The sequence below is a fragment of the Vigna umbellata genome, chromosome 4 (assembly GCF_029865625.1).
Source record: "Vigna umbellata cultivar VRB3 chromosome 4, Vumbellata_1.0, whole genome shotgun sequence".
In the NCBI taxonomy this organism is placed as follows: domain Eukaryota; kingdom Viridiplantae; phylum Streptophyta; class Magnoliopsida; order Fabales; family Fabaceae; genus Vigna; species Vigna umbellata.
The window spans coordinates 20,595,501-20,667,589 of record NC_142168.1 but is presented as its reverse complement, the minus strand read 5'-3'; the positions used below and the strand labels follow the sequence as shown (position 1 = coordinate 20,667,589).

The window sequence follows — 72,089 nt, the reverse complement described above, 5'->3', positions numbered from 1 at the left end:
ATCCTAGGATAATCGATTAAAAGCGCTGAACTTGCGAGAATTGAGAAAATTTCATAAATTTGGAGTTTAGGACATATCTAACACTCCTAACTCTCTTCTAAGCTCATAGAATCTATCTTTAGGTAGTGCTTTAGTGAAGATATCAGCCAATTGATGTAAAGTGTCAATGTATTCAATTTGGCAATCTCCCTTTTGAATATGATCTCGCAAGAAATGATGTCTAATTTCAGTGTGCTTAGTTCTTGAGTGCATTATGGGGTTCTTAGTTAGGTTGATAGCACTAGTATTATCACATTTCAGAGGAATGTGATCAAGGAAGATATCAAAATCCTCCAGTTGTTGTTTCATCCATAAGATTTGGGCACAACAATTTCCAGCAGCAATGTATTTAGCTTCAGTGGTAGACAAGGATGCATAAGCTTGTTTCTTTGAATGCCAAGATACTAAAGAACAACCCAGAAAGTGACACGTTCCACTAGTACTTTTCCTATCAATTTTACAGAAACCATAATCTACATCAGAATAACCTATCAAACTAGGTAAAGCATCAGAAGGATACCAAAGTCCAAAAGATGTGATTCCTTTAAGATATTTCAAAATCCGTTTGACAGCAACTAGATGAGATTCTTTAGGATTAGCTTGGTACCTAGCACACACACACACTTTGCATAATGTCTGGTCTACTAGCAGTTAGATATAGTAAGGATCCTATCATTCCTCTAAACATGGTTTCATTTACAACTTCACCAAATTCATCCTTATCTAAATAGCAAGATGTTGCCATAGGTGTGTTGGCCTCTTTACAAGTATCCATACCAAACTTTTTAAGCACTTCTCTACAATATTTAGTTTGGGAGATAAAAGTTACCCCATCTATTTGCTTTATTTGCAGTCGTAAGAAGAATTTAAGCTCACCCATCATAGACATCTCAAATTCACCTTGCATTATTTGTGCAAATCCCTCACACAATGAATCATTTGTAGACCCAAAAATGATATCATCTACGTATACTTGAACAATCAAGATATATGTTCCTACTTTCTTAATAAACAAGGTTGAATCAACCTTTCCTCGAGAGAAGTCATTTTCAATCAAGAAAGTACTAAGTCTTTCATACCAAGACCAAGGTGCCTGTTTAAGACCATAGAAGGCCTTTTTCAACTTATAAACATGATCAGGATATTTAAAATCCTCAAAACCAGGAGGTTGACTAACATATACCTCTTCTTTAATAAAACCATTCAAAAAAGCACTTTTCACATCCATTTGGTACAATTTAAACTTCATCAAAGATGCATAAGCAAGTAACAATCTAATTGCTTCTAACCTGGCTATTGGGGCATAAGTTTCATCATAGTCGATACCTTCCTCTTGATAGTAACCCTTTGCAACTAACCTGGCTTTGTTCTTTGTGATGTTTCCATCTTCATCAAGCTTGTTTCTAAACACCCACTTTGTTCCAATGATTTGATAATCATCTTGTCTAGGAATGAGTTCCCAAACATCATTCCTTTCAAATTGATTTAGTTCTTCTTGCATAGTAACACACCATTTATCATCTTGAAGATCTTCCTTTATGTTCTTAGGTTCTACCTGAGATACAAAAGCTATTGTTAAGCAGAAATTATTAAGATTGCATCTAGTAGTTACCCCTTTTAATATATCTCCGATGATGTTGTCCAGAGAAAGTCCTCTTGGTTGTTGATAGCTTTTAGGAGCAACAGCTTGAAGTTCATTTCAAGTTTCTGGAGGATAGTTTTCATTTAGATACATTTCTTCAAGAGCTTCCCTCAAATAATCCTCATCACCTGCAATTAGTTTATTTGACTCAAGAGGGTTCACCTCAAGGTCCACAATTTCATCAAAGACAACATGCATTGATTCCTCAATTTTCAAGGTTCTTCTATTAAACACCCTATATGCTTTGCTAGTTAAAGAATATCCTAAGAAGATTGCCTCATCAGATTTAGCATCAAATTTGCCCAAATTATCTTTACCATTATTCAAAACAAAACATTTGCATCCAAAGATTTTCAAATGAGATACATTTGGTTTTCTACCGTTAAACAGTTCATAGGGAGTTAGCGTAAGAATAGGCCTAATTAGCATTCGGTTCAACACGTAACAAGTAGTACTAACTGCATCAGCCCAAAAGTATTTTGGCACATTAGATTCATTTAAAAGAGTCCTAGCTAGTTCCTCTAATGACCGACCTATTTTTCCTTTCAACAACACCATTTTGTTGGGGAGTTCTTGGACAGAAAAATTATGAGCAATTCCATGTTCTTCACAAGAGCATAGTAGTTGCCACCAAAACTTTTAATTCTAGATGGACCAAACAAGTCCATATGCAAAAGTTCTAAAGGTTTTGATGTTGAAATTATGGTTTTAGACGAAAATGAGGATTTTGTTTGCTTTCCCTTTTGACATGCAGAGCAGATTTTGTCTTTCTCAAATTTTAAATTAGGTAAACCAATCACAAGATCTTTTGAAATCAATTTATTCAAATGTTGCATATGAATATGTGCAGCTCTTTTATGCCATAGCCAAGGATTTTCTTCTTTTACAACTAAACATGTTATGTTATGACTAGATGCACTTTCAATATCAATCAAGAAAATGTTATTATGCCTAACACCTTGCAAAGCAATCTCAGTAGAATTTTTAAAATATACAGTGCATTTATCACTTTCAAATGTTACCTTGAGATCCTTGTCGCATAGTTGGCTTATGCTTAGGAGATTGTGTTTGAGACCTTCAACACATAACACGTCCTTTATTATCAATGTGTTTCCTCCTCCAATGTCTCTAGTTCCGATGATTCTACCTTTGTTGTTATCTCCATAGGTCACAAATCCTTGCTTCTTCTTCTCAAAAGATATAAACTTTTTCCTGTCACCGGTCATGTGTCTTGAACAACCACTGTCAAGATACCACAATGACTTCTTTGACTTAGTAGGTTACTACAAAACAAAATTGAGCAAGAATTTAGGTCCCCAATCTTATTATGGGTCCTTGGGGTTAGTTTATGTAGACACACATCCTTTCACAATTTTAACCCATACATATTTACCATTTGGAACACCAAAATGTTTAATGAGGCACTTGTTTAAGGTGTGACCATATTTCATGCAGTAAAAACAACAAGCCTCACACACTTTATTTTTCACAAACGTCCCTTTTTCTACCCAAACTCTATGAGTTCTTTTTACTTTAGACTTTGTGTGTTGATGCATGTTTCTATTTCCAGCATTGCTTCTTGTAAAGTTTGTTTTGACATGTGAATTACACTTGGTTGCCTTTGCAAGTAAATTCTCAAGAATGTCAATATTAAACATATGACTCTTACACGATATACATTCAACAGGTTGTACAATAACATCAAATTCAGATAATTTAGTTTCTAGATTACTAACTTTTTTTCTCAAAACAACTTCGTCATCTAGTACTTTCTCATACCTCAATTTCAATTCATTATGATCTTTCTTTAGCTTTTTTGAGCAAGATCAAGTTTTTCAGATTCATTTAACAAATCAAGAAATGCCTTTTGTAAATCAAACTCATCACTTGACTCTAAGCTAGAATCACTTACTTGGCTTCTTGCATCTTCTAAGTTTGCCATTAAGCACAAATTTGCTTCTTCATCTGAATCGCTTGAGCTTGAAGAACTATAAGCATTCCTCTTCCCAAGCTATGTAAGCTTTCTTCTTCTTTGGAAACTTTCTTTCTTTCTTTGCTTGACTTTTCCTATTTTTAGGACAGTCAGTCTTCACATGACCTCTTTCTCCACATCCATAACATTTAATGCTTGACGGAGATCCTTGATTTTCTTTCCTTTCTCCTCGGTATTTGTCTTTTCCCTTTGCTTTCATAAATTTAGCAAACTTCTTAATCATAAGACTCATGTTTTCCTCATCGTCATCGGAATCATCGTTCTCAATTCTCTTATAACTTTTTCCTTTTGAAATTTCAGACTTGAAGGCAAGCGTCTTTCTTTTGCCTTGATCCTCTTCTGCAGTTAATCTCCTCAGCTCAAGCTCATGCTCACGAAGCTTTACAAAGAGAATTGTCGTTGACATCTCAAACTCAGCTCAAGCGTCTTTCTTTTGACTTGATGGCAGTCACCTTTGGTTGCCAAGACCTGTCTAATGATTTCAATATTTTCACATTCAATTCATCGGTGTCAAAAGTTTTACCTAAACCTGTTAGGTGGTTCACAATGTGAGTGAAACGCTTCTGGACATCAGAAATTGTTTCTCTAGGTTGCATTCTGAACATCTCATACTCCTGGAGGAGTGTATTCTTCCTTGCACGTTTCACGTCGTCTATACCCTCATGTGTGACTCTGAGGACCTCCCACATTTCCTATGTTGTCTTACACACTGAAATTCTATAAAATTCATCAAGTACTACAGCAGATGAAATAATATTACGAGCCTTAATATCAAATTGGGCTCTTCTATTTTCCTCAGGAGTCCAGTTAAAGTATGGTTTTTCTACTTCTACATCATCAACTGTTCTTTTAGGAATATAGGGACCATTTAGCACAGCTTCCCAAATGCCTCTATAAACAGACCCCATAAAAATTTCCATTATGACTTTCCAGAAGGCATAGTTATCACCACTAAAAAGAGTTGGTCTGTTGATGGATGCACCCTCAGCATATACTTGATTTTGATGATCGGCCATTTTCGCAAAAGTTTGAAAGAATATCAAAGCAAGCTCTGATACCAATTGTCAGAACAATCGGTACCGTTATAGAGTCGCGCAGCGGAATAAAATATAGAAAGCGGAAAGCGTGTTCGGTCAAACTTGTAATAAGATGGTCCGTTTTAGAAAAACAATTTTCTTAGAGAAAATTTATCAAACAGTTAATGTGCATAAAACATAAAAGAGTATAGGAAAATTGACACACTGGATTTTAATACTGGTTTGATTCAAAAGAATCTACGTCTAGTTGTTAATCACTATAAAAAGTGATTAACGATTTCACTAAAATCAGTTTCAACAAATTACAATAAAAGTGAATAAAAAACAGAGAGATACAACCTTCCTTCGACCAACGAACTGGAAGCAAGCAATCTACAATTTCCTTCGACTGACGAACCGGAACAATGCAAAACAGTTCTTCCTTCGACCAACGAACTGGAAGAACAGTAGCGTTGCCAACTCGAAGAGAATCGCTCTGACCTTTGACCCACAAAGCGCGAGCTTCTCCTTTTCATGAGACTAGGCAGTGCAATGAACTAGCTTTTGGAATTTCCTCAGATCACACTGTATTCTCAAAACCTCAAAGTTCTGTTCTAAGAGTTTTGGAACTAACCTATAAACCCAACTGGTCTAAGTTCGCAAAGATGAATTATAACTGCCACAGATAATCGATTATTGTTAGTGATAATCGATTATTCGAGTCTGTTACAAGGTTTTTCAAAAAATGATAATCGATTATCTTGAGGAATAATCCATTATTCCAGAGACTTTGGCAGTTCTCATCAGAACTAGTGATAATTGATTATTTGGAGTAATAATCGATTATTCCAGAGCAACGAGGTTTTTCAGAAGGGCTCAGGATAATCGATTATAGCTTTCAATAATCGATAAAATGCGTAGCAGTTCTAGAAATACGAATTTTTCTAAGTATTACATGTTTAAGGCTTTTCCTAATACATTTATAATCTACAAAGTGCTTTTAAAACAACTATAACAATGTATCGTCTTTCGGCATCATCAAAATCATTTATCTTCAAATTTACCAATGCTCTTGATTGGTAACAAAAAATTCTTCCTGTTGAAACATTAAAAGCAATGTTAGGGAATGATAGAATAACATAAATGAAAAATTAGTAATAATAATAGTGTTATTTGCTTACATGAGTCTTTTGAGATCTTTCATCAACGGATTGATTAGTGCCCTTCCTTACATGAGTTTGTGCAAAGACCTCATCAACATGGACCGCCCATCCCAAAGCTTGTGTACATATGAAATAGAAAATACATAACTTATATATGAATGAAAAAGTTATGTAATGAAATTATACGAATGACATGCTCATGAATGGTTATCGACCCACCAGTATACAGGGTGCCACCCCTTTTAGATGCTCTGTTCCTCTAGGATTTGGCACATTTATTGCGAAACTCTACTGTATTCCAATGAGTCAGTAAAGAGTTCCAAATTTGTTCGCCCAACCAGTAAGGGCGCTCTCATGCATTGCGGGCATCCCTAAACATCTCTGACAGCCGATGAGATGCTTTCATGTGGAAATTTCTTTGTATATGTGTTTCATGTTCAGGTTTCTAGTGCACCTTCATTTGTAACATTAAACAGAACAAACATTGATTAATGAACATACTAAAATAAGAGGGACAATTAGTTTAATCGATTGTTCACCTAAAAGCGCTCCCAGAATGACTTTTTGTCGTCATCAGGTATTGCTCCCCAAGTAGGCCATGGACTTAAAACTGTTGCTTAATTGAACGTGTGATGGCCTGGGAAGCAACTCTAGATGGAATAAACCTGCATAATAAAAGTCATTTGAAGTACAGTAGGGTTTAAACATCAAATTATATCAAGAGATTAAAATCTTACCCTTTACCATACGGCTCAATCCATGGTCGATCATGGAGGGGCGGGTCAAGACCTTCACCATCACCACTTGAATGTGGATTAGAAGATTGTGTGATAGTCTCAGAAGGCGGTATACAAGATGAGGAAGGTATAAAAGTAGGACCAGGGAGAGGAGTGGGGTACTAACCATAGGGGGATGAGTGGGGGTTATAATCACAGGAGGAGGAAGAAGGTCTACTGCAGGGGTAGTAGAAGGGTGTGCTACAAGGGTAGGAGAAGGGTGTACATCAAGGGTAGGACAAGGGTGTATTGCAGAGGTAGGAGTAGGGTCTACTATAGGGGTAGGAGGCTGTAGTGTAGGGGTAGGAGGAGGCCCCATAGATGATGTACTGCGGGCAGCAATGGTAGGTAGTTTAGCAGGCACCCTAAGTACATACTTTGGTGCCTGTCGTTGCCTCTTTTTAGGCCTTGCTACCCCCTTTCCTTTATCAGGACGTTCTAAACCTTGTCCTGTCATTAGTGCATTGAAATGGTTACAAATAAAGCGAAAAAATAGAAATGAATAAGGAAGGATCAATGGTTTTTAAAGTCAATGTATAAATAATTGCATACAACTTTTAAGATAATATTTTAGATAACTCTATTCAAATGATAGTTCAATTTGCTACAATAGATGTCCAACATTCAATCATCGTCATCTTGATCTTCATCTTCATCTTCTTCTTCTTCATCATCGTCATTATCATCATCATCTTCTTCTTCTTCTTCGTCGTCATCGTCATCATCATCATCATCTTCTTCTTCTTCTTCTTTTTCTTCTTCTTCCTCTTCTTCTTGTTCTTCATCACCTTGTATTGTTGCTTCGAATTCATCTCCATCACCATCAGGGTCGACCAATGCGGTTATATGTTCAACTTCAATAATTTCTTGTGGTTGTGACATTTGGTCGAGTTGGTAGGCAACATCTTCCTCAACCTCATTTGAGTCAATGCGACCTCTAGGCTTGGTTTGTATTGCTACGACCCAACCACACTTGTCAATATTGCGGAATGGTGGATATGGCACATAATAAACCTATTTGACATTAGTTGGTAGAATGAAAGGATCAAACGGTCCATATCTTAATCTCTGGTTGAGTTCGACAATATTAAGGGTGGATCCACTCTAGTACCAGCTCCTCAAGGATCAAACCATTCACAATAAAAAAGTACTACTCTGTTTGGAGAAGTAGTGTTGTTGTACTCTAGCTCATATATTTTATGAATGATGCCGTAGAAATCATCATAACAACCCTCTGTTAGGCCCTTGACGTACACACCACAATTTGACGTTTTCTTTCCTTTAGACCATTCATGTGTTTGGAATTTGTAACCATTGGTGAAGTAAGTGTGGCATTCTTTGACACATCTCATTAGCCAATTTGAGAGATGTCTTAAGTCTTGAACCGTGGGAGTTAATGCCTGATTAAAAACCTACAAAGATACTAACAAAATTATAAATGCAAGAGTCAAATTAACCTTGCTCTAAACGTAGGAAAAAGTACGGACCTGATTTCTAAACCAATGGGGAAACTCTGAGTGTATTTAAGCAGAAGTATTTCCTTCTACGACTTGCTCAGCCACAACAAATGAGCTGGTACAAATGAAATTCATTAGTGTATAACAATTGTGCCGTTGGAAAGATAAGAGATGGATGATGACATACTCAAGGTATGGCATTACTTCACTGCAATTGATTAAGACATGGACATGAGCAGAGTTGAATTCAGCATCAGTTAACCAATGAGTGAATTCTTTCCTTGCGTGACGGCTTGATTGTCGGAACACTGATAATGAACCTTCACGTGGTTCAACTTGCCATTGCATTTCATTTCTGACATGAGTGGGGGACAACATGAGGTTTTTGAAATAATGTGAACAAAAATACGTTGTCTCTCTGCGCAAGTAAGCTGCACAAATTGAGCCTTCTACTTAGCTTTATTTTTAACTGAACGTTTGGATTCTCCCATAAACCTTTCAAATGGATACATCCACCTGTATTGCACAGGACCCCCAAGCCAAGCTTCATATGCAAGATGAATTGGAATATGCTCCATTGAATCAAAGAATGCAGGAGGGAATATTCTTTCTAATTTGCAAAGAATAATTGGGATATTTTCATCCATCTTTTTAAGGGAATTCTCCTTTAGTGTCGTGCAACACAAATCTTTAAAGAAGTTACTGATTTCTATTAGTGGATTTAACACATGCATTGGCAAACAACTGAACGCAAGAGGAATGAAAGTCTCCATGGATACATTACAATCATGACTCTTCAACCCTTGAATAGTACCGTTCTGAATATTGGCACATCTGGACAAGTTAGAAGCATATCCATCTGGCATTCTAAGCTTCTTGATCCATCCATACACTATTCTTGCTTGGTCTTTTGACATGGGTTAATTTGCTTTTGGTTTAAATAATCGGTCGTTACCTTGCGCCTTCAACTCTAAGTTTTTTCATCCATAATACAAAGGTAAATCTTTTCTTGCTTTCTCATTATCTTTTGTCTTGCCTATAACATTCATAACTGTGTTGAAGACATTGTCAAAGAAATTTTTTTGTGTGTGCATGACATCGAGGTTGTGTCTTAGCAAGTTGTCTTTCCAATAGGGAAGTTCCCAAAATATGCTTCTTTTAGTCCAATTATGCCATTCTCCAAATCCTTCTATCCTATTCTGACCAGATTCAGTGACTTTTGGATAGTCTTTCACTCTTCTCCAAACGTGTGATCCAGTCAACTTCGGCGGGTGCATATCCGTTTCAACTTGCCCTTTGCGAAATGGCTTTTTGTTTCTTCTAAAGGGATGATCAATGGGCAAGAACCGTCGATGGCAGTCAAACCAACTACTTTTCCGACCATAACTCAATTGGAATGACTTTGTATGTTCCATGCAATATGGACAAGCTAATCGACCATGCGTGCTCCAACCAGATAACATGCCATACGTTGGGAAGTCATTAATAGTCCACATCAAGGCTGCCCTCATAAGGAAATTTTGCTTCCTTGAAACGTCATACGTCAGAACACCATTCCATAACTTCTTCAAATCATCAATCAAAGGCTCCAAATAAACATCAATCGATGATTTGGGATTAGATGGACCTGGTATTATACACGATAAAAACATGTAAGGTTTTTTCATACACATCTCAGGTGGTACATTGTATGGGGTAACTATCACAGGCTAGCATGAATATGTGATGCAAATGCCTGAATGTACGGGGTAAACCCATCAGAGCATAGACCAAGTCTGACGTTACGCGGTTCACTAGCAAAGGATGGATGTTTATGATTGAAGTGCTTCCAAGCTTCACCATCAGAAGGATGACGCAAAAATCCTTCAGTTTTGTTACCATCATGCCATGTCATGTGTTCTGATGTGTGCATTAAAGTAAACATCCTTTGTAATCTTGGAATTATAGGCAAGTAGAACATGGACTTTAAGGGAATTGGTTTTTTTTTGCCTCCGTCCAGTATGATATCGAGGTGAGCCACAAAACTTGCATTCAACCAACAATGCATCATTTTTGCCACTGTCATTGTCATAGAATAACATACATCCATTAACACAACAATCAATCTTCTTGACTTCCAATCCCAACTTTGAAACACATTTTTTGGATTGGTAATAATTCTTCGGCATAAAATTGTTTGGTGGTGTCAAGTCTAACATCAATTTTGTATAGAAGTCCACTGCTTGAATGGGAACGTTCCAATTAGATTTGTCAGCCATGAGTCTAATGCACACTGAAAATTTTGACTCAGATGAACCTTCTAATACAGGTAGATTTGCCTTTGTCAGTAAATTGTAAAACCTCTGAGTGGTTTCATTTGGAGGCTTTTCATCATGACTATCATTTACTTCTTGTTCAGCTAGGTGACGAAGAGCATTGTCGACCATCTCTTGCATATAGGCAAATTGATCTATCTCAGATGTATGTACAATAGTATTTGAACCTGATGCAAGCCGTTTTTCAGCTACAATGGAGGTCGAAGGAATTTCTTCACTATGAAATGTCCAGATCGTGTAATTAGGCATGAACGCTTTTTGGTAAAGGTGAAGTTTCACGACTTCATCTTTCAAAATCCTTGTACATTCGCACTTGATGCATGGACATCGAATCCCTCCATCAAGGGCGTAATATTGATATCGTCGGGCCGTCTCCACAAACTCTTCAACTTTGATGACAAAAGATTCCTTCGAACCTCTCCTTCCACTATAACAACGATCGTACATCCATCCATGATGGTTGGGAAAATGGGTCATGTTCTGTGACAAACCAAACAAATAAAACCTTAGCCAGAACAACAACACTCCATGTGACATAAGTAATAAACCTATTACTACTCAAGTCAAACATGGAAGGCAATTTCAACACTATTGTCATAGGCATTCAATAAGGGCATCGAAAGAGAAGTCCTCAGTATTGAAATGCCTTTGACATCCTAAGTGGTTGTGTATAAAATTTGGGGGAGTCAACTTTCTGACATTACTAAAGTTCTCTTTTATAGAGTACTTTCACATATTTTGTACGTTCTAAGTGTTTAAGGAACTTTTACCCTTCTCATTCCATTGAGAATGTGTGTAGTACCATAGGACTTTAAATGACTACATAACTTAATGAAGTTGTAGCCTAATAAATGAACTTACAATATACAGGAACATACAATATATACATCAACATTCGTTCATGGTCTAAATGCAGGTTTGATAACACAATTCTGCAAGGAAATAAAATGACACAGATATAGCTATAGATCAATACTAACCACTTCAACAACTTTTTTTCATGAATTGAAACATGTTAAAACTGATATTTAACTCAAAACCAAACTACTACTCAGAATCATCTTTCTAGTTCCTAAAATTGACTCAAAATTTGTGGTTTTGGAAGTGATTTTGTACCTAAGTCATTATGACACTTTGTTAATCATTTCAATAGTTTTCATTCATCAAAAAACACTTGTTTGAACTCTAATTACGCACAAAATATAACTGGAACTCAGATTCACTTTGCAAGTTCCAAAATTGGCTCAAATATCATGGTTTGACATACTAAATTGCATACACGTCTTTGTAACTTCACATCAATGGTTCTAACAACTTTAATACATAAATTTGGACTTGTTTAAACTTCCAAACATCACAGAATCACAGCAAAACAAAAAATGACCTGCAAGGACTCAATTTTACTTCACTTTTTAGGTTTAATCATTCACTAAGTCCCTATTTTCGCATGGAATCTCAATTTCGTCCCTTTCTTTCTGAAAATATCAATTGGGTCCCAATTTTATGAAAATTGCAACAAATAGATCCTTTCCGTTAAATAGTGTCAAACGGCGTTACAGTGCGTGTGACGTGGCACGCTGTACTCTGACGTGTTATCTGACGTGTTCATTCAAGCACCAGCAGCAATATTTTCCCGTTCTTCTCCGCGCCAGACCAAAGAGAGACCCAGGGTCTCTTTCTTCTCCCAGCAGCTCGCCGGCGTCCCAACCGGAAATGGCCACCGCACTCCAGCCAGCGTCGTCGCCACTTCCGATGCCCATGGACGAAGCCACCGCCGGCCGCCGCTCCAAGCTCCCTTTCTCTTCTTCTCGCGCGGGAGGTTTGCACCGGATTGATACTGGCTGCCGGTGCCTCCGAGACTGTCACGGGCCGCACCGTCAGATCTGGCCACTACTGCCACTGCCGAGCCCCGATCCAGCCGCCACGACGAAACGACCTCCACAGGGGATCCTCTATCCGGTCCACGACTCCGCCGACAACGCCACCCGGGCCGCCACGGTCTCGGATCCCCCTGGTACAAACGGCAACCCTGGTCTTTGGGATTCTTAGTGGTTAATGGATGGATATAGGTTGTGGGCGTTGACAGAATGGAGGAATCAGCTGAAGCATATTTGGTTTTCTGTTTGTTGGGGTGAATTGGTTTTGAAGGGTATGGTTTTGTTGAGTGAATGGGTTTTTCTTGTGAGAGTTGAAGATGATTGAATTTGAATTTGAAGTTGGATGATGAAAATGGAGGAAGAAGGTGAGGTGGTTGGGTCACGGTGGGTATTGGAGATGAATGAGGTATGTGGTTATATGTAATGGTTGGTGGATGTTGGCTGTGTTACACTATGCCTTCCTCTCAAATTTCCTAGATCACTCAAAGCACGCAATGCAGTCTTCAGAACCGCTTCACCGTGTGAGACTTCTCCTTCCACTGCATCCAAATCACTGTCCCTTGTAGTAACAGCAACATGTTCATCTGCATGTTGGTTTTCTGAAGTTCCACTGCCCAATTCTATGACTAGGGTAGCCACATGAATTGTTGCAGCATTGAAGGTGAATATGCTAGCACGACATAGAGGGCAACTGGAGTGAGATTTGAGCCACATGTCAATGCAAGGGAGATGAAAAGCATGGCTGCATTTAGGCAAGAGTCTAACACTTTCATCGTCTTCAAACTCGCTGAGACAAACAGGGCAATCTGTCACCTCAACCAACCCATCACCTTTCTTGTACTTGCAAACTGTTATGGACTTTATCAGAGAAGGGTTGTGATCATCTTCCAATTCAACGTTTTCTTCGTGATCTTCGCTTTCGTGTTTCCAAGAGAAGTCATTGTTCAGAGAAGAGAACCTTGGAAGTCGGAAGTTAGGATGATGATACAGATAATGACGAGTTGGATGAAGGAGGAAGAAAATGATAATACAGATAATGACGAGTTGGATGAAGGAGGAAGAAAATGATAAAGAAAAGAAAGAAAAAGAGGAAGAGGAAAACGAAAGATTCTTCAGTCATCCACGTCAGAGTACAGCGTGCCATCACACTAACGCCATTTGACACTATTTAACGGAAAGGATCTATTTGTTGCAATTTTCATAAAATTGGGACCCAATTGATATTTTCAGAAAGAAAGGGACGAAATTGAGATTCCATGCGAAAATAGGGACTTAGTGAATGATTAAACCCACTTTTTAAGGTTTAAAGTAGTGTGATTTTGACTTTTAGGGAATTATTTGTTTTTCACCACTTTCCTAGCATCATTCCACTACTTTAGACTTGTTAGGATGTTAACATTACTTAAAATTAATCTTCATTAGAAATACTTAGGTTACTTTAGGTCAATTTCAAAACTATCACCTATTTAGTACACTTTTGAGGTTCTAGGGTGTCATATTTTGAGTTCTAGGTTGCCTTGTAGTGTGAGTTTCTAGTTAGCATTGTTTTACCATTATAAACTTCTTATGACAGTTTATTTGTAGTTTCTTAGGCTAGTTTAGTGTAGTTAGCAAAATTTGACCATTCTAGTGCATTCTAATTTAGTGCAGTTTGGACCGTGTTGTTTTAGTTATGTGTGAGTCTAATTCGAGTTAAACTCCACCTAGCTGCTGTTTTCCAGCTTGGTATTGTGTAGTTATACATTCTAGAGTCACTTTTAACATTGCCTAGTCCATTGAATCTTATGAACTCAGTTTTGCTTTTGATGGAGTGATTTTTCTGCATTTTTGGCCATAACAAAGTCAGATTTCGAATGCTACCATTTCTATGTTGTGTGACAGTTTGAGCAAGTCTAAAATGATGTTTAAAAGTTGCTAGTAGAGTTCAATTAGTGCTATAATGGTCTAAGTGCATAATTGTATACTAAACCCTCAATTTTCAGTCAAAATTGGGAAGTGGCAAGGTGTTTTTGAGTAACAGTTTGGATTTGAGCCAATTCAAAGTGTGAACAAGTTTCAAAACATTAATCCAAGTTGCAATAGTGATTAGTTTTGAGCTACAGTCACTGCTGTGACATTTCGTGTCTTAAATCACCAAATTGTGTGTCATTTTTGTGGCAAAAATTAACTAGACAACACTTTGAGACTAATTGTTTGTGGTTAAAGACTTTGATTGCAGGCCAAAAGCCTAGGAATCAACTTTAAAATTATAAAAGTAGCTTGCATAAGAAAATAGCTATTTAGGAAACTAAGGCTAATATGGGTGTTCTCATTCTGCACTAAGAGATAACCATTTTTTGTGCAATACTTTTACATTGATTATAAGAAACTATTCAGAAACTTGATATGTACAGATTCTCATTCAATTCCCCCAACAAATTAAATTCTCAAATCTGAATCATGCTTCTTTAGGTCTTATTATTAGTTTTTCATTGTGCTAAATTTCTTTGTAAATTCATTTATGCTCTCTTCATACTTAGTTGGACCTTTTCTAGCTTAGTTCAGTTAGTTCAAAGTTCTTTGAGTCTTTTTTATTGTTAGCCAGTCATTTGAATTCCTAAAACTCAGAATTGGTGATGAGGTTGTGTTAATTTTCTGCATAATTGAATGTTGCAAAAGTGACATTTTGAATTAGTGTCCATTAGCAGCTTAAACAAGTTTGTTTTGATATTTAAATCTTGTTGAAATGGTTAAGTTCAAAGTATAGCAACATTTGTAGAATAATCAAAATCTAGAGGTGCATCAGAGGAAATTATTTGGAAATTGAACCAGTTGTTCACTAAAACTGAAAATGCAAGGGAAGAAACACAAGACTGGAAGAATGAGGCTGCACAATTGAAGATGGAAGTTGTAGTCACTAAACTTGTTTTAGAAGATGCCGAAATAAAGCTCAAAGCAGCATTGAAAGAAGTAGAGGTAGCAAAAATAGTTGAGGCAAGTGCTCTTCAATTTATCAGGGGAGGATTTTAAGTCCTTAGTTCATAAGGTCGAGGATTTTGACAAATTAGAAGATATGAAATTGGATGCTGCCAAAGCAGAGGTCGAAGCTACAAAGGTGAGTGAAAATTAAGTTCTAAAAAGGTTAGAGGAAACCTAAGAGGAAATTGAGGATATGAAAAATGAAACACAATAAGTCTTCAAAAGGGCTTAGATGGCTGAAGCAGCAAACATACCAGTGGAGAATGAGTTGATAAAGCAGCATCAAAGAGGGCAGAAGAAATTAGCAAAAAAAAGTAACAGAAGTTGCTTCTAAATTATCGGCTGAAACACAGACGACTGTAGAATTATCTCCTCAGCATTATAGGATTCAAAAGCAGAATTCACTACCAAAGGTGGAGATGAAAAAGTTAGAGAAAGGGAAGGTTTCAAATGAAGAGAAACATTTTTAATGTTGAGTTGATAGTGCAGCCAATTATAAGACTTCATTCAGTTTTATCGTACTTCCCAAAACAACCCCATTTCATTTAATGAAACCCTTGTTAATCCTGATTTATCATGAACCGAACCCCTCCCTTACCTAATACACCTGTTCATTAGTTAACACAGTGAAGGACATAGTAAGAATAATTTAGTTACCATGTTATCATTGATGAATCAATATTTTCTTCACTTGACTTAGTTTATTGTGCTAGAATTAATCGGGGAATTGTGCTTAAATGTCCGATATTTTTCTATTTTTGCTAATTGTGCTTAATTTGACCAGAAATTCTAATTTTAATTAATTTGAATTATCTGAGCTAATTATTTGCATTATTAATTGCAGGGAAAATTTTGGAAATATAATTTGGGACATTTGGAGGTTAAATGAGAGGTGAGGTTTGGAGGAAGCAGCACTAGGAGTCAATCTCAATTTTTTTTAGAAAGCAATTACAAGTCCAGCGTGGATGGGGGCAAGGAGAAGATGTGCTCCAACTGCCTCACTTACTCAGTTTTTTTTTTCTTTGGGGGAACGTTTGGATTTTGAGAGGAAAAAATGTGAACATTGTTACGGTTGAATGAAAAGCATCTACTTCAATTTTATGTTGCTGATTTTACACATTGCCATTTTCATTTAGTTCATGCATTTTCTTTATTGAGGTTTTTAATCTATTAATGAAAGAGCAACATTGGTGTGCACGGTATCCAGCAGATGGCACATGGGTGATTAACTGTTGGAGGTGAAGCCGCCAGCAAGAGAGGGACGCGTGACTCACTTTGCTGGAAAGCACACGAATCTAATCTTCATTCAAGTGGAAGAGAGCACTGCCACGTCTAGTAAAAGGAGAGCACACTGCTGTCACGTAGCTGCTTGAGCACGGGTGAAAAGTAGCACTTAAACAAGGGTCTCGTTTTTATCTTCATGCTAACCAGATTTTCATTTCTATGTTCTATAAATTAGAATGTTGTTTTGCTGTGAAGAAGTGTGCACGATGTTACATTCTTTATCACTTTCATTGTTCATTTTCAATTAGAGAAAAGCATTTCAGTTTTTCTTGGAGAAATGGTGCAAACGGGGATTTATTGATTTTTCTTTTCTTTGTTGGAGAGGACGGTGCACACAGTTGGTGTTCATCTTTGTGTTTTTCTTTCACTCCAATGCATTCAGATCTGCACTTTCATTTTATTTGGTTTTATTGGAATTTTGTTTGATAGGTTGTTGTTCTTTACCGCTGCATTGTGTATTTAATGTTTTAGATTAAGTGATGCATTTGAATAGTCTATCATGTCTTCCTTTATTATTTCCTACATTTTAATTAGTTCACATATCTTGTTTTAGGATCGTTTGGTTTACTGTTTTCATTCATTATGTTGTCTATTATGTTCGACTTCTTTATCTTCCTGCATTTCCAATTTCCTCACTTGCTTTAGAGACCGTTCAGTCCCAATGTAGAACCGTTCAGTCTTCATGTTTTGTTAGTTTATTTCAATGCTTTCAATTATGTTCGGTCGTGTTTAATTCCCATTTTTAATTTAGTTTGTTTCTAATCACAAAAACACTTTCAAACCCCCCTACTACGTGTTTGACCTAAGTCTCGAACCACATTTGTTCCTTGAGAGACGACCTAGGAGTCACTTCCTAGTACTATACTGCATTCTTTAATGCACATCAAATTTGATGGGCTGCGACAGCCGCATCAATCATGTTCATTTACAACGTAACCAGATTCAAATTTAACTTACTTCACTCCATAAAATCATTCTTATTTAACTCTAAACACATGCCCATTCATCAATAAATGAACATCAGACCTGCTTAACCACGTGAAACACAAACAATTTATAAAATATCCCTAAACACAAAACACATTCCACACATATAGGCATGAACTAGGCAAACCATTTATTGAGGACGCGTTCTAAAACAAAGACCTTACCTCGCACTCCAGAATGATCGAAGGAAGAGTGCGAGCTCTCAACACAACAACCAACCTTGGCTTCACCGCAACGACTTACACACGCCAACAACCACGAATCAGCACCCCTACTGCCGCAACAGCCTGAAGCGCACACCACGAACCACAACCCCAGCCGCAACACCGACAACGTTTTGAAGAACCCTAGCCAAACAAACAACCCCAACCACCCACTGAGGTTATGCTGTCAACGATATCGGCACACAATGCCAACAACCACCAGTAGGGATAAACGCCAAGGGAGAGGGAGATAAACGCAAAGGGAAAGGGCGAGAATGGAAGCACAGGACGAGAGGGAAATTTCTAATTGGGGCACCAATAGGGATTCGAGTGCAACGAAATTGGAGACAAACTCCACCAATACGCCCAAATGCTTAAGTCGGGTCACTTATCGAAGGCCAAACACCCTCACTAAATTAAATCACCACACACCTTCAGTTTTACCGATGGCCGAAAGTCCTTCGATAATGTTCCGCCGATAATAAGCGCGATTCTTGTAATGACTTCTAACAATGTTAGAGAAATATCAGAAAGAATTGTAAGATATCATTTATCTTATGTTGACAAGATTTTCGTTATATATATTACACAGAAATTTGAAATAAGTTTGAATTTTTGTTATGTTATAAGAATCCTTGGGTGAGTAGAGATCCCAAGGTCAATTCACTCAATACGGTCATCAGGATATTCTTGCTACTGCAATCGGACAACCTAAGCACTTAGGACGAGTGTGTGCTGCTGAATCTAGCATAGGAATTACTCATTTTTTTAGGAGTTCCTCGCGTCATACTTCATACACACCCAATCAAGAGTATAAAGAAGGTTGATGCAGGAGATCACACAGAAGGTTAGAGCGCAGTTGTATGATGAAGTCGCTTCGAAAGTGATTGAAAGGGTTATGCGGCAGTTTCAACAGCAATTTGAGAGTTATGGGATGTTCCCCCAAGTAAAATTAATAATCATTTTTTTTAATAATTTACTTATTGTATAAGCTAAAATTTAATTTGATAGGTAGATGCAGCAAAGGAAGTTGTTTAGCTCAATAGGCTCGTGCCACATTCTTTGAGGTAGCCACAATAGTTCATGGTATGAGTAAGCATAAGATGAGGTGAAGGTCATGATAGATGAAATTATTGTACCAGATGCGATAATTCTTATGCCAACAAATAAGATTGTCACTATGGGACATGTATTTCAATCTTTCCTCGCTTGGCCTAGATATTTGGTTGGTTATATTTCTTACCCCTCAGTATAGACTCCTACTATACACTTCTTAATTTTCAAATTTACTTGTTATTGACGTCCAAACATAACTATTTTTTTCATGTAACAGTAAATGGGTCGAGAAGAAAGTCCTACACCCAAGAAGATTCATTTATCCAAGAACGACCCTCTTGGTGCATTACATGAGATTTCTAACATTATTGCATTTGCGTCGATGATTGTTCTATGGGATTCTACTATATTTAGAAGAGACTCTGAGATCCCATTGTACTTGGATAAACAAGATGTTTTGAAGAGCTTAATATTACCCCCGTTCAGTTGTGGATGATGTAATCTATGACCAGTTATTTATATAAAATTGTATTTATCAAGTTACTTATATCAAATGTGTATGTGGGTAATCTATGAGCACTTTTTTTTTCATTTTAGGTATATGTTTGGGGTTACTAACAAGATGAGGTTCAATGATGTATATGGGTTCATTGACCCCCAAATGACTCACGAAGGAAATAAATTTGATGACATCCAAACATATGTCACTAGTTGTTTTGCAATGGGGAAGGATTTATATTTTGTTCCTTAACTTTAAAGTTTCATTTTTTATTTTGATATATAACAATTAAGATATTACCAATTTCAGGCATCATTGGCAGCTACTTGTAGTTTCCATTTTGTAAAACACTACTGTTTGGTTTTACTCATTGCACAAGTTTCCCCCCAAACATCTCAAACAAGTAGTAGATTGGTAAGAACCTCAATTTTTGTACTTTCTTTGTTATATAAATGTATGTTGAAGCCTTATTTTTAACAGTTCCCTTTCAACACATATGATTCTGTTCGAGAGATTAACTGCTAACACTAAAAAGATTACATGGTTGACCCTTAAAGTTTGTTATTTTAGTCCATACTTTGTTACATTTTGTAGCATTCCAGTGATGTTCCTTAACATTTTATAATTATGATGATATATTGTAGTGTAATAGACAAAACGGGTCATATGAGTGTGATTACTATATAATGTATTGGATGATGACCACTATTCGTGTCCATATGATAAGTGGATGGGAAATGGTAATATTTGGTTTTATTGAATTTTTTTCTCTATAGTTTAGAATTAATATATACACTAGTAAAAAAACACTTTTTTAACTCGTAAAAACCGAAGCATTTAAAGACGTGGTGGCAGTTTTGAAATTAAGATGAAGTTATATGCTTCGGGTGTACAAAGAACCGAGACATAAAAAGTAAGGATCTTAAGGGAGCAGGTGGTCTACCTCCTCGATGTCGTGCTTCGCACGACGACGCCTGAAGTGGTTGTGGTGGTGGAGCTAGCAGCTTAAGGGAGCAGGTGGAGAGTACAAATCGGTTGTGGGCAGTCCTAGATCCAAGGCGGTGGGGGCAGTAATCGGGGTCGGAGTCAGGTTCGGAGGTGTGATCGGAGGGGTGGGAGGAGAGGCGGCGGCAGCCGTGGTGATGTGTTGCGTTGGTGTGGTGGTTCTTGTCGCTGGCTCCCCATTTCAAGAAGGGAAGGGCGAAGTTGTGTAGAGGTTGGACTTCACCGGAGGCTACGCTGGTGCGGTGGACATTTGGAAACGAAATGGGGATTTTTTTTTCGCATTGTTCTTGAGACCAGTGAAGAACAAGTACAGGTAATTGCCATTCAAATTGGGTTTCTGAAATTGGGAAATCTTGGATCTCTATTTTGATCTCGGGTTGCGATTTTCTAGTTGTGCATTGTTCCATGTTTCCAACATCAACTAAAAAACACTTTGACTTGCACCACTTTGTTTTATGATCATTTGGACCTGAAGAGCATGCTTCCATTGTGTATGTTGCCTTAGCAGTTGATAAAGAGTTGCAATCTGATAAAGTAAAACGAGGCAAAAGATGATGATGTTGAAAAAATACTAAGAACCGAGGATGATGATGTTGATAAAATACTAAGAACAAAGGACGATGATGTTGAAAAAACAAAAAAAAAACATGTTATTGCCTCGGTTATCTAAGAACCGAGGCATAATCCTATCTCGTTTTACCCCAGTTCTGAACCGAGGTATAAAGCCTACCTCGTCCATATATGTCTAGGTTGTAGAACCGATGCCTATAAGCAAAAATAACCGATTCCATTTTCCCTTACTACACTAGTGATACTAATTGAAATCATTATGTCTTGGGTAGAGATTCAGTTCTATCTTTCAATTTCTGAGAAGTCCCTTAAATACATAAGCAAAACACTTGCAAAATATGTAATTCAACTCTATAATAGTATGTGGATATTAAGATATAGTAAGTTGTACATTAGCATATTTATGATTAGGTTAATTAATGTACATTGGATTGAATTATGATTCTAAGTTAATTTATGGTTAGAATTTTATGTACATTGCATTGATTTGTGATTTATTATAATTTTCATTGAAAATAAGTTTTTGGATTGTATTTGTGTTTTGTGGACAATTTCTGTATATGCAGTTATGTTTCTGTAGTAAGGATTGTTACAAAAATAGTCTTGTCTTCTAAAAAAGATTTGTAGAATAGACATCGGTTATGACCATAACCGAGACAGTGTGGAGTCTATGGTGAAAGACTCTATTTTCTAAAAAAATAAATAAAAAAATGACCTTTACCGCCAAATTTAAATGAAATACCCTCTTTCACCTCAGTTGCATTTGAACCAAGGCAAAATAGCCCCACATCTGAAACCAAACAAAAAGCCTACCCATTTTTGCTTCACTTGTATATAACTCGGTTCATGAATTGCTGCATATAAGTGAACATAATTGTTGTCATTTCCCTTTACGACACTAATGATTATAGATCTTTACTGTACAAACTTGTCACATACATTAATATATTAATGTAACATAAACAATTATAAATTATATATTAATTATTTGTGTAATATATGCATTAATTGAAGGTCTTCTATAATTAATAGTATAAAGCATTACTCAAAACATTCAAAAATACATTTTCATGGTTGAAGTCGTAAGTTTAATAATTAAAAGCATTGTTTTTAGTTTTTATCAAAAAAATATATTAAATAACCCATTTAAAGTATATAAAAGAAAAAAAAAATTAACTCCTTCATTTTGTAGGACTCTTTATAAAATATCCTTATTATTCTTATTACACCCAATAATCAAGATCATTTAGGAGTCAAGACTCAAGAGAATCTAAACACTCATTTTTCCCTTCATCCTCTGAGGCATCTTTTAAGGATAAAATCGTGACGAAGTTTCACTCTCCAAAATGAACAATATCTTGGATATATGGTGATTAATTCTAACTATGTCACTCAACGAATTTGGGATTGGAACACTTATCATTAATTAAAAAGCGTTATAAATCAAATTTTTGACAATTAAAATTATCATGTTGAAAAAAAAAGTTGATACAAAAGTATTTTATGTGGACAGAGGAGTCTCTCAAGCTCTTCCACCTTGAAAAGGGTGTGATAAAGTGTGTGGTTTTAGTGTTTTTCATGATGAAATTATTAATGTCCTTTCTTGTTAGAAAAGATGTGCTTTGTTTCTAACACCAAGGGGGCTGAGTTGGTGCTATATAAAAATGATCGCTTTTGAAATATTTTTTCGCAAAACAATAAGTCTTTAAACTTTTCTTGAATCGCAAATAAAAATGTATGCAATGTAACAATATGCATATTCGAATACAGACAGAGTATAATCGATTTAATGTAAAGAGATAGGGAGAATAAAATTCAAACTCTGAGTTTTATATTGGTTCGGCCAATCTGCCTAAATCCAGTGTCCTTCCTCTCTGCCCGAGATTGGAAGCCAATGCACTATAATCATCTGAGTTTTTACAACAAGGGCTTGTTAGCGGTTGAAAATATCGTTGTTTGTGATATAACTTCGATATTAAATACACCTTTTTTCACTTAGAAACTTACTTGGACTCATGCTTTTTCATTTAATTGTGTGAATAAGAGAGTTGAGGTTGAATTTGATGATTTTATGACTAATTACCCTTGTTTTGATAGGTAATGAGAGAATGCAGAAAACAGAGATGAAGTGCTAAGGAGTTAGAGCTTAGAAAGGACTGGAAAAACACCTAAAGGAGGAATCGCACAAAGCTTGGGCACCCTGTCCGAGGCTTGAGAGTCGAGAAATCGACATCCACCGCCCGAGTGCTCTCCTAGGCCGCCCAGGCGGCGGCCCCCGAAGCCTGGGCATCCAATTGAAGACTTAGACCCTACATGAGGATTGTCCACCGCCAGGGCACCCTAAATGGGGCGCTTGAACGTCGCACGTTGCAAATCCGGCCTAGTTTTTGCTCTGTTTCGACTCTTTTGGACCGGACCTCATTTCTACTCTTTCTCCAACTTTATTTAAAGGAATCGGGCGCTCTAGGTTTTGTATCTTTGGCTGGAGCAACACAACAACACACTCTTATACTCTCTAAAGGCGGATCTGGAGGCGGGAGCTTCATCTTCTACTCTTAGGGTTTCACTATCTCATGTTTTTCCATTATTCATATAGTTTCTCCATGTCTATGGGGAACTAAACTCTATTTGTTGTTGGGGAATGATGTAACCTTTTGAACTCTCATGTATTTGAATTGATTCTTAATTTATATGTTTTTTCATTAATTATTAGGGAATTCATCTGTTTCAATGCTTGCTCTATTTAACTCATTTAGTAGCATGATTTATGAATTGCATGAGTGTCGGGAGGTTCCTTACAATTCAGGTTCTTGTTGAGTTCTCCCAAGGGTAATATTTCTCAGGGATGAGGGTATGAGTACTTAGTCTTCTTAAGATCTTGATCTTCATACTTAATTTTTTAGGAACACTAGGAATTGCACGAACTAGGAATTAAGGCAGGCTTATTGCGCCGAGGGATCGGGTTATAAGTAATTTGGTGAGTGACGTTAATATTAATGTAAAAAGAAGAATTCCTATATACATGAGAGTAAACTTGGTGAAATTAAACCTTGACAACATACTCATCTCATTTTATAAACAACCTTCGTTCATCTTTGTGTTACTATACTATTGATCAATTTGCATTCATATTTAATTTTATGTCTTTGCATTTGAAACCAACAATCTCATTTTATTTAAATCTTAATTAATTGAGTTATCTCACAATTGTTTAGTGTCGAGATTCTTCAGGGATACGATACTTGGTCTTACCATTTTATATTACTTGTGCGATTCTATATATTTGCCGATCCATCAACAAGTTTTTGGTTTCGTTTCTAGAGATCAAAAATATTGTTAACAAGTTTTTGGCGCCCTTTCCGGGAACTCAATGTTTAAACTATTCTATTTGTGTGATTCTTAATTAATTTTGACTTTATTTTTTATTTTTCAGTTTTTTTTAATTTTTTGTTTTATGTCATTTAATTTTTAATTTTTATTTTTGTGCAAACATTGTTTTCTAGAGTTTTGTGTCTAGTGCTTGCAGGATGCAATTCATACATGAAGTTAATTATATGGGCACTCAATTCCACCAAAGTAATTTCAACCACTCGTGGGAACCTCACTCAAACATGGGACCAGGGCAATTTGGACAAGCTGTCGGACAACACCAATGGTAGCAACAACCCTCTCTATAAGAAAGATTGACAAAGATGTATGATTCCCTTCAATAGTTCATGCAGATGTCTGATTCTCATCATAAAAACAAATAGGCGACATTCAGAAGGATAGGGAGCCAACATGATCACATACTTCAGAAGTTGGACGATCTTGGGAGTAAGAGTGCACAGCTGTTGTTACTGAAAGTGGCAAGGTTTTAAATGAGAGAAATATAGAGAGAAGGAAGAAGAAAGTTTGAGTGAGAAAGAGAAAGATGTAGGGAAAAAGAAAGAAAAAGGAGAAAGTGAGAGAAAAAAAAAGGAAAAAGATAGGGAAGAAAAGAGAAAAAGAGAGGAAAAGGATAAGGAAAAAAAGAAAGAATTATATGAAAAACCTCTTCCTTACCCAAAAAATTGCAACAGGTACCTGGTTATGTTAACTTCCTGAAGAAATTCAACAAAAAGAGAAAAAGTCCAGAGGAAGAAACAATTGAGGTACAGAGCAATTGCAGTGTGATCTTGCAAAAACACTTCCTCCAAAAGCTAAAGATCTGAAAAGTTTCAATATCCCCTGCATTATATGGAGTCATGAAAGAGGGAAAACCTTAATTGATTTAGGGTCCAGTATCAACTTGATGCCCTTATCTGTATTTGAAAAGATTGGTGGTCTTGAAGTCAAGCCTACAAAGAGGAAGCTGCAGAAGATAAGTTGGTGTGGAGACAGAAAGGAGAACACCAAGATTAAAGTTGGAATTGGGTGATCTAGATTAAGTTTAATGGTGTCAAGCTAGTGACATTAAAGAAGTGCTTGTTGGGAGGCAACCCAGTGTTTTACAAACTGTTATTTGTTTATTTATTTTATTTTATTTTCAATTATTTTCTATTTATTTTGTGATTGCTCTAGGTCAAGCTAGTGACATTAAAGAAGCGCTTACTGGGAGACAACCCAGTGTTCCTACAAACGTTTATATTTTATATTTTATATTTTATATTTTTTCTGTTTTTGTTTGTGTGTGATTCTAGTGGGCCTAATCTGTAATAGCTGAATGTTTGAGGGGTGAGGGGATATTAATTGATTGATCTAAGAATTATTGTGAGGACTAGGGAAAAGAAACTGAAAAATTTTAGGTTGAATCTGAGAACCCAGGGCCAGGCAAAACCCAAACCAGTTTAAATTAAGAAGGGGTACAGTATTGCCCGACGCTCGGACGCCCCACTTAGGTCGCCCGGGGGTGGCTCTACAGGTGGGCTTTTTAGCCCGAAGCTTGTGCGGGCTTGGTCCGTTTTCACTCTTTTTAACTTCAAGGGTTTCTCTCAAGCCTCCATTCTCTGATTTCCCTCAACCTAGCCTCTTTAAACACCTCTCCCAAGTGCTCTCTCTACTTTCCCCTTTCTATTTCACCAAAACCCTAAGATTTCATCATTTTGCACCATCCAAGAAACCAACTTTGGGGTTTTGAAGTGGTGGAAGTTAGGAACACACTTTTCCTTCCATTGTTTGAGCATTTTCTGTGATTCTTTGCTTACATTCAAGTAAGTCATAAGCCATAAACTTTCAATTGATGATTTTTTGATGAAGATGCATGTTCTTGAAAAGGGTTTGATGAATAGTGATGAAATTGAGAGATTTTGTTGATTGAGGTTGTGTAAAATTGTTTTGCCACTGTCTAGACTAATTAAAGTGTGCCAATTTTGGCTGGGATTAAGTAGAAACTGTTTTGGAAAGTGAAAATTGAAGTAAACCCACGCCTGGCAGCAACGCTCGCGACTCGGGGGGCCTAGGGGGCCCTGGCGGCGGACGTCTGTGACACCACACTGATTTTTTTGTTTTTTGGCTGTGTGGTCCTGTGTAGATGGAAATGATGGTTACCTATTGGTCTTGGGAACAATGGTACTAAGTTATTAGATTTTTGGAACTAATGTTTGATGTTTTCTGGCTTTGACTTTAAATCTCTGTGTGTAGGAATGACATCCTCATCTGGCAGGAGAGTGAAAACTGCAGGAAACAAGAGAAAGGAAAAGGAGCAGTACTAATCCCACTAGTTTAGAACGGCTGCCCACGAGAGATACTTCCCCTAAGTGAATTCCAGGAAGCTGCTCATGGAACGTAGGATGGGACTGATCCCTACTTTGGCTCCCTAGTTTGGAAGGGAGGTCAACACCAGAGGCTGGGGGAACCTGGATACTTACCTTGCTCCTGCCAGCATCGCTATTTTGAAGGAGTTCTATACTAACGCTAAGGCGTTAGCTGGAGAGCAGGAGACGTACTTCAGCTATGTGAGGGGAAAAAAGATTTCTTTCGATGTTGACACCATCAACACCTTTTTGGGCACTGATTGGGAAGGAGAGCAGTGCCAGTATGAGCCTGCTATGGCTGAAGGGGTTGACGATGAGGATGTGGAGAGGACCCTATGCTTGCCTGGAGGGCACTTTGAGAGGAGCAGATCTGATGTACCCATCCACATCAAGAGGGCATCCTTGATACCACTGACAAAATATTGGATGACCTTCTCCTAGGCTAACATCCAGCCTTGCTCCCATATGTTTAATATCATCACTCAGAGGGTTGTTCTCTTATATTGTTCTTTAAGTGGAAAGAAGGTCAACTTAGGGGCAGTAATTGTTGAGGAGATTAAGAGTTGTGCACGTGTTGTGAGCGGTAGGACACCCATCTCTGATCACACATTTGTGTGAGATTATGGATGTTGATGTGTCAGTGTCGCCATTAGAGCGTCCAAGGAAGGACTTAGAAGAGGCTTATTTCACTTACTACTGCACTATAGAGGACCAGGGTCCAGTTATGCCACCACAGCAGGCTCCCAAGGTGCACAAGAGGGCACCGCCACCAATACAGGAGCTTGCCCATGAGGCCGCCCCGTTTCAGATGAGGGACATGTACATGTCCCTGATGGATGCAAGGATGGAGGCTCTTTACAGAGGCCAGATGGCGGTAGTTGAGATGATCAACAAATTATATGATCCACCTGAGATTCAGCACCACATGTCTATGGACGAGTTCAGAGCGCGTATGGCATGGCCAAAGGACCCGACACACGCCGAGGGTGGAACAGTAGGTGGAGCAGCTGATGAGGATGAGGACGTTAATGATTAGAGATTGCTTGTATTCAGTGTCTACTGATGGACGCTTCTTTGTTTTAGACAGGATTTCTCTTACTTTCCCTTGCTTTTATTTTATTGTTCCTAGTTTGTTTATTGTTGAAATCTTTTTATATTCCTATTTTATTATGTTTCTGTAGTATAGGAACGATGTAATTTGACTACTTTGATTCGATTGTGATGTTTTTTTTCTGATGAGTATTTTTTTCTGATATTATAGTGTATTGATTGATGTTAGATGATGCATGATGTGAAATAGGTTCTTGAAAAAAACATATGATTGAGATACTAAGCAGGATGTTTTCCTAAATTCTGGGACTTGAGAGTTTACTTGTGTGAGTTTTGAGCTTTAGAGTTGTTATGAATAATTGCTATTACTTTAGAAGCATGAATGATTTTGCCCAAATTTTCTGTGATTGAACTACTTACTTGCAGGTTTCATATGATCAAGGCCATCTTTTGTTATTATTTTTTTAGCCTAGTCATGAATTTTTCCAAATAAAAAGAGAACAGTTTATTCCATCCTTTGAACCTTTAGCATTAAGCATGTGTTGAAAATCTTGTTTTAAATTCTTTACCTTGAGTTGAGTTGAGAATATTTGTGAGGTATTGATACAGGTTCAAGTTTGGGGTTGCTAGAAAAATAAGCAGTGAGCACAAAGAAAAAGAAAAAGAGAAATCAAAAGAAAAGAAAAATTAAAAGAAAAGAAAGAAAAGATCACTGCACGGGAAAGAGGTGGGAAAGATCTTCTTGAAAAGAGAAATTGTGTGTAATTGTTAATTTCATAAAAATCTCTCTTAACTCAAGGATTTTTGCATTCCTGAAAAACCATGTTTCTTCTTATCCCAGCCAAGTTACAAGCCAAGAAAAGCCCTTGTAATGAAAACCTGCTTGTGAGTATGTTTGATTTTGGTTAAATGAAAGGCAAAATTAATTTGTGTAACATTGTGATAGTAGAGTGATTGAGAGATCTCACTATACACCTGTGAGTTGAGTGATACACTTTTGAGTGCTTGAGTAATACATTTTTGAGTGCTTAAGCGAAACACTTTCTTTGATGAGGAGTAGTTCTCTGAATTTTTGATTGCATCTCTGCTTGGTTGATTGATCATTCTTAAGGATAGAATTTGTTGAAAGTATATGAGCATCTTGATTTTGATAGAATTACGTCATCTGCACATCTTGATTGAGATCTTTATGCTGAATTGATAAAAGTAATTTCTTGTCTTGGAAGAAAAAGTTTTTTTTAAAAAAAGGGTTGAGTCATTGTAGTGATTGTTATGGAGAGCAGAGTCACATTTTGTTTTCCTTGAGGACGAGCAAAGTTCTAAGTTTGGGGTTATGTTAAGGGTTGAAAATACCATTATTTGTGATATAATTTTGATATTAAATACACACTTTTTCACTTAGAAACTTGCTTGGACTCATGCTTTTTCATTTAATTGTGTGAATAAGAGAGTTGAGGTTGAATTTGATGATTTTATGACTAATTACCCTTGTTTTGATAGGAAATGAGAGAATGTGGAAAGCAGAGATGAAGTGCTAAGGACTTAGCGCTCAAAAAGGACTGGAAAAGAACCTAAAGCAGAGATGTTGTGCAGAACGATCAGACTTTACAAATCAATCAATCTTGCTTCTAATAAAATCTTCAAGACTTGTACACCACGACAATTCTTGTTTCTTGGAGCGTTTCTCTCTTCTGTAAAACTTCAAAGCTCAATCTGAAACTGATATTAAAATTGTTAAACTCAATTGTCTAACAAAATTTCAAGTCATGCGTTTATATATTGTGTAAGTCAAATCAGACGCATTTTAATCCATTATGCTATTAATCTAATCGGTTTCATTTCACAGTTATAACAGATTAACAACAGTCAAAGCCATTAATTGAATGCTCAATTAATGTAATCGATTTGCAATAAATGTTTGGTCAACATATTTAAAAATATGACCGTTAAGACAATTATGTCAAGCAATGAAACAGTTTTCAAAACTTTAACAGACTTAATTGAATACATGATTCATGTAATCGGTTAAGCTTTAACACTTAGCATATTTTTGAAAACTTTTCTTCTCAAAACACATCACAACACACTTGAAAAATATTTGTGCAAACTTACGAGTTTTAATTGATTTAATCACTAACGTAATCGATTCAAAACTTGTTGTTTTGCCACAGTTTGAAAGTTAAGTTGTCTGATGACTTTAATTGATTAAGACACCATTGTAATCGATTAAGACATACAAATATGCTTGGTGCATGTGGTTTTTCCATTTCCAAAACTCACATTATGCATACAAAGATATAATAACATTTCAAACACAGTAGTATGCAATAATCAACACAATATGTCCACAACTATGCTTGTACAAATCTCACATTAAGCATAACCATAACACAAATAACATAGTACATACACATGTGTTTTTATTAACAATGTGTTGTGATCATCAAAAACAAATATCACAGAGATTGTGGGTTCAGCTAACACTATGCTCCCTATCAACAATCTCAACATTTCTTAAATAGTTATGCTGTTAGATTAGGTTAAATTCTATGTAAATTTCATGTAAAATAGGTTTTTGATTGATTAGAGTGGCTAATACGATCTTAGGGTCAAAACGGCACAAGTTTGGTGATATGCCAATATTAAAATCGATTAAGCATATTCCTTAATCGATTAAAGCTGTAAAAAAGTTTTAATCGATTAAGATAATAACATAATCGATTCAAATAGATCTAAAGCACACCATGCATTTCCTCTCTATTTTAAGTGGTTAAGAGAATGACCTAATCGATTAAAATAGTGTGTAAAGCTTAATTGATTATGAAAATTACATAATCAATCAAATATACCATTTTTGTGCCTAGGCTACTTATATGTGTTCTAAATCCTTTTTAGTAACAAAGAACATTATGATATCGATTAAGTTAAAGCAAGAACATGTTATGAGTTGTGTTGCAGAAATCTTGGAGGCATCAACCACTCTTTTGAAGAAATTCAATGTCTCCTAGGGTCCAAAGAAAAAGTGATCAATCAAAAGATTTGCATTGTATTTCATTGTGAAATCTGCACCTGTGGTGCACTAGGTTCTATATTCCTTGTGTATTCTTTGTGTTAGTCTTAGCTAGGTAGGTAAGACTCCTAAAGAGTGTGTGTGTGGGTGTAGCCTCTTTTGGTTGGATTTTTTGTGTATTTTGAGTGTGATGAGAAAAAGATTGAGTGAATCTTGTATTCTTAACTTTCCAAGATTAGTGAATTCTCTTCAACTCAAGTAGTTGGAGGATGATTGGATATAGACTCGTTTAGAGTCGAACCAATATAAATATTGTTGTGTTCTTTTGCTTTGTTTTTGTCTATTTCTTTGATGATAAAAAATCTTTCGAAAACAACACCAAACACTTAATGTTTTTTAAAGAATATTCAAATCTTGGGTTGAGTAGTGGTTTCCAATTTAACTTTTTAAACTTTAATATTTTGTCTAAAAAAAATTTAATGATTGAAAAAAAAAACGTTACATTTATATTCTTATTTTCCTATCATTCATAACAATAACAAACTTTTCAAATAAGGTCATCTTAGGCATTATTATGAATTTTGACATTTAAGCTATATTGACACCCCAAAACACATCAATCATTTACCATTACATGAAATTTTAAAAAAAAAAGAATATAAGGCATAAGGGGACAACACGAAATCCATGATACCTATTATGAAGATATCTAAATAAATACATAAAAGTAAAGTTAAAACTTATATTGTTCTTTATGAATCAAAGCTAAATTAGCTACTTTATTGACATAAAGATTTCTTTCACAAAAAACATGAGAAACTTTGAATTTCATATCCTTACACAATTACAAGCATTGATGTTATCTCCCTTTAAGACTCCAAAGAACCATTTATTAATCCAAAAAATCATGACACACTAAAGAAGAATCAATCTCTAATTAAAGCCTTTCCTCCAAGCATATTCCAATGTATAAATGATCCCCATAAATTTGGCATAAATAAAAGTTGTACTACTAAAAAAATCTCAAAAATTACTCACATATTAACTCTCACTTCCCCTCAAAATACTAGCACATAAAGCCAAATTAGGATAACGCCTAGTTGCATCACTAATATTCACCTTAAGCCAAGTGGCAGATGAAACTTGTCGTATTAATTCCATACATGAAAGCACCCTACCTTCTCTAGTTTGAATATTGAAAAATTTCACCACCAAAAAATAAGATATAGTATTACTCATGGTTTTTAGATTTATTTCTAATCATACGCACCTAATTTGAATCCTGAAATCTATTATGATTTCTCATCGTCCACTTTAATCCAATGACGAAAATTGCACATTAATTACTTTAAGAAAATGACTACAAGTAGACTTCATAAAATGAACAACCAAATCCAATGAGGAAAATTGCACATCTTGAAAAGCTGACTTCAACCATAGCTCAATTCGTATAATAATAGAACAATGATATAACAAATGAGAGAAAGATTCAACATCATTACAACATAATGAAAACATAGCGCATAAAATTACTCCTTTTTTTTAATCTCCAAATTCCAAAGAACAAAAGTTTTAGACGATGACAATTCATCCTACCAAATCAAATTTCCCCAATGTACACATTCCATATCAAAAGAGTAAAACTTTTTTGCAACATTTGAAGACAGCACACTGTTAAGATATTAACAAGTGTACCAAATCACATAAGTAATAAAGAGGAAAGTCCTTATATGGTTTTTCAAGAGACTTACGCTTGTTCAGAAAAACTATGATTATTTATTGATTAAGGCTGAGAAATTTGAAAAAATGAAAATGTTTAATTTTTAATAATGAAATTCTAATTTGTAGAAAGCAATTAAACTTAGGAAATAAAATATGTGATAGAGACTTCACCGGGGTTGGATTTCATGTTCCAATTCAATGTAACAAAAATAAACTATATACTCCTAAAAAGCCTTGATTCCTTATAGAAAAGTATAAACCTTACTAATAAAAATTATAACTCCTTAGATATTTTTACCAAAAAGTTCACATTAAGTTTAGATGTTTAAATTGACTAATTAATAAAACTTTCTATCTAGAGGCAAAATCTAATAGTTATTATATTCTAATTAAGATTCTAAATTATTTTCTAATAATCATATAAGATAAAATAAGCAATCAAATATCATGTAGTTAAGAACAAGAACATAATACAAGAGTAATGGGAAAGAACTACATTAATTGAATAATACATATCACAAAGAATAAAAATACATTACGTCCAACCCCATTGAGTAATGGAGTTAGTTACTCCTAGACATTCTAAGCACTGGTGAATGGATAAAAGCTTAAAATAATGGTGATGATGAGTGTCTCCAGTCTCACGAATGTGCCTTTGTCGTCTCGGCATTAAGTTAGTTCCCTATTCTCTAAAAGATTGAAAGTGTGATGCATTACATTATTTTTGAAACGCGTAGGTTAGTGGGCTAGCTACCGTTGCTAGGCAATTTAACCCTTCTCATTGGTTAAATTGGTCTTGCTCACCGGGCAAATTATGCTGCATTGATTAGGCTTGGAATCGATACTTGAATGAATTGTAACTGATAATCCTTTATATATATATATATATATATATATATATATATATATATATATATATATATATATATATATATATATTCAACTTCCAATATTCCCATATCTTTGATATATTCTTCAAATCTTTTGAGATTGACTTACTCTACAAAATATTTCACAAATAAAATCCATGTCATACCAAAATATTTCAACAACATATGCATCCTTAATACCATGTCATATTGACGAGGATTTAAATACGCATGAGTTCAGTCTAGTCATTTTTCCATAAGCAAACTCCTAAGTAAAACGTAATAGATAGGCTTTGTTCTCTAACTGAATATTAGTAACTTACAAACCACCATTAACCTTAGAACCACATTAGATAGACTATTCAACAATGAGCAATCTCTATTTTTGTGTATCCAGTGCAAACAAAATTTTGAATCCATTATTTACCTAAAAAAATTAGCTTCATAATCCATTTGTAAATATAAGATATAAGAAAATAAGAAAATAAGCCAACAATTAACAAATTTACTAGATGAACTTTTCCTATCATACTAAGCTACTTCAATTTTCAAGAAACAAGTTTATTATGAATTTTATTAACCAAAGGTTAAAAACTTGATCCTTAGGAACCCCTCTAAAAATTGGTACACCCAATTACGTAAAAGGAAGATATCTTTGATAGAAAGTCTCTTGAGATGTCTAACCAAAAACATCAACGTTGTAAAAAAGACTTTTAATTGGACTTACCCATTGGTTTGAGAAAGTGTCGAATTCATGCGAGAAATATTTTAAATGTTACAGGATATTATTTTCCTCTTTATAGAAAACATATATATTGTCAACATTGAGAGTATAAGAAGGAAATTATATCTTTCGATTACCCACAATGAGAAACATAAGTTTTTAGATATAAACTGAGATATCTTTACTTAAAATTTTCTCAATAAAACAAAAAAGCAAAAGAGAGGATTATCGTATCTAACCGCTCTGCCACCAGCACTAGTAAAAAAAGAGGATTTAAAATCGCACAATATGCTTCGGTTTAGGAGCAACCGAAGCTTATCAGAACGCGATGGCAATTTTGTAATTTAGTCGAACTTTTCTGCCTCGGTTCAAGGAGAACCGAGGCATACACATCATATGATCTCGGTTAAATATTCAATCGATGCATAATATCATGCAAAATTTCTGCTGATTTAACTTTTGCCCTGACAACTTTTTTAATCTTGATCTACTGCCTCGGTTTATTGGGACCCGAGACATATACACATCATATGACCTCAGTTAATATTCTAACCGAGGCCTAACACCCTAAAAAAGCGTGTTGAATTCCATGCCTAACACTGGACTTCTCATTTCTTCACAGACCAGCCCATGGGTCGCGTCCACCATGGAGAATTTCTCTCCTTCTCCTTCTCGCATATCCAACCCTAAAAAAGCTCACGAAAATACTTTTCTCTCTTTATCCTCATCCCGCACAAGCCAGGGAGAATTCCTCTCCTTCTTCCATTTCTCTTCACCGCAGACGATCACTTTGGAGCGAGGATGATCTGCAGCAACGGTGTGGAGATGGCGCGACAGGTGGCGTTCGTTGTGTCTCGCAGCGGCGCTCGTGGTGGCTCGTGGCGGTGCGATTGGTCATTCTTCTTCTTCCCTCTTCTCTTTCTGGTTCTATTCTGGTTGCAGGGAAGAGGATGCGAAAGTTAGGGTTTTGAGAAAGTGTGTCGGAGGCGACGAGAGCACGGCGAGAGTGTGTTGGAGGAGCGGCAGGACACGATGATTGAGAAAGTTAGGGTTTTTAGTGTGGGGAATTTCTTTTTGGGGATCCCGAGAGGGTTGTTGATGGTTGCGCCTAGAGTAGGCTGTGTGGGCTGTATGGGCTGGATTGGCAGAGGCGCACGGTGGTTGTGAAGCGTTGAAGAAGAAGACTTCACATGGTGGCCTGTGGTGGTTCGGTAAAGGTGGCACAGTTGTTGGGTGGTGGTCTGATGTGAGAATGGAGTGTTGAAGATTTATGGTCCGAGAGTGCCGATGCCATTGATATGTGCCCAAAATACAATCTGGTGTGTTCATTTAAAAAGATTTGACATTTCTGTTTAATCTGAAAATAAAATCTGTCTGGCTGGGATTCTAAAGAGACACTTCAACAGCGTAGAGGATTCTTACAAAAGCTCTATTATTTAACTCCACAAATGGATATTTACTGTGAAAGTTAAGACAAGTAATTTACTATTTTTTAACGTTTTTTTCCTTAACTCGATGGTCAAAGGAGATCCTCGTCTGCTGTTGTCAACAGAGGAGAGTCCAAAAATTCAGCTTGGGAATTGTTTGAATCCCATGCAAAGGGGGAATCCACTGTTATCGATGTTGACAAATTGCCATGGACAACATTGGACACTTCAGCATTCAAACTGTGGCCACTGGTACCATCAACATTTTGCACCTGCTGCTGGTTTTTGCTTTCTAGAGAACACACATACATGTTGGTGCCAAAGACATCCTTGTCCAAACAAAATCCTTCCATCAAAGAAACTATCATTGTACACCTGAGTCTGAACAGTTTGCAAATGCTGGTTTTGGCCTGCAAGACATGGAACATTCATGTTATGCATCCCCATGTCCCCAACAGTAAAAGTCTGATTTTGATTAGTGCTGATGTTGTTGATAGATGACAAGGCTGGACTGTGAAAGGGATTGAATCACACTGGACCATCCAAATGCATATTGAAAAAAAGAAACGCTATTGCCTTGGTTATCCAAGAACCGAGGCATAATCCTATCTCGTTTTAACCCGATTCAGAACCGAGGCATAAAGCCTACCCCTTTTTACCTTGTCCGTATATGCCTCGATTTCAGAACCGATGCCTATAAGCAAAATTAACCGATGTCATTTTCTCTTACTGTACTAGTGAGTGAAGTAACCCGCAAAATCACCGTTAACTCAAATAAAATATGAGCAAATTACAAAATAAGAGTAAATTAACAAATATGAAGAATCCACGTCAAACACCTTCCTGAAACCAAAACAACACAACATTTCGAATTAAGAAAAGCCTAACAAGCTTTATTCTCATTATCATTTGATACAATTAAAACAAAAAAAAAATTGTTTAATTTTTTTCATTATTTTATTAAAATTTTCAAAATTTAAAATGATATTAATTAGTTTTTAATAACTTTTATGATCAATGACTAAATTATGTATTCTAGTTAAATTTATTTTAAATAATAATAATAGTAATAATTTTTCAAATAAAAAATGGATAGTTTGATTCTGGAATATAACAAAATAACTAATCCTATCAACCTCTCCTTGTTATGTTGGTAAAGATCTTTTCCACTCTCTTCATTTTGTGAAAGAAAAATATATCATGTTAATCTATCTAAACAATATACTCTAAATATTACATTTTATTCATGTAATAAACAATATAATGTTATTTGATATGAAAACTATAATATATAGTTAGAATAATACTTGCACTACCAAACGTCGTATTCAATTCAGGAGAATATGTACTTTGTGTTTTATGCATCGAAATATTTTGCGACATTAATCCATAATTTTTAGCATATTCTGAGCAATTTATACTAGAAGTCAGTTATCCATATAGGTCTAAATTATCAATCCTATCAACCTCTCCTCTTTGGGAATCATCTCAAGTTGAGTAAGAGTTGTGAAAACAATATATATCTGCACTGAACATATGAATGATCTTGAAATACTTCTCATAAATGAAACCACAATCTTGAATGTGTATTATATTTAGTGTAGCTTCTTGAATTTTGAGGTGCACATCCTCAAAGGTATTTCTTTCTATTCTAAATTTGAAAAGTTTGCTTAGTCACATTAGCTTTTGCTTAAAACAAAAACACACGGCAAACAACTAGTGCTTTATTCAAGACATTTTGTACGAAGGTTTACGGATGCCATAAAGAACCGAAACTCATGGTTAATGGAAAGGCTTATGTTCAAACACAAAGTCTAGATCAATAAAAAGAGAGAAGAAAATTTTATAATCTGATTGGTTAAAAACAAGCATTCAGTGTCAACTACGAATTCATGAAATTTATTGGAATAGTTTGAAGATCAAATTAATATTACACTCAACTGATAATTACTATGAAATGTAGTATTACATTGAAAAGTTATAATATTTACAAAAGATCAATATATGTTTCTCTTATTCTCTCTTTTCAGAGAAGCCTCCAACCATTCAACAGTGCTCAAAATATTCTCTCTTTTCAGCAACTCTCAGACACTTAACATCCTTATCTTATTCTCCTGATAAATTTCCATCTGATGTTGGAGCTGAAGATATTTGACAGATGGGAAATTACTAATGAAATGGGGGAATCCTACGTTGACATCTTTGACAGCAAAACTATCCCCATTTCTAAATAATCCCAAATCGTCATCCTGTCATTCATAAAAAAATGGCTTCTGTTAGAAATTAGAATCATTTTGAAATCAAAGATTATGCTGCACTCATTCATATATGTTAAGGTTGACATGTTTATAATCTCCATTTTCATGTATGTTTCTTGACAGAAAAATTCTGAAACCGTTCTCAATATGTGTGTCTCATTAAAAAATGCAATGTTCAGTAAACGAAATGTTTTATAATTTGAAAAACTAAATAAAAGAAAACAATAAAAAAAGTGGGTCTAATTAACGAAATGCTTATATATACTATACCTTTGGTATACTTCCTTGATTTGATTTTGAGATAATATCATTACTCTTTCAAAACTATATGTCTGCATCTTCCTCGTCTTCATTCCATGATGATGCCCATTGTCAACACCCATTTCTCTGAAAATATTCAGAGACAGCTAAAAGAATTACGGTTGACAATGGTTTAAACTTCGACAATAGTTTAAGGGAAGAGGATTAATATTAATTTTTATAGTATTTCCCGTTTCAAAAAGATTTAAAATAAGAAAAGTAATAAATGAATGCATTTGATTAATAAATAATGTCATTAATGTAATAAATTAATGCATGTGTTATAATATTTATGCAATATCATTAAATATGTTACACCAAATTAATGTATATATTAATGTAACATAAATAACCTTAATTCATTTATTTATTTCAAAATATAAATATATGTATACATTCTATTGGTAAGAAGGAGGAAAATAAGGATTTTAAGAATAAAGTAGTTTTGAGATTTTAGGTTTTTGTTTGCAAATTAGTGTTTTTGAGTGTATATTTTTATTAGAACATAATTGTTATGTTATTTCGTTATTTTTATATTTTTCTCTAGAGGCAAAAGGGTCTTTTATCTTTATTTAATTGGTGTAGAAATTAATTAACAGGCGGTGTGGTGTTTAAAAACTCTAGAAACTCTAAATCAAAGAGAGAAAACAGAGAAAGGGTGGAGATTGGCATTTTGGGAGAAGAAGAGAGAGAGCGACGAGAAACTCTTAATGTAAAGAAAGATTGATGGTGGTTTAGGGTTGTAGAGATAAAGCCTTATGATTGGTCAAAGTATGGGGAAACATACTTTTGTTTGTTTATGGTTTTATGTTATACGTGTTCTTGATATCTTGATTAATAATCTTTGTTTGTATATGATTATGATTATATGTGGTTATTGTTGGGTAAGATTTTGTGTATGAATGGGCATAGGGATTATCTCGCATTTGTGATGAGTTTTCCATATGAATGTATTATGTATGTTTTGTTGGGTTATCCCAACAAAGGGTTTGATGTTAAGTGTTGGGTTGCTAGGTTCCCTTCCTATGTGGAGAATAAGCCAAATAATGTGGACCATACACTAGTGCAGAATTGGCTTTTAACGTTCCCCCATAGACGTCCGTCCACAAAAGTCCCAACGTAAATAATTGACCGGTGCCATATTCGTAAATAAGTGAAACTCTAGACGTTCGTTGTGGAGGGGCACGGACATCTATAATATTATAGACGTCCGGGGAGGGGCTCGGACGTCTAAGAGGCTGAACAAATGAACGCTTCAACTCCCCTGTCAACCCATTGAACATCCGTTCGGGAGGGAGACGGAAGTCTATAATATTATAGGCGTCTGGCCCCCCATATCGGACGTTTAGGGTGCTGACAAGGTGGTTGAAGAATTAATTGTCTTCAGCCCCTTAAACGTCCGTTGGGAGGGGACCCAGACGTCTATAATATTATAGACGTCCGCCCCCCAGGACGGACGTTTAGGGAGCTGAAGACAATTAATTCTTCAACCACCCTGTCAGCACCCTACACGTCCGATATTGGGGGGTCGGACGTCTATAATATTATAGACGTCCGTCTCCCTCCCGAACAGACGTTCAATGGGCTGACACGGGAGTTGAAGCGTTCATTTGTTCAGCCTCTTAGACGTCCGTCCTGGGGGGGTATATGTCTATAATATTATAGACATCTGGGCCCCCTCCCAACGGACATTGAAGGGGCTGAAGACAATTAATTCATCAACCACCCTGTCAGCACCCTAGACGTCCGATATGGGGGGCCGGACGTCAATTATATTATAGACGTCCGGCCCCCTCCCCAAGGACGTTTAATGGGCTGACAGGGGAGTTGAAACGTTCATTTGTTTCAGCCTCTTAGACGTCCGTCCCCCCCAAGACGGACGTCTATAATACTATAGACGTCCGGGCCCCTTCCACGGACGTCTAAAACCCTCCGCGAATATCAATTTTAAATCCCCAAAGACGTCATATTAGTAATGGCCCGGACGTCTATAATATTATAGACGTCGGGGCCCCAGAGTACCGGACGTCTAATAGTATTTATACTAAAACGTGAGCCCGCGAGCAGTTGCGCTCACTGTTCATCATCTTCCCCGCGAACGCTGTCTGCGCCATTGCTTTTCCATTTGTGTTTTCTCTGTTTTGGACCGTTTAAATTTACTTTCAATCCAATTACATTGCCTTGTGATGAAATATCTTCTATTTGAACCGATTAAAAATCGTTTTCGATGCGTTTTAGTGCAGTATCTTGCGTGTTCTTGGGCGGCTTCTTTGACTGTTTTTGGGCTACGTTTTAGGCCGTTCTGTCCTCGATTTCCCTCCCTTTCATTTCGAATCTACTTTTCAAGTTAGCTTGTTGGTTGATAAATTTTTGTATGCATGTAATTGGGTTTTGTGTATGCATGGTTTTTACTCTAAGGTATGCATGTGTTATTGGCTTTTGAATATGCATGTATTAGTTGTGTTATTGTAAGTATCAAATCATTGAGTGACACTTAGTTCCCATTTGAAATTTAACACAAACGATTAATCTTTTAATAGTTTGTGTTAAATTTTGAATTGTCCGATTGAACAGTTTGAGAAAATTAATTTTCATAATTTGCAATAACATGTCAATTGGAGTTTATGGATAAGATTGATAAAATTTCGGTTCAGTATTTGTGTTGTTCTCCGAATGCATATTTGATTGTGTTCATCATTAACTACTTTCATTTCGTGTATTTCGGAGACCAATGCGAAATGCTGCCGAAATCTTATCAATTTTATGATGTAGACTTCAATGCACGTGTCTGAGCAAATTATGAAAATTAATTTTTTTGAATGGATAGGGCCTAACCTTGTGAGAGTTAAAAAACTTCAACTGATGATTTTACGAACATAGTATGGATCGAAGTTGGATGAACGAACGTCGCATCAGTGAAGAATATGATAAGGGTGTTTCGAAGTTCTTGCAATACGTTGAACAAAATGTTAAGTCTGCCAACGGGACATATTTTTGTCCTTGTGTCCGTTGTCTTAATCAAATACGGCAAGACTTAGGCAATGTGTGTGACCATCTATTCATGTACGGCATAATGAGGACTTATACCGTTTGGACTTGGCATGGAGAAGTACTGGACCAGCCTACCACGTCACGAGGAACGTATTATGTGGAAGAATGGATGAGTGACCATTTAGAGGACATGATACGTGATGTCGGTGAAGATAATTTTGGAAAGGCTAATTTGTATGATTCTCTCATTAATGATTCAGAGCAACTGTTGTTCCCAGGATGCTCGAACTTTACACGTTTGTCTTCAACTTTAAAGTTGTTTAGTTTAAAAGCAAGGAATGGATGGACCGATAAAAGTTTCACCGAGTTGTTGGAGTTGTTGAAGGAGATGCTTCTAGAAAATAATACTCTTCCTATTCGTAATTACGAGGCCAAAAATTTTTTATGTCCAATGGGTCTTGAATATCAAAAGATACATGCTTGTCCTAATGATTGTGTTATGTACACAAAGGAGTTTGCTTCGTTAAAGTATTGTCCAACATGTGGTTTATCCCGTTTTAAAAAGAAATTTGACAGAGTCACTAGTAATGAAGGTAATGATGGTGCACCTGCTAAGGTGATGTGTTATTGAATGATCTAAATTCTTAACTATTTAGTTTGTCATTTTAGTGTAACCAGCAGCTAGATTCATGGGAATGCGGCTTCTAAGTGATGTGTTGGATTAAGACCATCATTCGAGCTGTCATTATAGATGACTGGAATGAGGTAATGATGTATACCTTGAATACATTACAAATCAAATTCATCTTCAAACATATATGAAACCATAATGAATCTTTCTTGAATTTTGCAGCGCTTCAAGAGTACATCGCCTATTCTAGACGACACAATTAAACAGATAAGGCAGGAGTGGACCGCTTATCTTCTGCAAAGATGGAGTTAGGAATAGTTTTATTTGTTGTTGAACATTGCTTAGTTTTAGTTTAAGTTTGATGTTGATAGTTTTGGTAGTGGATTATAGTTTACATTAAGTAGAACTTTGTTTATATGAAACAATTATTTATAGTATTGCAAAATTGTTCTAGGACAATTTTCTGCTTTTCAGGTGTGGTTTTATTGCAAAAATAAATTAATTTAAAAAAAAACGCCCAGTAGACGTCAGTTAGTGCACAATCGAACGGTCTATAGACGTCTGGCAGTGCACAAACGGACGTCCAACCCCAGCCCCTACCACAAAACAATTCAGGCAGGTAGACGTCGGGGGAGCGAGGAGACGGACGTCTATGGGGACGTCTATATGGACGTCCGAGGGTGTACACTGGACCTCTATATACACGTCCGGCCTGACACACCGGACGTCTATATACACGTCCGGCCTGACACATCAGACATCTATATAGACGTCTGATGTGAACCCCCGACGTTTGAGTAACGTCACCCACAAAGACATCAGGGGAACATCGGACGTCAAAAGGCCAAAAGAACGGACGTTTAAAGCCCTTTCTGCATTAGTGCAAAAGTCAGATATGGAGGGATGCAATGGAGAATGAGATTGCAGCGATCAACAAAAATGGAACATGGGAACTAACAACATTACCGACAGGAGAAAAGAAAATTTGTGTGAAGTGGGTATTTAAGACCAAGATAAACAAAAAAGGAGAAGTAGACAAATATAAGGCTCGTCTTGTAGCAAAAGGGTATGCTCAAGAAGCTGGAATTGATTACACTGAAGTATTTGCACCTGTGGCAAGATGGGATACCATTCAATTGACTTTATCTATTGCAGCCAGTCGAGGTTGGACAATTTATCAACTCACTACAAAAAAAAGGTTATTTAGAGGAGGTTTTTTTTTCGATTTGCGGAGGTTTTCACCCTCCGCAAAATAAATTCCGGGGGTTTTTCAAACCGCCGAAGTTTGAGTCGCCACAAACTATCTGCGGGGGTTTTTTGCGACCCCTGGTATCACGTTCAATTTGCGGAGGTTTTTCTGCAGAGGTTAAAAACCTCCTCTATTACTAACTATTATTTTGTGGGGGGTGTTAACCTCTTTTATTTTCAACTATTTGATCACAAAAGTTTTCTATATTTTTGTCAGTTTTTTTATTTAATGATTATTAAAATATATAATATTGTTTTTTGTTTAATGATTATTAACATATATAATAACTACCTATTTTCACCAATTTCTTTCTTTTCTTCTTTTTTTTTTAATTTGAAAATTAAATAAATTTATTTTTTTAAAATTATTAAATACCAAACAAATATGATTTCTCTGAATAAAAAATTGATATCATAGAACAAAAACCCCTGAGTAGGAAGGAATTTAGAAAAATAAATTGAGAGACAATTGTATGTTACAGAAGGATAGACTAGAAGTCAATGTAATCCTATTGCAGAAATAGTTACAAAGAAAGAAATGTGATCCCAATTCATAATAAACTAAGTATACTTTGATCCTAAATCAATATCATAAATTTCCTAAAGATTACTTCCATCAGATGATTGTCTTGTTCCCAAAGGAGACTCTGACTCATTTGCATCACGAGCTTGCTGAAATAATATAAAAAATATTAATAAAATAAACTTAATTACATGTGCTCACATTTTGAAAATAATATATAAACAATAGAATTCAAGACGTGTAGCTCATGCACTAGGTACAATAATGTGTCAGTTAGTTTGGATCATTCTGTGAAGTACAATAATGCACCAATTAAATAAGTGAGGGTTAGTGAGATCGATGTAGGGGAGTGGCATGAACCAAGTCCTTATGTAATCTAAGTTGAAAGTGAAAGAACGATGTTATATATAATAAACAATAGAATTCAAGTTAAAGTAGTGACAATGTTTGGGCCAATGTTTGTTGATATTAGAACTACAATCAGACGAAACCCATAAAAAAAGGGGTTTCTAAAAACCAATAGCACATATGAATGAGTTAGGATCTTATTACCTTTCCAGATGAGAGAACAAGCTAATAAAGAGTCATAATGAATTAAAAAAAATTAAACACTTGTTTCTACTAACCTTGATAACTGTGAGATTGCAATACTTAAAAGAGAAACCTGCAACATCAATTAAGTAGTTTTTTGTTATGACAATTTCATTCCGAAATATAACAAAAAAATACATAATCATATAACAAAAGATACAAAAATGCGTATTGTAAACATTACCAAATGAAAGTATCATTATATCCCACACCCATTCTTTTATCAGTTTGAATAATGCATGCATACTTTAATTAATCTTCAATATCTCTGTTCTCCTAGAATAAATTTCCCTCAAATTTATTCTAGCTCAGATTCTAGGATAATAAATTGTGCAAATTTCCAAGTTTTTTCTGGATTAAGCCTGTAAAATTATTTGAGCTGAGCTCCAAAAATTTAAGTCCCTCCAGTGATTCTATTTTGGAGGGAACATTTCCAGAAACATTATTGTCGTTGATTGACAGATCAAACAAGAGGGTCAAGTTGCATAAATCTTCTGGAATGTTTCCTGTAAGATGGTTTGAGGATAGATCAAGCAGCTGTAATTTGGTTGCCCCACCTAGTTCTGGTGGAATAACACCTGACAAATTGTTTTTGAAAATCATGAAGCTTGTGAGGCTGCGAAATTTTCCCCAAGTAGGTGAAATATTACCGTGAAGATTATTTTGACTGAGATCAATGTAGTTCAAGTCTGGAAGGACATAAAAAAAGTTTGTTATATCCCCAGTAATTTTTACTATATCTTAAAATATGTTATCTTATATAATTTACACGGTATTCCTAAACCCTATGTATTTTTTTAATTGCACTAAATAATTTTTAAATTTAATAAATTATAAGTTTATATACACAATTAGTAATAATATATGACATCAATTTTTACATAAAATAGTTTTTATTTCAAAGATAGATATTATCAGACAAAGTCTTGTCAACCTACAAATTTCAATCCAATTCAAGTTACATTGAAGTCATGCTTACCACATACAACTTCAGTTGCAATCAATTTACACAGTTTATTTCAGCTTTAGACGACTTTCGTAAAAATTAAAATCCAATAAAATTGTGCTAACTTTTCACAATTTCTGTAAAACTTAAAATTTAATAGTTGAGCCTATTTCCACGACATGAATTAAAATGGATAAGAAATTTGTAAAAGGAATATAAAATTTGAAGGAAAAATTGTGTTATAATAACTGTTTTTGAATAAAAAATTGGGACATGAAGGAAATTAAGAATGTAGATTTGGGTGATGTGTGGAAATGTAAAATGGGGTTGTCTCTGAAAGACTGAGTAGCTAGTCGTGTATGATGCATGCTAAACTACAGTCCAAGAAAAGAGAAATGGCAATGGGCATTGATAAGACATGTTAAGATTAAGGCGTGCCTAATTTACTTAATTTTCTCATCAGTAAGCTTCTCCATTTCTATTGGAATCTCGCCAGTAAGTTCATTCTCAATAACACATATGACCTTGGCGTTTGTTAAATTTCCTATATGGGGAGGGATGGATCCGGTGAGTTGATTTGAAGATAAAGATAACAGGGTGAGCCTGGACAAATTCCCAATACTGGCAGGAATGGATCCAGAGAGTTTATTTTCGAAAAGGTGAATGGATTCTAAAAGGAGCAAGGTTCCTAAGGTAGGAGGGATTGACCCAGAGAGGTTGTTGGTAAATATATTGAATGTGAGAAGAGACTGGAGATGATCCACTTCATTAGGAATAGAACCAGAGAGACTATTGACACTAAGATTCAGATACTTTAGTTTGGAAAGATTACAAATGGTTTTACAACAGTTTAATGTGTGGAGGAATACTTCCAGACAAGGAAAAGTTTGAAGTGTACCTTTTAATCCAACACGTGTAAGATTTATGTGAGAAACAGAACGGGAATCATCACATTCTATTCCCAGCCAGATGCAAGGATTAGTGCCATTCCATGAGAGAGAGAAGCTTAACTGTGGCTGTCAAGGCTGCCTTTCCACTTCAACAAAGCATTTGCTTCCGAATCAGAAGAACTGGCAGCATCATAATGTGGAAATGCACAAAACAATACAACAAGCATCGATAAAGGTTTTAGCTTCATGTACAGAAGCGTTGGAAAGACGAACACCATGATGAAATATTCAATTCAAGATAAATAACTTGCATGCAGTTAATGGGATTTTGCAAATACTTATGAGCATAAAAGTCAAGAAATATTCTGCTGTTTTCTTTTCTTGAATTGGTCGTTGTTACTGCAGCGTATTTTATCAGAGACAATTTACAATTACCCCACCAAAAATTTACCATTAGGTTGGAACTAAAGACAACGTTCTTATCATTCTCACTAAGTTTAATCTCTCTCCACCCACTGACACTAGCACTGCCACCACTGGAGAATATCATTTTGCTAACAATGCACTTACACAAATACAGAATTTCATTACTATACGGATAACCAAGAGAAATTTAGTCTACACTCCTCAACTAGAATCGGTGAGCTTTATGTAAGGCAATTCAAGGTATGTACACCCATAATCATTGGGATAAGGTTTATAGCAATTAACTAGGAGTAAACGACCAAAGCAATTGGTGTTAGAGTTAAACCTTAGGAATTGGGGATTCTGCAGAACCTAGGTGTTGCCGGTGCTGGTGCTGGCGCTGTTGGTGCTTCGGCTGGTGTGGGGGATGCTGTTGGAGTAGGTAATAGTGGTGAGTCAGCTGGTGGAGATGATGTTGGAGATGAGACCTTGGGAACCGCTGATTTCACAGGTGCAGATGATGTTGGAGATGAGACCTTGGGAACCACTGATTTCACAGGTGCGGATGATGTTGGAGATGAAACCTTAGGAATTGGGGATTTTGCAGAACCTAGGGTTCAGGTGAGCGGAGTGAGCGGAGTGAGCGGAGTGAGCGGAGTGAGCGGAGTGAGCAGAGAGCAGAGTGAGCAGAGAGCAGAGTGAGCTAGGGTTCAGGTGAATTGTAAGAAGATTTTTAGAGAAAAATTAACTTTTAGAAAAATAATGGTTTTAGGCACAGATGGGTTTTAAATCTGGAGGGAATAAAATTTTAGAATTGTTAAAATGAAACTTAGTCTAAAATTTTTAGAGGGAAAAATGTAAAAGAATTAGAAGATGATGAATAAAAATATATTTTTATTTGAAGAGGTTATAAACTTCTCTTGAAAGGAATTAAAACCCCCACAAATATTGTTAGTTAGATAATTTAAATTAAACATCTTAAAGTATGTTAATTTGAGGGGGTTTTTTATAACCTCCCCAAAATAACCTCCTCTAAATAAGGTTTTTTTTGTAGTGACTAGATGTCAAAAGTGCATTCCTACACGGAGATTTAGCAGAAGATGTGTATGTGGAACAACCAGAGGGATATGAGGTAATCGGTGAAGAAGACAAGGTGTATAAAATGAAGAAAGCTCTCTATGGGTTGAGACATGCACCTAGAACATGGTTCAAGAAGATAGAATCATACTTCCTCAAGAAAGGTTTTGAAACAAGCACGAGTGATCACACATTATTTACAAAGAAAAAAGGAGCAATAAATGTTCTTATTGTGAACCTATATGTAGATGATCTTATCTTTACAGGAAATAGTGAAAAAATGTTCCAAGAATTCAGAAACTCAATGAAAAAGGAATTTGAGATGACCGATTTGGGTAGGATGAGATATTTTCTTGGTGTGGAAGTCACGCATACTTCAAATGGCATTTTTATTTGTCAGAGAAAATATGCTAACCAAATACTTCAAAGATTTGGTTTCCAAAACTGTTCAGCTGTAAAAAATCCAATTGTTCCAGGGTGTAAGCTCATAAAGGATGTTGGAGGATTAAAGGTTGATGCTACTACATATAAGCAAATGGTGGAAAGCCTTATGTATTTAACTGTCACTAGGTCAAACTTAATGTATAGTGTAAGTCTAGTGGCTCGTTTCATCAAAGCACCAACTGTCATGCATCAACAAGCAATAAAAAGGGTCCTACGCTATTTGAGAGGAACTACTGACCTAGGTTTGTTTTACAAAAGAGAAGGAAGAGAGAAGTTGGTAGCATTCTGTGATAGTGACTATGCTGGAGACTGTGATGACCGAAGGAGTACCTCAGGGTATGTTTTTAAGATGTCAAATGGATTGATTACTTGGAGTTCTAAGAAGCAACCTATGGTATCATTATCTACCACCGAAGCTAAATATATCTCTGCAACAGCTAGTGCTACTCAGAGTATTTGGATGAAGTGTGTACTTGAGAATTTGGGGATTAAGCAAAATAAATGTATCATTTATTGTGATAACAGCTCAACAATTAAACTCTCAAAAAATCCAGTCATGCATGGTCGAAGTAAGCATATTCATGTTCGATTTCAATTTCTTCGGGAGTTGACAAACTAAGGAGAAGTTGAATTAGTATATTGCAGAACTAAGGATCAACTAGCTGACATCATGACCAAAGCGTTGAAGTTGGAAGCATTTATGCAGTTAAGAGAAAGACTTGGTATATGCCATATTGAGGAGATAAACTGACTGTATTTACTAAAATAACAGTTCAGTTTAAGGGAGGAATGTCAGCCACATTTTGACTCAATCCTTCAGTTATTTGTTAATAAATATTATCTCCTAGAAATAGGATGCTTAGTTTTTCTGTTCCATAAAATTAGTTATGTTCAATTATGTTCAACCATGTTTAGTTATGCTCTGTTTACGTGGTATCTCTTTCTTTTATATTATTGTATTGTATTGGCTATATAACTAATTATTTGTTAATAATTAGTTATTGTATTGGCTATATAAACCCATTTACTACAATGAATAAAGTAAAGCTAGAAATGTGCTTTTATAATATTCAATTTTAAACATACGTCCTTGATTTGATTTTGAGATAATGTCATCACTCTTTCAAAATTTTATGTCTGCGTCTTCCTCGTCTTCTTCATTGTCCATGGTGCTGCCCATTTCTCTAAACTCTAAATATTCAGACACCGCTAAAAATATTACTTTTGTAAATGGTTTATATAGACGAAAGAAGAGGAGATGAGTAGTTTAAGGGAAGAGGATTAATATTAATTTTTATAGTAATGCCCGTTTCAAAAAGATTTAAAATAAGAAAAGTAGTAAATGAATGCATTTGATTAATAAATAATGTCATTGATGTAAAAAATTAGTGGATGCGTTATAACATTTATGCAATATCATTAAATATGTTACACCAAATTAATGTACATATTAATGTAACATAAATAACCTAAATTTATTTATTTATTTTTTTAAAATATTAATATATGTATAAATTCTATTTATTATATAATTAGTTTAAACACAAGCGCTTTATGCATTTTTAAATATTTACAATTTTTTTAATTTTAAATATAGTAATTAGAATGAAAAAATTAAATAAGCATAAAATATATATAGTTACAAAAATATATATTTATAAATAGAACTATAGATAAAATAAATTTAGTTATAAGTAATATTGTGTAAAGAGAGAATTACACTATTTTATCACTATATTTTTTTTTTATTTCATGAACATTTTGTAAAGTGATTTTTGTATGAATGTAAAATGAGAAGTTAACTCGTGTTTTTTCATAACCCGTTTTAATTTTGAATTTATGTTCTAAAAGAATTTATTTTTTAAATAGTTATATTGAATTTATGTTTGAATTTGTTTGAATTTATGTTCTAAAAGAATTTAAAGAATTTATGTTCTATATGTGAAAACAAAACCACACAAATTCAATATTTTTATGTATTTTAAAGCATGATACTAATGATTTAACTATTCAATTAGAAGTGTCTCTTCTTAAGATTCAAAGAATAACAAGTGAGGTATTTTTCATATTAATTTTTTTAAAATGTGATGTAGAAAACATCCTCAAATATGAGTATATCCAATTAGTGAAAGAGATTATGAAATTAGAACACTTATTTAAAACGAGGTTCATATCAAATATAACTTCAAAATTATTAATTTTTTTAAAGAGAAACATCTAAAGAGGTTTCAATGCTACTTTTGTTATATTAACGACAGTGATTAAATATATAAATTTTAAGTATATTCTTTTGACCATTCCAAAATTTTATTTAAGATCTGTCATTGCTAATTATGATAAGAAAAATAAAAATATAACAAAATCATACAAAACGTTAGTTAATATTACGTAATACATCATTAATAAGATATAATTCAATATATATAAATACACCCACAATAGATCACTCACAAATTTTCAATTACATCTCAATGGTTTACAGTAATTTATCACATTTGAAACCTTCTAAAAATGTTTCACCTGAGACAAACTTAATTCATTCTAAATCCTTTTGGTCCGCAAAACTCAATTGAATGATGGTGTGCTAGTATAGTTCCCCACAAAAGAACCATCACAATAATAGTGAAAGAATATCCTTTTTCGTATCATCACTTCAAATCTTAATCTACGGGATTTAAACTATTAGTGAATGAGAGAATCTCCTTTCGCTAACAAGTTCTTTTTAGATAAATGTTTTTTTTAATAAAAAAGATTGTTAGTAGATATTGGTTGTTATTTTTCCTGATGCTTAAGTCACTTTTTTTAATTACTAAGAGAGTTTTTATCATGATTGTTAATGTACCTCTATTTAAAGACTTATTTCCTAATTAATTTATAAGCAAGCGAGTTTCTCTCAATTATTTTCTATTTTTCCTAAAGTTTCTTTCACTTTTACAGTGATACTAGCTCAATTCACAAAGGGGAAAGTGAGATAGAGAATAAAATTGTAGTTTTATTCTCTTAGTTGCAATAGTAAACTTGGAAGGGAAAGTAGCACATGTCAATGGCTTTTGATTTAATTTTGTGCAGCCAGTTGTATTCTCTTATTCGTTTTGATATTCAATATGTCCATTAAGTATGCTAATGGAGAATTTTTTGAGGTTCAAAATATTTTGGCAAGTAATTGAATATGGTATGCCTAGAGCTAGTGTGGTGCTCACTAATATGCAACAAAAGGAGTTGGAAGCCATGAAGTTGAAAGATTTGAAAGCTAAGAACTATCTATTTTAAGTCATTAATAGATCGATCTTAGATATCATTCTCAACAAAGAGTGTTTCGAGGATATTTGAGAGTCAATGAAGGAGAAATATCAAGGGTATGCAAAAGCAAAGTGACAACAACTCCAAGTTAAACAACTCGAATGAAATCAGGTGAATCAATTTCACATTACTTCTCTTGTGTCATGGCAATCATGAACAAGATCCACATCAATGGAGAAAAAATTAAAGAAGTCACACTATTGTTGAAGCAAATAATTCGGTCTTTGTCACCCAATTTCACTTTTATGGTATGTGTTATCAAAGAGTCTAAAGATATTAATAAACTCTCACTTGAAAAACTGCAATGCTCATTGCAAGTGCATAAGCACAAGCTCAAACAACTTGATATTGAGGAGCAAGCTTTGAAGGCTTCTACCAATACTCATTCAAATAGCTTTATTGGTAGAGGTAGAGGTAGAGGACGAGGAGGAAACATAAATTCTTGCATGAATTATAGAAACAATAATGACTAATTTCAATACAAAGGAAAAGGAAAGGAAACGACAAGTCCAAGGTAGAATGCTTTATATGTCATACCTTTGGACATTACACTTCTGAATATTATACCAAGTTGCCTTGTCATAACATGGAAACACGGGAAAGTTCAACTTTTGTGGAGATTAGCAAAGAATGTTGGTTAAATATTTGGTATGTAGATATAGGTTGTAGCAATCACATGATGAGTAACAAGTCTTCTTTTTCTTATTTATATGAAAATTTTCACTTTAGTGTAAGCTTTGGTAATTGCTCTAGTGTGCAAGTAATGGGAATCAGGAAAGCTTTTCAAGATTAGACACTTCGCACATATCTGGTGGAGAATATTAGTCTGATGAGTTTTGAATTTTTTTTAAGATCATGAAATTCGAAGGGAGTTTACAACAACATATGCACCACAACAGAATGCTGTATCAGAAAAGGAAAAAACAATATCATTCTCAACATGGTGAGGACTATTTTGAGAATGAGCAGGATCTCTAAAACTTTTTTGCCTGAAGTAGTCAATTGAATTCTGAATAGAAGTCCAATATTGGCATTTAAAAATAAGGCACCGAAGGAAGCATGGAGTGATGGGAGACTAAATGTTAGCCACTTTAAAATTTTTGGGTGTGTTGCATATGCTCACATTCCAAATCAGCAAAACGAGAAAACACTAGTGCAGAAAGGGCCATAGACGTCCGTTCTTTAGGCTTTTTGACGTCCGACGTTCGACCGACGTCTTTATGGGTGACGTCTATGTAGACGTCCGTTGTGTCAGGCCGGACGTCTATATAGACGTCCGTTCTGTCAGGCCGGACGTCTATATAGACGTCCACTGTGTCAGGCTGGACGTCTATATAGACGTCCGCTGTGTCAGGCGGACGTCTATATAGACGTCCGCTACGAACCTCTCGGACGTCTATACACTACTGCAGAAAGGGCTTTATTAGACGGGTTATTTAGGGTTATTTACGGGTTATTTAGGATTACAGGTTTTGGACGTTTTTTTGTGCACTGCAACACGTCTGAAGAGCAGATTCGAAATGAAAATGGAGGGAGATGGAGGAGTAAACGACCTAAAACGTAGGCCAAAAACGCCGCCCAAGAACACTCTACAAACTGCACAAAAATGCACAGAAAACGATTTTTAATCGGTCCAAATGAAAGATATTTCATCACTGAACAATTTAATCGGAATAAAAGTAAGATTAAACGGTCCAAAACAGATAAAAACCAACCTGGAAATGCAAGGCGCAGAGGGAACTCTCACGGGTTCGCATAACTCCTCGCGGGTTCGCGTTTTGGTTAGTAAGTCCTTATTTTAAACGTCTTTTCAACGTCCGTTGTGGCGGGGGCGGACGTCTATAATATAGTAGACGTCCGTCCCCCTCCAGGACGGACGTTCAAGAGACTGACAGTAGTTCAACCCATCAGTCTCTTGAACGTCCATCCTGGAGGGGGACGGACGTCTATATATATTAAACGTCTGTCCCCCTCCAGGACGGACGTTCAAGGGGCTGACAGGTTCAACTACTCTCTCAGTCTCCTTAACGTCCGTCCTGGAGGGGGACGGACGTCTATATATATATATTAAACGTCCATTCCCCTCCACGACGGACGTTCAAGAGACTAAGAGAGTAGTTGAACCTGTCAGCCCCTTGAATGTCCATCCTGGAGGGGCACGGACGTTTAATATATATAGACGTCCGTCGCCCTCCAGGACGGACGTTCAAGGGGCTGACAGGTTCAACTACTCTCTCAGTCTCTTGAACGTCCGTCCTGGAGGGGGAAAGACGTTTAATATATATAGACGTCCGTCCCCATCCAGGACGGACGTTCAAGAGGCTGACAGAGTAGTTGAACCAGTCAGCCCCTTGAACGTCCGTCTTGGAGGGGGACGAATGTCTATATATATTAAACGTCCGTCCCCCTCTAGGACGGACGTTCAAGAGACTGATGGGTTGAACTATTGTCAGTCTCCTGAACGTCCGTCCTGGAGGGGACGGGGACGGACGTTTACTATATATAGACGTCCGTCCCCCTCCAAGACGGACGTTCAAGGGACTGACTGGTTCAACTACCCTGTCAGCCTCTTGAACGTCCGTCCTGGAAGGGGACGGACGTTTACATATAGTAGACGTCCGTCCCCCTCTAGGACGGACGTTCAAGATGCTGACAAGGTAGTTTAACCCGTCAGTCTTTTGAACGTCCGTCCCTTAGGGGTCGGACGTTTAATATATATAGATGTCCAGCCCCCTGCAGGACGGACGTTCAAAAGGCTGAATCTTCAACTCTCCCGTCAGGCTTTTGAACATCCGTTAGAGGGTCGGACGTCTACTATATTATAGACGTCCGGCCCCTTCTAAGACGGACGTCTTTACACTCAATTATTTACATTTATGCCACCGGTCAATTATTTATGTTGGAGTTTTGGTGGACGGACATCTATGGGGTGACGTTAAAGATCAATTTTGCACTAGTGAAAATGGACAATAGAGGAGATAAGTGTATTTTTTTTGTGTTAGTGATATTTCAAAGGCTTATAAATTGTATAATCCTAACACTAAGAAAATTGTCACAAGCCAAAATGTTGTATTTTATGAAGAAATGTTTTGGAGATTTAAAGAAAATGCAAGTCAACAAGGCTAAACACTTATTTTTCCATATTTTAATGACGAAAATGGAATAGAAAAGCAATCAACAAGCACTTCACAAGATGAGAAAGTGAAACCCAAAAAATTCTAGCAACTACAAGAGACTTCAGACCACCACACAATAGAAGGAGACCTGCATAGATGAATGATTTAAAAATAGTAGGAATAACCCAATCCGATGATCCATTTGTTCATTTTTCCCTCTCTCCTGATTATGATCTATAGTATGCTTTAAGGAAGCAGCCAAAGACTAAAAATGAAGACAAGCAATAGAAGATGAAATCGCAGCCATAGAGAAAATAATACTTAGTAATTAACAAAATTTCCAATAGGGAAAAATACAATTGGTGTTAAATGGGTGTACAAGAAAAAATTGAAGACAATGGAGAGATTGATTAACATAAGGCACATTTAGTGGCAAAAGGCTACAAGCAAGAATTTGGTATGGATTATAGATAAGTTTATGCTCTAGTCGCTCAACATGATACAATCAAACTTGTGATTACTTTGGTGGCACAAAACTCTTAGGCCTACCTTTCGGATGAATGTGAAATCAACTTTCTTGCATGGAGAACTTGCGGAACAAGTATTCATTGATCAACGTCGTAGCTTTATTAAGTTTGAAAATGAGCATAAGATTTATATGTTAAACAAAGCCTTGTATGGACTAAAAAAGCCCCATGAGCTTGGTATAGTTAAATTGACGCTTATTTTTTGAAGGAAGGATTTAAAAAATTCCTATATGAATACACATAGTGTTAGGTTTCCAATCAATGAAACCTAAGGATTGAAACGCACTAACACTCGACTGAACCTGAATAACATCCACTCTTCTTATTCACAGTAAGAAAGTCATGTACAAGGTAGCTATGGGAGCCTAACCTCCCCCCACAGGAATAATGTTTCCTGTACAAAGAATGTAAGTAATCAAAAGTCCTCTTCAACAGATAACTACTTCCTTTATATACAAGTTTATCCCGCGCCTTTTCTAACTGTTAAGACAGTTAGAGTAACTAACTCTATTAACTCTTCCTTCTCCTCTCATAGACTCTCAGCCTCCTATCACATAGGAAGGATTTGTTTGGTCAAGATTGGTGATGGAAGGATTATGTTATTTGTGTGTTTATATGTTGATGATTTAATTTTCACTGAAAATGATGGTGTTATGTTTGAGAATTTTAAGAAGTCTATGATTTAATATGACAAATCTTGAAAAATTGCATTATCTCAATATGTGAATGAAATTTTGGACAGATTCACAATGAAGGATTGCAACCTAGTTAGTGCACATATGAAAACTAGTTTGAAGTTGGTTAAAGAATTTGGAGGTAAGAAGGTTGAAAACACCATTTACAAGTAAGTTGTGGGAAGTCTAATGTACTTGACAGTGATAAGGCTAGACATAATGAATGTTGCAAGTATTACTAGCAGATACTTGGAATGTTTGAAAGAGAGATTTTATCATAACAATATGGACTCCTACTTTGCACTTTTCAATTTTAAAGTTTACGTGTTATTGATGTCCAAACTTTTCCCATTTTTTCATGTGACAACATACATGTGAAAAGAAGAATATTCGTTTATCTGAGGACGATCCTCTTGGTGCATTATACCAAATTTGTGACATCATTGCAAATAAGCCAATGATGGTTGAATGAGATCCTAATGTATTTGGGAGAGGCTCTAATATCCCATTTTACTTGCATAGGCAAGAGGTCACAGAGTTTGCGTCTCCTCTTGGTGCATTATACCAAATTTGTGACATCATTGCAAATAAGCCAATGATGGTTGAATGAGATCCTAATGTATTTGGGAGAGGCTCTGAGATCCCATTTTACTTGCATAGGCAAGAGGTCACAGAGCTTGCGTCGGGAAAAGAAAAGTTGAATACTACATCAATTCAACTATGGATGATGTAAGTCTATGAACAATTATTTCTATAAAATTGATTTATATATCAAGTTACTTATATCAAATGTAATTTTTTATTTTAGGTATATGTTTGGTGTAAGTAACAATTTTGCATACAATGATGTTTATGGTTTCATTGATCCCTAAGTCACTCACAAAGAAAATAAATTTGATGACATCCAAGCATACCTCATGAGTTGCTTTAGAAGGGGAAAGGCAAAAGTAGGATCGAAAATTCAATGCGAGCTTGAATAATTAAAAAAAATAAAAAAACTACTTTCTATATCAGTTATAATTATAATACATCTAAAAATATTTTTTATTCATTATAAAAATGTTATTGGTCAAGAAGACAAAAATGAGATAAACCCACACAAACACACACATACAGAGACACACATAGAGACACACATAGAGACACACACACAGACACACACATAGAGACACACACACAGACACACAGATACACACAGACACACAGACGCACACAAACACACACACACACAGACACACACACACACACAGACATACACACAGACATACACACAGACACAAACACAAACACACACAGACATACGTAGACACACACAGACACACACACACACAGACATACGTAGACACACACAGACACACAGACACACACGGATACACACACACACACAGATACACAAACACAGACACAGACACGCAGACACAAACACAAATACACACACAGACACACAGACACAAACACAAATACACACAGACACACAACAGACACAGACACACACAGACACATACACACACACAGAGACATACACACAGACACAAACACACACACAGGCACAAACACACACACACACAAAGACACAAACACACACACTGACACAGACACACACACACAGACACAAACACATACACAGTTTTATTAAATGTTATAAGTTTTTTTCTAAGAAATTGATAAAATTAATAAATAGATTATAGTCAATAAATGTATTAAACTATATTTTATGTATTTTATTTAATAACATGATAATAAGTGTGATATAAAAATATTGATTTAAATATAAAAAGAAGGTTTAATCATCTCGAACATCCCTATTTCTGTAGAATTTTCTCAAGTAGGTCCTCGTATTGTAAATGTTCTCGATTAGGTCCCTTACACTACAAGAAATATATTTATTACCGAAGGAATAATACCGACGGTCTTATGGCCTTCGGTAAATATCGTTTACCAAAGGATTTATCGACGGTCATTTGAGTGGTTAATTACCTAAGGCTTTTGCCCTTCGGTAACGGGGCAGTGAAAGTACCGAAAGAATACGCCATTCTCCCATTCCCACATTTTAGTGAAATTAGAATTAGGGATTTCGCTCTCCCATTCTCGGAAAATCAGTCTCTGTGAAACCATCTCTCCCCAAAAACCTCTCTCGACCCTAATCTCCCTCTCTCGGTCAACGGTGGCTATTTTTTCGCACTTCCCCCTAGCCTTTACGTCATTCTCCCTTTTGTGATTTGATCCACTCCTCAATCGTGGTGTGCTCATTCGTCTATCGTGGAAGGAAATTGATCCTAAGGAAGTTGGTTGGTGAGGTAAGGGTTTACATTGTCGTTGGAAGGGGTTTCGTGACGGTGGTGTGGCAGCTTGAGGAGGGTGCTATGGCGGCCTGAGTAGGGTTTGGACTATCGCGACGCCGCCAATCGAAGGGGTGCGTGACGAGACCGTTGTTGCTGCGTGAGGAGGTATGTTCAAACTGTGTTGACACATTTTCGTTTTGAATATCATTGCATTGCATTGAAGTTGTTGTTGAGTAGTAATGTATATTCTGGTTTTGTGGTTTCGATTAGGGGCTGAGGCACAGTTGTTGAAGGGCTACAGTTGAAGTGAAGTGTCCAAGATTTCATCATTTCCAGGTACATCATTTATGTTTAAGGACATGTCTTTATTGTATGAACTGTTGCCACTGTATTTGGTTGAGTGTGATGTTGTTGTCCTAAGTGCACAATAGATTTGAGCTCGTAAACGTGTGCATATATCAACACTTGTGCCCCCAACTCTTTATTAGAATCCCTTTCCCTTTCACCATCTCTTGAAACCCATCTTTCAACAACCACTTCTCCAATTGCTCTGTTCCATATGCACATCTAATTACCAAAATGAATGCCCTTTTCATTCATTCCAATCCTCACACTAATTGTATTAATTGGTCAGGATCTGGATGGTTTAGGCTGCCAAGGACATAAGTCCTACACACCATAGCTTATGCCTTATAACCCTTTCATAGTCTTTAACATACTGGAAAATTAGAGTATGCTCTGTTGGGTTATAATGATTGGTTGGGTCTAAAGTGAACTTAAAGGTTTAATTAGGTTATGGGAGCTTGTAGACTAGAATTGTAATACTGCAACACTTACTGTGTGGTGTTTTGTTCTTCATGAGGCTAGAATGGTCAATTAGAGTGCAATTAGATGGTTTTTAGATGTTTTGCAAATTGCCTTGATTGTCCAATACCACTTTCGTTTGATCTTGAATGGTCCACTATGATCCTACCACATAAAAATAGCTGTTGTGTTTGATCTCAAATAGGCAGAACAACATTTGAAACTATTGTTTTAAATCTGGTTTGGCATATAGATCATTGTTGAATATCTCATAGTAATCTTCTAGTGTCTTGTTGATGTTGTTGCACCCGCAGATACTGACTGTGTTCTTGACCTTTTTCCCCAAAAGTTTAAAGATATTAGTAATTACAATTGGCCCTGAGATTCAAGAAGTGGGTATATATATGTTACAATAAGTAGTGAATCCAAGGAGAAGATATGTAGGAGAAATAATAAACTATTGATAACAAAAACAAGCTCCATCGTAAGAGAAAGCCCAATGGTTTTCTCAGAGGATAGTGTAGTGAGGGGATGTCATGAGATAATAGAGTCTAAGTTGGTGAGCACTAGACTCATATCTCATAAGGACAAGGACATAGGTCAAGTCCTGCTACCTATGTGAGGACCTTGTTGGTGGACAATGGCTAAGTATGTTTATAAGTAGTCATAGAGCTTGAAGGCCTACCCTGGTCTTGGGGAACTTATGGGACCTAAGTCCTCTAACTTTTTTTCTAAGTAAACAACCTTTTTCATTCTGTTTATCGTTTTTTAGGATGACCATAATTAATGTTTAAGGTCAAATATTCAATACTTGAAAACCTGTTATATAAGATTATTGCTGTCAAGCTTTTTTTATTTGGTGTTTGTTTTCTTGCTTCCCATTAATTGGTGCTGCCAGGTCATTGATATTTTGTTCTAAAAAGTGATCATGTTGCTGGAAACAGATTTTTTTATATATATAATCCAGTACACGTTGTTGTCCAGTGAATTGATGCTATTTATGGTGTTGTGAAGACCTTTTTGACTTATTTTGTTTTGGAGCACACTGCTGATTTAGTGAAACTTAGATGTTTATAATGTATGCTATTTTTTTGGGTGCATTAAAGTGGGTTTAGGAAGGGTTCAAGTTGCATGGTTTAGTGCATATATAATGTATATATTGTCCTAAAAAATCATCCATGTTAGGGTGCTTAGTGTAGTAACTTTCTGGTCAAAAAAATTGTATGTTTTAAAATGTGAATGGGTGTAGTAAATCAAAGTGTTGCCCTAGATATTTGAGTTGGTGTATTGCGGTGCATTTATGTTGGGTTATATAATTTTATTAGGCCATTGAAATCTTGATTTCTATCTCATTCAGCACGAAAAAAAAGCAATAAAAACTGTTGTTGTTTTGTTTTTTTATGAACGTGAATTCATGGTTTTTGTTCTTTGGGTGCATTGCTTTTTTTTTGTGAATTTTTGGATGCATGCCTCTGAAAAATGTGATGCTAGAAAATCTAGTTTTGGTGTTATTTTCTGGAAACATGGTTTGAAACCTAATGTTATTGGATGTTGCTGGAGTTTCTTTTCGGTCCAGTATGTGTAAAAATTATGGTGCTATGCTTCCTGTTTTTGTGTGTTTTATGGCCAAATTTTGGTGCATTAAAGTGATGTTTATTGTCTCCAATAGGCACAACTTGGTCCTATATCCCTTCCTTTTGCTAAAGAGAACAACGGTAATTGCTAGATGCTGGTAATTCCCAATTACAGTATAAAATTGTGGCAGAGTAAATATCATTCAGGGGTGTATAACTTCCCAATTACAGTATAAAAGGTAATTACCGAAGGCTTTTGCCCCTCGGTAATTATCAAAGGCTTTTGACCCTCGGTAATTACCGAAGGCTTTTGGCCCTCGGTAATTACCGAAGGGCTAAAGCCCTCGGTAAATGTTAGCGACAAGGGATTTACCGAGGGCTCTTTGGCCGTCGATAAGCCTTCGGTAATTACCTTTTACCGACGGCTTTGGGCTGTTTCCGAGGGCTTCTGACCTTCGGTAATGCCCTTCTTTTTTGTAGTGTTATTCTAAAAAATTGAATCAATTTAGACCTCGCTGTTAGTTCCGTACTAACATCGTTAAAGGAGGTGACACGTGTCAGTTCGTGATTTTTTTGAATTTTTGAATTATTTTTAATTTTTTTAAAAAATAAAAATTGAAAAAAAATGCGGCGTGTCAAACTGATATTATGCCATGTGGCAATGATAGTGTGACATGAGACTGACACGACCACGTGTCATTGTCAGGCTACATGTCATTATATTAGTCTCAATATGATATGTGTATTTTTATAATGTCTCAATATGATCCTTGTATTTTTATTTTGTCTCAATTTAGTCTTAATTTTAAAAATTAAACAATTTTGTCCCTCTTCAAATACAAAATTTAAATTGCATATAAATCTTAACAAATATTTTTGTTAAAATTGATATTTTTGTCAATGAGCTAATTCATTTGGAAAATTCACACCACCATGTTATGTCACTGTTTTTTTTAAACCTTATAGGTATATTTAAATAACATAATTAACATTTATATAATTAAGTAAATATAAATATAATTAAAATTAATCTTGTTAAAAATATTTAATAAAAATATCAATTTTAATAAAAATATTTTTTGAAATTTATATAGAATTTAAATTTTGTTTGAATTTGAGGAAGGACAAAATTGTTTAATTTTTAAAATTAAGACTAAATTGAGACAAAATAAAAATACAGGATCAAATTGAGGCACAGTAAAGATACAGGGATCAAATTGAGACTAATGCAATGACATGTGGCCTGACAATGACACGTGGCACTGTCAGTGCCATGTCACATTGTCATTGTCACGTGGCAAAATATCAGTTTGACACGAGGCTTGTTTTTTAATTTTCTTTTTTTAAAATATTAAAAATAATTAAAAAATTCAAAAAAACCACGAACTGACACGTGTCACCTCCTTTAACGGTGTTAGTACAAAACTAACGGCGAGGTCTACATTGATTCAAATTTTCACAATAAGGGACCTAATCGAGAGTATTTACAATACGAGGACCTATTTGAGAAAATCCTACAGAAATAAGGATGTCCGAGATGATTAAACCTAAAAAGAATTATATCTTAGATGTCGAATAAATTGTATGATTTTTTATGTGTACATAAATCATGTTGTTTCTAAGAGTAATTAAAGTCTTGTAGTAGGATCAAAATCCACACTAATATTGACCTTAACCTTCTTGAGAAGGGGCTTTAGGGACTTAGACATTTTTTTTCACCCCGCTTAAGAAAATACCTCATAAAAGAGAGTTTTTTCAAAGGTAAATTACGACTTGTCCATGAAAGTTAACAACTTGAATCATGACACTAAAGATAGTAATGTTGAATAGAATAACTCATCAAGGAAAGGAGAATCTCTTGATCGCTCACTACAAAAAAGTAGGGCATTACCGAAGGCCAGAAGCCCTCGGAAAATGCCAAAAGCCGTCGATAATGGGTGTTTACCGAAGGCCTATCGACGGCCAAAAATCCTTCGGTAAATCCCTTGTCGCTAACCATTACCGAGGGCTTTCGCCCTTCGGTAATTACCGAGGGCCAGAAGCCTTCGGTAATTACCGAAGGACGAAAGCCCTCGGTAATGGCCATTCGAGGGTATTTACCGAAGGGCAGAAGCCCTCGGTAATGACCTGCTATGGGCATTTACCGAAGGGCAAAAGCCTTCGGTAAAATGCAGATCAGGTTTCAGAGAAATGGTATTTCTTTGCAACCCACACCTGTATATCAAATTCCAATTACAAACAGACCTGCATATCAGTTTTCAAGCACATACAAACATCCATAATGTGCATCTCAAAGATGCAATCAATTATCAATATACATTGAACATCAATTAATCCATAGAACATCCATTAATGTATAGATTATGTAATTATAGTTCAAATATAAAACAATGTAACAAAAGGATGTTCTAACATCCAAAGTCTGGAAGTAGATCGAACTAACACTGAAATGATATCAAGTCTAAAATGTTCTAATATCTAAATGTTTGTCTAACAAAGTAAGAAGAAAATCAAAATAATAATGTACATAACTATCATCAGAATGATCTTCATCATCCTGCTACTCTACTGATGGCTGGACTGGTGTGGGTTGGACTGATGAGGGTTGGACTGATGAGGGTTGGACTGATGTGGGCTGTTGAGTGGCAGCAGGTGATGAGGACGGTCGTGATTGGGTGGGAGGGATATTTTGTACGTCCTGTGAGGTTTGAGGCAAGACACTCATGACCAGGGCCTTAAAATTTGTAAACTCTGCTCTGAGATCAGTGATCTCCTGGTCACGTTGATGGAGTTCCTGCCTGAGTTGAAGAACCTCGTGAGGAGTACTGGTGGAAGAAGAAGGCTGGTGCTTCAGAGTACCTCCTCTGGATGCTGTATAGTTTGCAGCAAGCTGTCCCGCACCATACACTCGTCCCTTTTTCTTCCCACCAACGGTGTCGATCCAACACTGCGTCCTATGGATGTCATCATCTGCAGGACTGGCATCATCCGGTGTAGGAGCTGACTCATGTTCAGATCTAACCTGTGAAAGTCTCGTAGAAAAGTCTTCCTGTTGAAACATTAAAAGCAATGTCAGGGAACGATAGTATAACATAAATGAACAATTAGTAATAGTGTTATTTGCTTACATGAGTCTTCCGAGATCTTTCATCAACAAATTGATTAGTTCCCTTCCGAACATGAGTCTGTGCAAAGACCTCATCAACATGGACCGCCCGTCCTAGAGCCTGTGCCTGTAACACAAGACAGAAGACAAAAGGCGAAACAGAAAGAGAGATAAAAGGCAAACAAAATTTTATTTACCAAAAGGAGGGGCCAGCATGTTTATTTATCAAATTGTTGCATGCCTATGGCTATAGGCTTTTAGACAGATCAATCAGGAGCAAAATAAAGCAAGGCAAATAGAATAACACATCATTTACCTACCTGGAAATGATGAAGTCTTCGACACTTGACTGTAGCCCTTAAACAATGACACTTTTGCAACTAACTTTAACCCACTCCGTTTGAAGCTTCCAAATGTTATGTGCTCCTAATTGAAACCCCAAGACCTTGTACAATAATGGAAAATTTTAATTACCAAAACGCAACAACAACAAAAGATTAATCATCAAACACCCTATATCCATCCCAAACCTAAACAACTTTAACTTTAAGGTTTCTGACAATATTTCACAGTTTATTTAAAGATTTCTAATTAGATTTCAGAATCTAAATCATACCAACAGAAGGGCATACAGTCTTAAACCTTTACGGTTACATTATCATTGTTCTAGTTCCAAACCGGTAAAGAAGGTTATAATTTGAATGTAATAGGTTGGCTATCAAAGAAGGAACATAACTATCCCAGTTACAACTCTTGTGGAATTACACTACAAGGAAGAATAACTCATGACCTCAATGCTCATGCAAGAGATAGTCCAAACAAAAATTCCTTTGCATATATGAGATTATTAAAAATCAAAACAACATTCAAATGTTGCAATACTAAAACGGTCAGCGGGTCCTTGTTTTAGTTTCCATTGGATTAAGCTACTTATTTTATGAAAGTGCAGGTAACTTTATTTGATGATTTTAATTCTCTTTAAACTCTAAAATGAGTTATAAACAGCCTGCAACTCAAAATCACTACTCCACTTCTATTTTAACTCAAAAAGTGATGGTTTTCACCGTGTTAAATGTCCTTGCAATGTCCAGTTCGAGTTTGATCATGCTTAGTTGTTGTTTTCAAGCTTAGTTTAGTGTATTTACACATTCTACAGTCATTTGCATTGATAGCTACATGTTGGAATCATTACAACTTAGAATGAGGTGTCTACTTGTTTAATTTGCTACATTATTACCTGTTATAAGGTCAAATTTTGGAATCTACTATTTATATGCCAAATAATAGCTCAAAAGACTTTGTTTTGATGATTTAAAGTTGTTCTAAAATTCTAATTTTACTTATAATCACTGTTGTGCAATTTCACAACTCAAAACCTCAATTTACAGCTCCTTTTTTCTACTGCAAAGTTGAACAACACTCTGATTTTTGAATTTGTGCATTTGTAATTGGTTTGGGTTGTAACAAAAGCTAGGTTGTGATTTGAATTGAAACATGTGAAAAAGAAACATTATACAGTTGCTAAAAGGCATTTACTTTAATGGTTTGATTATGAGCACACTCTTTTTGGCAAATATTTATTGATTCTAAGGCTTGAGACAAGTGTATTTGATACATTCATACATGTTTCAGGTGCTAACAATCAGAAATTATCACTGAATCTCAAAAAGAGTTGTTGAGTTGATCATTTTCCTAGTTTTATCATTGTTTCTGTGTTTTGTAGAGCTTAGCACTGTGGTTTAGTCTTTGAGTGGTTTTAGGTCACTTCATATCTCTTAGTTGATAGTGTGCAGCTAGGTCTAGTTCATTACTCTTTTAGCAACATCGAAGGTCAAACCCTTGTGTAAGTCTTTATCACCTTGTTGCACCATTAATTTTCCTTTTTGCCTAATAATATTTCAGTTTTACCTTATAGAACCAGGGGCACATTCAAACCTTTCATTTCTATGTAAAAAACTGTTATGTTAACTCTTATGACTTGAATATGTACAGGGACCTCTCCTAGAACAACCTCAGTGGTTCCTTGCCTACAATCTTGGGAAGAACTAACTAGATCTTTAATTACAAGATTTGGGGGAAATGTACATTGACAAACTGGCAGCATTAAGGCAGAAAGGGAATGTTACTGAATTCTCAGAAAAAACCTTCTTCAAATAATTTGGTGAGAAATGCCATGGTTGAAATTCTAAGAACTTCATGGTAAATTTTAAATTTTGTGTATACATTTTATTATAATCTTAACTGCTGATTTTTAAATCAACAGTAATTATTGTATTTTACCCTGACAAGTGTTCCCTCACTTTAGAGGAGTCACATCCTTTTACAAGTGCAGTTCTATAAATCAGTAACAATTCTCCAATTCCAGAAGATCTTCATGTTCTCACATAACTAAATATATTTTGACTGTTGCATATCAGATAGAAGTGTAACATACACAAAAGGGGTATCAGGAATTTTCTACAAACTAATAACAAACAACTCGTTCCATCATTCATTTAAAGCAAAACTTATTTCTTTTACGAAAGACACAAACAGAGAAAGCAAATCCCTCCCAAGATGCCAACTTTAATTTGCATGATATTTACGAACTCTCCAACCAATATACTATATATGAGAAAGTGACAATATAACATTGTCACAAATTGAATCTTTGCCATCATAACTTGAAAATAAAATTTAGGTTATGAGGGACTACTCTTAAGTTACAGACACTGGCAGGAAGCTAGGAGTTGTCATCCTCAAGATATTTATAATCAATTTTCCAAAACAAAATCAATTAATCAAGGAGTTAAGGTGAAAATAGTTTGTCATTTTGGGCAGGCCACACAACCAACTAATCAAGGAGCTTTACACAAAATGGTCCACTAATATTTTCCATGGTAAAATGGTTTAGAACAAGTTCAGAACAAATTATAAAAGCTAAAAATTAAAGCAAAACAGTGAAAAGAAGATGAAAAATGGAAAAATCAGGAGTGAAGAGGCTTACATATCGATGCGAGAGAAGTCCAGCAGGTGTGTTGTCTTCGGTTGTTGCCTCCTCCACGAACCCCACACCGGTCTCAACGCACCACGAAGCCCTTCGTCACTGTTGTTGCCTCCTCCACTAAGCCCTCCTGACGCAGCGACAACCAATTTGTCACGCAGCCGCTCAACCACACAACAAACTGCCACCGAAGAATGCTTGCATGAACGAGGGAGATGACGTCTGTGAATGAAACCTCGCAGATTTGGGGAATATTGGTGAGGGTTCGATGGCTCGCAGAAAGGGGGAATGCTGGTGAGGGTTCGAAGAAAGAAAGGGGAACTTTGGCTCGAAAAATGAAAATTCGTAGAGGGAAACCCAAGTCTGCTGGGGTTAATTACACCAGCACCTTACCGAGGGTCATATATCCTTCGGTAAGTTAATTCACCACGGCCAATACCGACGGCCCAAAGGCCTTCGGAAAAAACCCTTCGATAATGAGCTTATTTCCTGTAGTGGCTAATAGCTTAAATCCTATATATCACTAGTGCAGAAATGACATTTAACGTCACCCTTTAGACGTTTAACCCTCGAATATCCAACGTAAAAAATGATCGGTGACATTTTTCATAAATAAAACAACCATATAGACGTCTGTTCTGGAGCGAACAGATGTGTAAAGTCATATAGACGTTTGATGTGGGGGGAACAAACTTTTATATACTCATTTTTAAAATCTAAAACGTCACTTTTTGACTCCATTTAGACGTTAGATCCCGCCAATCTGACTTCTAAAGCCATATAGACGTCTAATGTGGGGGGAACAAACTTCTATATACTCATTTTTTAAATCTAAAAAGTCACTTTTTAACTCAATTTAGACGTCAGATCCCGCCAACCTGACTTCTAAAGCCATATAGACGTCTGATGTGGGGGGAACAGACTTCTATATACTTCTTTTTGAAATATAAAAAGTTACTTTTTAACTCCACTTAGACATCAGATCCCGTCAATCCGACTTCTAAAGCCATATAGACGTCTGATGTAGGGGGAACAAACTTCTATATACTCATTTTTTAAATCTAAAAAGTCATCTTTTGACTCCATTTAGACGTCATATCCCGCCAATCGAACTTCTAAAGCCATATAGACGTTTGATGTGAGGGGAACAAACTTCTATATGGCAGCATTAAAACACCGCGAATGCGAGGCAGCAGTTACACGCACTTAATATTCATCATCTTCCTCACGTTTTCTCTCCACGTTCTATGTTTTTCAGGTGCATTTTCTCTCATTTGCACCGTTTAAAATTAGTTTTACTTCGATTACATTACTCTTTGATGAATTATCTTTCATTTGAACCGATTAAAATTTGTTTTCGTTGAGTTTTGGTGCAGTTTTGCTCATGTCCTTAGGCGGCGTTCTTGGGCGGCGATTTCTTGTATTTTCCACTCCTCCAATACCCTCTACTACGTTTTCAAAACCATCCAATACAAAAAACGTACAATTTATTCTCTTCAACTAAAATATTAAAGTTGTAAAGTCGAATCACAATGAATGCAACTCGAGAGGCATTAAGCGGAGAAAGATCCAATCAAATACGACAACGCTTTAGACATCTGATCTATAGTGTCAGATGTCTATTTAGACATCTGACAGTGCAAACCGATGTCTCATCAACGTCACCCATAAAGACGTCGGGTTGGGATCAGACGTAAAAATTCCAAAATAACAGACGTCTAAAATCTTTTCTACACTAGTGTATTAAGATATGTAGTGGTGAAAAACATAGATGTTAGTCTTTTGAAAACAACTATCCTAAGACCACTTAGTTAAGTTTTGCACCTAGACGATAGTATTTGATAAAACATGTAAATATTAGCCTTTTAGAAGACATTGAATATATCACAAAAATATTAATTACTGATATGCAATTGGGAATGATATATTGTATCTATATTAAATTATATTTTCTTAATGATCTATTGTTTAATATTAATTAAGTGTTTATATGATTTTGTGATATTTTTACTTTATGATAGTAGTTGAAAATTACATGTTACTATAAAAGTTGCAAAATTATATATACATTAAAATAAGGCATGTATTATAAAAAAAACAATTATTTATAATTTTTAGATATCTTTTAAAATTCCACATGTTAGTGACTATTATTTTGTAGAAATTGAAACCTCCTTTATTTTTAATTACCCATCTACATTCATAATTTCTTAATTTAATGAAATTTTTTTTATAATAAAAATAAATAAAATATATAAAATTATAAAATACACAAAAATTATTCAAAATTAATTTTATTGATGATTAAAAATAACATATTTATTGAAAATTACAATGTAAATATAAAAAAATACATAATATTTAAATAATATTGTAATATTGACTAAAAAATTCTAAAATTCTAGCATGATAGAAAACTATCAAACCAATTAAAAACATATAAGTTAATGTTGATGATCTAAACAAAATTCCTAACTGATATAAAAGTTTAACATGAGGCCAATAGTTCTCCATTTGCTTCCAGTCCTTCCTTGTAATTTGATTCCAACAATATGTCCAACAAGTAATTGTCCGTATAAACTTTACTGCTTCCATTGCTTTTAATCTTTGTTAATATTCCCATAAAAGATATTCTTATATCGTTGTCAATTGTTTTCATCCTCTATTAGTACACATTGGCAAAAACCTCTTATTACAGTCATTTATATAAATGGTTTGAGCATCTATAAGACCATGATTGTATAGGCTAACCATAAGTAGACTTTACTGCTTCCATTGCTTTTAATCTTTGTTGATGTTTCCCATAAATGATATTCTTCTTTCGTTGTCATTGTTTTCATCCTCTATTAGTACACATTGGCAAAAACCTCTTATTACAGTCATTTATAAAATGGTTTGAGCATCTAGAAGACCATGGTTGTATAATTTGACCATAAATATTCTCCCACCTGCATGATATTTCAATATTATTATTCTCAGTGTTTATAAATAATCTCCAAAAAGCAGACAAATACATACACAAACAAAAGATGGTGAATTAAACTTGGAAGAAGTTTGTCATGATTAGCATAAAAAATAGCAGGCAATCCTAACAACATCTTGGCCATGAGTAATAAAAAAATTAATAGTATACCTGAGACCATTAAGTCAAGTCTGCTGTAAACTCCTCTCGTCTCTTTATGATGTCCCAAACGACAAATGCTGTAATTCAAATAAATGTTTGTGTTAGGAAAATAGAATTAGTTTCAATTCAAAGATTAAGTTTCACATGTTTAATGTAATAATCTTAACGAAAAATAAAAAACAAAGAAAAATTTGAAAAACAAAATTGAATGTATAGGTCAAGAAAATGAAAAGAACTTCTTCATCTCTTCTTACATGCCAGGACAGAAAACTGAAATTCAGAAGAAAAAAAGGCTTATAATTAATGAGTTTGACGCCAAAGATTAGATCATATATGTTCATTTTTCACTTTGACATGTTTTATGAAGATAATCCCTATTTATGTATTTTACGAAAAAAAATTGTGAAAAAGTACTAAAAAAATGCAAATAGTTTTTTTAATTTGAATAACTAAATAAATCACAGGAATGAAAAAAAAGGCGTGGATCTAATAAATGAAACGCCTATATAAAGAGTACCTTTGGTATACTTCCTTGATTTGATTTTGAGATAATCTCATCACTCTTTGTAAAGTTTATGTCTCCGCCTTCTTCGTTTTCGTCATTCTGCACGCTGCTACCCATTTCTGTAAATTCTGAATATTCAGAGACAACTAAAACTATTATTTTGTTACTGATTAAAATTCGATAACTTTGTTCTGAAACTCGATGAGTCTCCGCTTTATTTATGGATGAAAAAAAAAAGAAAGAGGAGATGAGCAGTTCATCGAATGAGGTTTAATATTAATTTTTACAGTAATTTTCGTTTCAAAAGATATAAAATAACAAAAAGCAATTAATGTATTCATTTAATTAATAAATAATGCCATTAATATAGATGTATACGTTATATTTTATACTCATTTTTAAAATCTAAAAAGTCACTTTTTGACTCATTTAAACGTTAAATCCCGCCAATCCGACTCCTAAAGCCATATAGACGTCTGATGTGGGGGAACAAACTTCTATATACTCATTTTTTAAATCTAAAAAGTCACTTTTTAACTCTATTTAGGCGTCAAATCCTGTCAATCTGACTTCTAAAGCCATATAGACGTCTGATGTGGGGGAACAAACTTCTAAATACTCATTTTTTAAATCTAAAAAGTCACTTTTTAACTCCATTTAGACGTCAGATCCTGCCAATCTGACTTCTAAAGCCATATAGACGTCTGATGTAGGGGGAACAAACTTCTATATACTCATTTTTTAAATCTAAAAAGTCACTCTTTAACTCCACTTAGACGTCAGATCCCGTCAATCCGACTTCTAAAGCCATATAGACGTTTGATGTAGGGGAAACAAACTTCTATATACTCATTTTTGAAATCTAAAAAGTCATTTTTTGACTCGATTTAGACATTAGATCCCGCCAATCGGACTTCTAAAGCCATACAGACGTCTGATGTGAAGGAAACAAACTTATATATGGCAGCAATAAAACACCGCGAACGCAAGGCAGTAATTACACGCACTTAATATTCATCATCTTCCTCGCGTTTTCTCTGCATGAGTTATGTTTTTCAGATTCATTTTCTCTCTTTTGCACCGTTTAAAATTAGTTTTACTCTAATTACATTACTCTTTGATGAATTATCTTTCATTTGAACCAATTAAAATGTGTTTTCGTTGGGTTTTGGTGCAGTTTTGCTCGTGTCCTTGGGCAGCGTTCTTGGGCGGCGATTTCTTGCGTTTTGCACTCCTCCAATACCCTCCACTACGTTTTCAAAACCATCCAATACAAAAAAATATCTATTCTCTTCAACTAAAATATAAAAGTTGTAAAGTCGAATCACGATGAGAGCAACCCGAGAGGCCTCAAGCGGAGAAAGATCCAATCAAATACAGCGACACTTTAGACGTCTCTATAGTGTCAAACGTCTATTTAGACGTCTGATCTATAGTGTCAGATGTCTATATAGATATCTGACTGTGCAAACTGACGTCTCACCAACGTCACCCATAAAGGCGTCGGGTCAGGATCAGACGTCGAGTCAGGATCAGAAGTCAAAAGCCCAAAATAACAGACATCTAAAGTCTTTTCTGCACTAGTGTATTAAGATATGTAGTGGTGAAAAATACAGACGTTAGTCTTTTGCAAACAACTATCCTAAGACCACTTTGATAAGGTTTGCACCTAGACGATAGTATTTGATATATTGTATCTATATTAAATTATATTTTCTCAATGATCTATTGTTTAATATTAACTAAGTGCTTATATGATTTTGTGATATTTTTATTTTACGATAGTAGTTGAAAATTACATGTTACGATAAAAGTTGCAAAATTATATATACATTAAAGTAAGGTATGTATTACTAAAAAAACAATTATTTAATTTTTAGATATTTTTTAAACTTCCACATTTAGAATGGTGACTATTAATTTACGGAGATTTTTAATGACATTTGGTATCCAATCCCTATTATCAGATGTATATTATGGAGGTTTTAACGTCTTTATTATGTTGTAAAAGTTTGAAATCTCTTTTATTTATAATTATTCACCTACATTCATAATTTCTTAAAATAATAAAATATGTTTTCTTTATAATAAAAAATAAATAAAATATATTAAATTATAAAATACAAAAAAATTATTTAAAATTGATTTTATTGTTGACTAAAAATAACATGCTTGACAATTATAATGTAAATATAAAAAAAATACATAATATTTAAATAACGTTGTAATATTGACTAAAAAAATCTAAAATTCTAGCATGATGGAAAACTATCAAACCAATTAACATATAAATTAATGTTGATGATCTAAACAAAATTCCTAACTGATACAAAAGTGTAACATGAGACCTCTCCATTTGCTTCGTGTCCTTCCTTGTAATTTGATTCCAACAATATGTCCAACAAGTAATTGTCCGTATAGACTTTACTGCTTC

The 72,089-nt window shown here is 35.4% G+C and overlaps 1 long non-coding RNA gene and 2 pseudogenes across 2 annotated transcripts; 1 reads left to right on the top strand and 2 right to left on the bottom strand.

Annotated features, from left to right (window-relative positions):
• Positions 1–12,692: 12,692 nt before the first annotated feature.
• LOC148199504 (RING-H2 finger protein ATL52 pseudogene) lies at positions 12,693–13,436 on the bottom strand (annotated as a pseudogene).
• A 1,608-nt stretch (positions 13,437–15,044) lies between these two features.
• LOC148199503 (WEB family protein At5g55860-like) lies at positions 15,045–15,706 on the top strand (annotated as a pseudogene).
• Positions 15,707–43,218: 27,512 nt separating this feature from the next.
• Positions 43,219–46,802, bottom strand: LOC148199502 (uncharacterized). 2 transcript variants are annotated; one of them, XR_015786265.1, is made up of 4 exons: positions 46,486–46,802; positions 45,743–45,914; positions 43,934–43,971; positions 43,219–43,456 (listed from the first exon to the last, which is right to left on the bottom strand). It is a non-coding gene; the product is annotated as an uncharacterized LOC148199502 (long non-coding RNA). The 2 variants fall into 2 exon arrangements; XR_015786266.1 differs by lacking the exon at positions 43,934–43,971.
• Positions 46,803–72,089: the final 25,287 nt, after the last annotated feature.